The sequence below is a fragment of the Lampris incognitus genome, chromosome 1 (assembly GCF_029633865.1).
Source record: "Lampris incognitus isolate fLamInc1 chromosome 1, fLamInc1.hap2, whole genome shotgun sequence".
NCBI classification, from domain to species: Eukaryota; Metazoa; Chordata; class Actinopteri; order Lampriformes; family Lampridae; genus Lampris; species Lampris incognitus.
The window spans coordinates 47,716,169-47,788,257 of NC_079211.1; positions in this window are offsets into that span (position 1 = coordinate 47,716,169).

The following is a 72,089-nucleotide window of genomic DNA, read 5'->3' on the forward strand; positions in this document are numbered from 1 at the left end:
CTTTTGAGAGACTGATTTTCTTTGGCAAGTTCCCTCATGGACAAGTTATCGGGATAGAGGAGGAATTTTCCTTTCTCATCAGGGAATATCTGCAAGGCTCCAGCAAACTCACTCTCCAGGTTTCGCCTTATGTGCTTCTTGGTTGATTCCTTGACTTGGGCAATGCCTTGGGAGTTCATTGAAGCTACCAGTCTAGAAGAGAGATCAGTCATTGTCATCACTTGAGGATTGCCAAAAAGCTCCATCCTGATGACGAGGAACAGCTCATTGTATGCCTTATTCACAGCATCTTCATACTGGGCTGCAGCATCATCATCTTCATTGCTGGCAACCTCTCCTTTTGAAACCTCTTCTTTGGTGTAAAGTCTATAGCATGACCTGTGGTAGTGCCCTTCAGCTGCTACAAGGTCTCTACTCACAATGGCAAGGATTCTGCTGTCCCTTTTCTTTGTGGCTGCACTCCTGATCTTTGCATCAGCTCGCAGTTCTCGACACTGCACCAGTACTTCTCTCGTATTCTGTCTCTTGGAATATTTGCTGTTTTTCTGACAAAATATGCACTCTGCATCATAAGTCCTAGATGTACTTGGAGCATGTCGAGCTACTCTCTTAGATTGTTTCTCTTCAGCAGAGACACAACTTTTCTTTTCTTTTGCAAGGAGGCCATCAAGAATTTGCTTCATAGTGAAGATACTGCGACACTTTCTGTGGTAGTAGAATGCTGGAATCTGTCCCTCAGGAATGTCTTTTGCCAGTTTCAAAACTGGTGCATGATTTCGTATCTGAGCTGCCCTGAGCAGAGTTCTCCATGAGTCGACACTTTGTAGTGAAACCAGCTTATCTGTATCATCAGAACAGTGGATAATGCACTCCACCCGTGGGCGCTTTGGTATTGGGTAAAAACTTGCTTGTTCACCAGTGGCCATATTCAGTCAGTTTTCACCTGCCACATACAAACAAATACATGTAACTTAGGTGTATGAACACTACTAAAACAAAGTTTACTTTGCTTCACCAGCGTCATATTACCATTATTTATCTTACATAGCCACAAATAGATACATTACCTAGTTGCTATGCAACAGCTGTATTTTGTCCACATGAGGCCGCTAAAATCAACACAAGATGAAAGTTCCTCGTAGCCACTTTAACTAATCATATTAACATATACATTAAAAGAACATGCTAACATTATGGGAAATTAGCTTAAAATCTTCTCCAGAGTGAGACAAGAAGATAGATACCAGTTTCCTCTATATGTGTTTAGTAGAAAGCTATCTGGCTGCACGTTAGCCTAGCTTAGCACAATGAATGGAAGTACACAGTACTGGTTATCCTTGGTTGTTGGCCAACTAAGAACTGTCCCAGAGTTTAAGCTAGGCTAATCAGTACCAGGGGTGTTGAAATGCTATATTTGTAAAAATCTGGGCAAATACACAATCGTGAGAGGCACAGAAACAGGTTTCCTGAAAGAAAAATGAAATAGCTGCTCATTTGGAAAGGTTATCATGTATTATTTTACTTCTGTTAGTGTACCAAATAAAATGGCACCAGTGAAGTTGTGTCACCTTGGGTGATATCGATATCTGGTCTGACCCATGGACTAACTGGCTTTGGTCTAGTTAGTTTCTTAGTAATAATGCCCTTCTAATTTAAGGTTCACAATCACCTCACACAATGAAATAGTATGGGTACATTATACATTTCCTGAATCTTTACAGTCCTGTGAGTATTCCAGTTTTTGTGTTTTGTGTCCCTGATATTCCTAGATTCCACAGGGCTAAAAGAAAGTATATAGTTTAGGCGAACATTGCAGAAAGATGTGTGTTATTGACGGGTTGAAGAGCTCAAGTGACCTCTATATTTGTGAGAAATATCCACAACAGGGCTTGAATGAAAGCTAAGAAGGTCCCCTTTAAAATGATACCAAAGACAATATTATAGAACATTGAAAAATGTCTTGACCATGAGGCTAAACCAGGATATGCACCAGCGTCTAAAATGCAATTTACTTTAGGGGGTGGTTAACTTCATGAGCTGATAACTGTGATACAGCTGCCACTCAGGAATGGTTATCATACCAAAATATCATCTACAGACATGAATCCTTTCAAAAATTATAAGTAAGTTTTGCCACCTTGAGTGTACCGAAATAGGAAATTTTGGGCTCTGGCCCATGGACTATATGTCAGGCTCGGCATAAGGCCAAATAAGTGTATGCTGTTGTTGCATGTGTATACTTATACTGGCCTGCTTTGGCTAACATATGCATTTAAAAACTGATGGATTATGATTGATCTTGGAGAGGAGGCACGGTGGTGCACTGGTTAGTGTGGTCGCCTCAGAGCAAGAAGGTCCTGGGTTTGAGCCCTGGGGTAGTCCAACCTTGGGGGTCGTCCTCTGTGTGGAATTTGCATGATCTCCCCATGTCTGCATGGGTTTCCTCCGGGTGCTCCGGTTTCCTCCCATAGTCCACAGACATGGTGGCCAGGTGAGTTGGCCATACTAAATTGTCCCTAGGTGTGTGTGTGTGTGTGTGTGTGTGTGTGTGTGTGTGTGTGTGTGTGTGTGTGTGTGTGTGTGTGTCGGCCCTGTGATGGCCTGGCGGCCTGTCCAGGTTATCTCCCCGCCTGCCGCCCAGTGACTGCTGGGATAGGCTCCAGCATCCCCCGCAACCCTGAGAGCAGGATAAGAGGTTTGGATAATAGATGGATGGATGATCTTGGACAAGTTAATCCGGACTCACGTTCTCTGTGACCATCTCCACTCAGACTCCTGGTTCTGTTAACGATGGAGGAGAGTCTCCATGGAGCTGCGTGGAGTCGGAGTGCTCCTCATCCTGGAACAGGTCTTCCCAGCTAAAATAATGACCACAGATAGATCCAAATACTTTCCCAACACAAAACAAAGCAGATTTTCTCTTTTTTGTTTCACTTTTCCTCCACCTCTTGAATATGTCTGTAAGCTCAATCAAAAGTTTCAACAAGAATTGGCAAGTGTGTGAGAATGTCCTATCCTACACGGCGTCATGGAGTCGATGTCGACCGATATTGACGTGGCTGCAAATTCACGATGAACTCACCTACAGACAGCACTTTGAGAGCCCGTATTACTGAACGTTAAATATTTAAACAACACAACAGAGATAAAACACTCGTGTTTTTTTTTTATTTATTTCTACTTTTTCCCCTTATCCCACCAGATTCGCCCAATGGCCTATGGCCGGAACTCTTGTCGAATAATTCCCCCGGCTCACGTTTCCACAGGAAGGAGATAGTCGTAACACCAGCTTCCTTCGAACTCACGTCGGCTGCTCTCGCCATTTTACACGCTGAAGCCTCGCATGGATTGCATCACCTTCAGGCCGCGAAGGACACATAGGGAGAATGCTTTCGCTTGCTTGGCTGCAGGCGCCCGGATGGGCCAGAGGGGTCGCTGGAGAACGACGAGTCCCCGAACACTACACCGATCTACACCCACTATCCCTCGTGTAAGGATGACCTAATGAAGGCCTTACCCCGTGGATGCTCTGGCCGTGACCGGTTACGGCGAGCCTGGGATACGAACCTCCAGCCAAACAGTCGCGTCTTAATCGGGCTCCAGAAACAAACAATAAACCAGGCTTCATGGCTTACAATCCAAAGTAAAGGAAAAGAACGAATAACGAACCATAATATTGTGGATATATCCTCAGACACTCGCAAGAAGTCCCTATAAATCCTATCTGGTGATTATCTATTTCCCATCCCCGAAGAGGCCCGGCACTTTAAATTATCTTCAATTGCCCATTAACAAGCAATAAACACATGAGCTACTTATGTTTGCATCTTTTCCCCGCCATGCTGCTTTTCTAAAACCCCTGCCCTGATTGCTTTCCTTAGCAATTTTATTGGTAAACTTCAAAGCATGAATTATGTATGCAAACATTGAAATGGCAATGGATCGTGGTGCCGGAAGCTGATCTTCCCTCACAGGCCAGGTTGTGGACCGGCTGTGGGCACGACTCCGAACAAAGGTTATGTGAAGAAATAAAGGTGGGAAAAATATGACACTTTAGCTAGGTAATGTAGGCTGGGGCAAGTAAACCAGCCCTTAATTACCCAAGACAGCTGTTAGGGTATCTAGCTATCTACTCTGGTCACCCAAGATGGAGAGAACAGGAGTCCTGAAGAGAAAGAAAATGAGGGAAAAATTACACTAGTTATCGATGGGTAAAATACAGAGTAAAGCCAATTAATAATGAACTGTGTTTATATAATAGAGTATGTTTATAATAAAACATCTTCGCGTTGGATCTTTTTGGCCGTGACCAAATTATACCAAGAACACAGTAAATTTAAAGGCTGGTTTGAAACCCGATCTGACCATTCCGACTGGTTTCCAAGTCCGTGAGGAGTCCGCACCCGCCTGCAGAAAATAGGATAGGTCACCATGGACAGTCAGCAGATGATCTCTTGTTGTGTGTGTGTGGGTGTAAAATTTAAATCGCTCATCGCCCAATTGAGCCTTCCAATACGGTTGGAAATGTCACGGTTATGTCAGACATGTTTGACTTCTCTTTCTTTCTTTTTTTGGGGGGGTCAGGAAAGTGGAAAAGTCTGAGTTCGCCGGCTCAGACTTGTGTATGCGCCTCTGTGACTGTTGTCAGAATATGTGTGCTTGCCTATGAACAGGCCCGTCCACAGAAATACAGAAATGGTTGGTCCCCTGAAACGGTCCAGTGAATGGCCCATCCCCAAATCTGCTTCACTCATAACCACACATGCACGTGCTCTCTGTCTCCTACTAAACACATATTACATGTAAACTGAGAGAGACTTACTCAGTAACAGGAGCTATATAAGCATAGGCACACACACACACACACACACACATCATCATCATCATCATCATCATCATCATCAGCTATCACTCGTGGTTGAGCATATCTGTCCTCCTGCAGGGTTCTCAGGTGGGTTGATCCTGGAGCTGCATAATGGGAGGACGCCTGCACGTGACAGCTTTTTACATGGAGTGGCTGATTCACCTGCAGCCACCACATGGTCCCTGGCAGGGGGTGGCCAGAGTCCAATGGCATTGAGAACCAAGGCGATTGGGGACCACCCTCTGTTGCAGCCTTCATCCACCTTCACTGCCGATGTGACCTGGTGACATCTTCCACCAGCTCCACCGTTGAGGTCTTTGTTGGATTGTGCTTTGTCTGGAGCCGCCCCCTTGACCTATCCGCCTTGGGTGACCCTACCAAGAGCCAAGCTCCGGATGGCATAGCTCTTGGGATCATTGGTACAAGCAAGCTTCTCCACCATGGCAAGGTGTCGATCCAGGAGTATGCACAAACACACACACACACTATAAAATAACTATTTGACACACTTGAACACACCCAGGTCAACAAAGATCTGATGCACTTACACCACACATTTCTTAGTAGAAAATGCAATTTCTTACCTTATGGTTTCATCTTTGCCTCTTATACAGCCATCTTCCTTGTCTTACTGGATACAACGTTATATACACCATCAAAGACATGAGTATTAGGGCTAATACTCCTATCTGTGCCTCTGAGCAAAGCAATGGAAAGAGGAACTGGAGTTGGTCCCCGGGAGCTGCAGCTGCCCACTGCTTCCAGTGTGTGTGTTGGGATGAAGCAGAGGATGGATTTCCCAAAGGGGATTAATAAAGTGCATCTATCTATCTATCTATCTATCTAGCTAGCTAGCTATGTATTGTCATATGCATTGTCGTATGTATTTAGGAGGAAGAAGATTATTGCAGGCCTGCAGCGGCCCTGTCTTTAACTGCATTTCATGAACGTCAGGTGGTAAATGTGTGACGCTGAAACTTTTCCCCAGTGGATAAGGACTTGAAACGCCTTCTAGTGTCTTCCTGGCATTTTTAAACAATGAGCATTTAGAAATTGTTCACAAGGACCTGGGCCCATTTTTATCCAACGTTTCAAGCAGGAGTGTTGACCTAAGATAGGTTATGCCTGTTCATATCCTATTCATATACTTTATGAGATAGATTGTGAAATTGGTCATCGATAAGCAGTATTACTCTGAGAGGCTTGCTATACTACCCCGGGGTATGTAAATCAGCATAAAATATGAGAAAGAAAGGGGGGACGTCTGGGTGGGGTGGCGGTCTATTCCGTTGCCTACCAACATGGGGATCGCTGGTACGAATCCCTGTGTTACCTCCGGCTTGGTCATGCATCCTTACAGACACAATTAGCCGTGTCTGCAGGTGGGGAGCCGGATGTGGGTATGTGTCCTGGTCGCTGCACCAGCGCCTGCTCTGGTCGGTCGGGGCACCTGTTCGATTGGGAACTGGGTGGGGGGATAGCGTGATCCTCCCACGCGCTACGCCCCCCTGGTGAAACACCTCACTGTCAGGTGAAAAGAAGCGGCTGGCGACTCCACGTGCATCGGAGGAGGCATGTGGTAGTCTGCAGGCCTCCCCGGATCGGCAGAGGAGGTGGAGCAGCGACCGGGACGGCTCTTTCCATGAATGTTGGTGCATGCAAAACTGAAATCTCCCCCCAGTGTAAAGAACCCCGGTACATGGTTTGGGAATTTGTGGATTAGCTATCATCTTAAATATATCAATGATTAAAAAAAGTATCACATTGTGTAATTCTTCAGGGTTGTAGCCAGTTCCTTATCAACGACGTGTAAAATAATAGTGATGCATTACCCATACCATGAATGTGAACACAAGCATTTGGGCACATTGATAATGCAAAGTTAGTGTGTTTTGAAATCTATAAAATGTAGGCTATGGACTGTAAAGTACTAGCAAATCTACAGAACATAGTACCGTCTGTCTGAGATCACAATGGAGAATGTATTTTGGTACTCAAAAGGCTTTTAATTCATCTATGGGTTAAATTCTCTATTATAGGGTATCGAAACTGTATGTGTCCCTTTGCGCCCAGGACCCATTTTGTGTGTTTTGTCTTCGCGTGAACCCAGATGTGTCTGTCAACTGTTTTGTTACGCTGGAATGTGTGTATTTACACTACCGTTCAAAAGTTTGGGATCACCCAAACAATTTTGTGTTTTCCATGAAAAGTCACACTTATTCACCACCATATGTTGTGAAATGAATAGAAAATAGAGTCATTGTTCGTTCAACAACCCACTCAAACATGTCCCTACCAATATGGAAACCAAACCTACGCCCTTGAAAAGAGGGAAGGGATGATAGGGAGGAGAGGTGGAAACTTAATAGGTGGTGCCTACCTTTCCTCCTGTGGTCTGATATGGGCTGTGATGGAACACACCAAAATAAGGGAAATCACATGAACCAGTGTGCCACAAAAGCACTACAATGATTAATTCATGGGGTTTTCAGTTCAAATGCTGACATGAGTGGTTAAAGTTAAAGTGGGTGGCAGGATTCGTATTTAAGAAAGGCTGTTGCGGTCATGCCGGCCTGGCGGCACAGTGGTTAGCACGGTCGCCTCGCAGCAAGAAGGTCCTGGGTTCGAGCCCCGGGGTAGTCCCACCTAGGGGGTTGTCCCAGGTCGTCTTCTGTGTGGCGTTAGCATGTTAGCATGTTCTCCCCGTGTCTGCGTGGGTTTCCTCCGGGGGCCCCGGTTTCTTCCCACAGTCCAAAGACATGAAGGTCAGGTGAATCGGCCGTACTAAATTATTACGTGGTGTGGTGTGGTGTGGTGTGGTGTGGTGTGGTGTGGTGTGGTGTGGTGTGGTGTGGTGGGGGGCTCTGATGGCCTGGCGGCCTGTCCAGGGTGTCTCCCTGCCTGCCGCCCAGTGACTGCTGGGATAGGCTCCAGCGACCCTGAGCAGGACAAGCGGTTTGGATAATGGATGGATGGATGTTGTGGGTTGAGCAGTTCTACCGTTTATTCAACAGACAATCCGTAGATGCGATGATTTGTTCAGGTACTGCACGTTTTGTGTGGTTGTACGGGAGGAGTGAGTTGCGTAAAACCCCGCTGGCCCTGGCTGACTAGTTGATGTTAATGTGGCTGTTGATACGCATGGCGCTGCAGGCATAAGCCAGAAGAATAAGCCGAAAGCCTGCAAGACAGAGGAGCGGCTTTGTGCTTTCAGAGCTGTCTGCTCTGGGTGGGAAAATGAATAATTCCCTCCCTCAACAACTGCCCCGGCCTCCACACGATGCCCTTTAGCCAGAATCCAGAGAAACCGCTGAGCGGCCAAAAAAAAAAAGCAGCAGCTTGTTAGTCATACTCGACAGTTCCCATGTGTGAATTTGTGTAACTGGATAAATGTAAAGTGGAGGACGGATTGAGAGGGAGCATCTGTGGCCATCGAAATCCTCCCCAAAAGGCAACATGCACTGCAGACCACATCGGACCGGAGGCGAAGATGAACTTCCACTGTCTCCACCTACGCTGGCTCAGAGTTGGCGGGTTCCCCTATTCTTGGAGAACATGATATGCTCATTATATTAGTGTACACCCAGGTGCAACATAGCATTACTTGAATTATACTTTTTAAAGGGTGTACTAAGTACACTTTCATGTTCTTTGTACTTTTTTTGTCGCCTTCAAGTAAACTAAAGTGTACTCAACTGCTCCTCGAGTACAACTTCAATTGTTAGTGACATCTTTTTCGAAGTACACTTTTTTAAAAGTACATTTTAGTACTTTAGATTAAGCACAAAAAGTAAAAGTATACTTGTACTAACTTTAGTATACATGGATTACATTTGTAATACACTAAAGTGTACTACTTTTTGACCTGGGGAACGCTTGCCATTAGACACAAACAAACATACACTACCGTTCAAAAGTTTGGGATCACCCAAAAAATTTCGTGTTTTCCATGAAAAGTCACACTTATTCACCACCATATGTTGTGAAATGAATAGGAAATAGAGTCAAGACATTGACAAGGTTAGAAATAATGATTTGTATTTGAAATAAGATTTTTTTTACGTCAAAAAAAGTACGGTGTGTACTACTCCCTTCAGAGGACAGCACAAACAGGCTCTAACAGGTACTATTTAATGAAGATGCCAGTTGGGGACCTGTGAGGCGTCTGTTTCTCAAACTAGAGACTCTAATGTACTTATCTTCTTGCTCAGTTGTGCAACGCGGCCTCCCACTTCTTTTTCTACTCTGGTTAGAGCCTGTTTGTGCTGTCCTCTGAAGGGAGTAGTACACACCGGTGTAGGAAATCTTCAATTTCTTAGCAATTTCTCGCATGGAATAGCCTTCATTTCTAAGAACAAGAATAGACTGTCGAGTTTCAGATGAAAGTTCTCTTTTTCTGGCCATTTTGAGCGTTTAATTGACCCCACAAATGTGATGCTCCAGAAACTCAATCTGCTCAAAGGAAGGTCAGTTTTGTAGCTTCTGTAACAAGCTAAACTGTTTTCAGATGTGTGAACATGATTGCACAAGGGTTTTCTAATCATCGATTAGCCTTCTGAGCCAATGAGCAAACACATTGTACCATTAGAACACTGGAGTGATAGTTGCTTGAAATGGGCCTCTATACACCTATGTAGATATTGCACCAAAAACCAGACATTTGCAGCTAGAATAGTCATTTACCACATTAGCAATGTATAGAGTTTATTTCTTTAAAGTTAAGACTAGTTTAAAGTTATCTTCATTGAAAAGTACAGTGCTTTTCCTTCAAAAATATGGACATTTCAATGTGATCCCAAACTTTTGAACGGTAGTGTATATATATATATATATATATATATATATATATATATATATATAGATAGATAGATAGATAGATAGATAGATAGATAGATAGATAGATAGATAGATAGATAGATAGATGTACTTAAAAAGAAAGTGCCAGATGGAGCAAAAGAGGTAAATAAATAATAATAGTGTGGAAGAAAGGAAAAAAATAATTAAGTAATAAAGAGTGAGGACATATCGTCTTATGTGTTCCTTTTCAGCCTGTCTTTTGCTCTACAACTAATGTCGAGTTCACAATAAACAAGTGTAGCCCCGATTTTCCACTTCCCTACAGGTTTTGGAGTTTCTGGACGAAAGCCTCAGATCGAGCGCTAAAGACGCGAGCGGAGAGACTGGCAGACGCATCCCAGATATGGCTAGCAGGCTAGCTATATGGACCAGTCAGGGAGTCCAAATCCTGTAGGTAGTGTGTCACGTGTTGTGACTGTCACAACACGTGACACAAACATTTTTTGGACGCTAAACCAGCACGCTTCTGTGATGTACAACACATCTCCATATGCCGCGTCTATGTCCTCCGGAAACGCACAGAATTGACGGTGTTGTAAACATCTAGATCTGATGTAATTAATGCATTTCACCACAACAGTCATAATACTGTCACATCTCAATCATTGGCCTCTAGAGTGCCTGCTGGTGAACGGTGCAGTGCAATGAAACTGTGGGATTTGAATTAACCTGCTCCAGATGTCTGAATCGGTGCTACAAGCCCATTTTTACAAGCTACAAGAGATTTCCATCTCTTGATATTTGAAGGGGGCGGCGCCCCAGCGCCCGAACTAGTAGGTCCATTTCTCTCGGAACTGTCGGTGCTCCTGGTCAACTTTTCTTTTGGCTTTTGAAAGTGACATTTTTACAAAACATGCAAGCAGGGACCACAATTCACATTACCCATCTGCAACTGCCCTCACAGCTAATCATAACTGAGTACTTACAACTAGAAACTTGGAAATGTAAAAAACAAAAAGAAACCAAAATCCTTAAATAGTATGTAAAATGGATACGCGGTCCGGATCTCTTAATAAATCTATAACAACGCGGGCTGCGCAAAATTGGCTACAGGCCGGTAGTTTGAGACCCCTGGTCTAAATCATAGTGAAACCGGTTATTTTCTTGCCCGGTGCGGGATTCGATACGGGGTGTACTGCACCACAAGGCGACATCACTAACCACTCGGCTAAAGGGTCAGAGTCGTTAACTAGCGACTAACGTGTGTTATTAGTAGTTTACAGTCGTCACCCTCCCCGGAAGCGCGCCCTCGCGCTATGTTATTCCCGCGCTCCGAAGAGACTTCCGAAGATCTGCACACTTCCGGATCCCACCGCTGCCACCAATGTAACCGGTTATTTTCTTGCCCGGTGCGGGATTCGATACGAGGTGTACTGCACCACAAGGCGACATCGCTAACTGCTCGGCTAAAGGGTCAGACCCGTTAGCTAGGGACTAACGTGTCTCATTAGTAGTTTACAGTAGTTAGTGTCGAACGAGGCTTCACAGTCACACAATGAAAAATAGTGAGATAAAGTTAAAGACAAAGTAGGTTAGTAAGGTGCAGCAGCTTCCAAGGAGGGTGGCATTGCGGGCATTTCCACTGATAGCACCCAAGACTCACCTCACGCTGAGTCTGTGACCCCGGAGCTTAAGCATAAGCATCCACAAGGCCAGTCGACTCAAGAGTAATAATAATAAACTATATGTAGACAGTAACTTTCAAAACGGTGCTTTGCTATACAAGAAAAAATAATATACACAGTCAAGATTAAAATAAAAAAACATTAAAAATAATGCATTAGACCTGATCTGCTTTACAGAGAACAAGGCAGAACAGTCAGGATAAAAATCACAAGAACACAGAAACATAAAACACTGAACCCTATAAAACAAAGAGTATGATTCAAACAAGTAAAATTAGTAAAACAGATAAACAATTGGTCCACAATAGATTTAGGCTTCCTGTAAAGGTAAGCCTTGAGACATGATTTAAAAGAATCAAGTTTAAAAGTTCGCTAACCTGATTTCCTCAGGTAGGGACCTCCATATGGGACTCTAATGGAAACTGTCACGAGGGAACCGTTAATAAGGCCCAACCTAAGGAGCGCAGGCAGTGGCTAGGCTAATGGGGTGTGATTAAATCTGTGATGTAGGTAAAAGCAAGGCCACGGAGGGCTTTAAAAGCAACTAGTAAAAGTTTAGATTCAATCCTATACCTAACAGGTAGCCAGTTAAGGTGTGACATGGTCTTGTCTCCTACTATTTCTTAACAGTCTGGCTGCTGAGCTTTTGGACAAGCTGGAGGCGGTAAATGCACTTTTTTATATTTTATTTTCAGTTTTTCAGTTTTATATTCAAGACACACGCAAACAACATAAAACATAATGAAACAAAAATTAACAGACAGAAAACAAACCAAACAAAAACAACAACAAAAAGGAAAAGGGGGAAAAAGGGAGGGGGAGAAGCTGGCGGACATATCCTCTTGAGACCCAGCAATTAATTGTTGTATGTGTGTGTGTGTGTGTGTATATATATATATATATATATATATATATATATATATATATATACAATACATGCAGGGGGGGTGTAGGCCATTTCCAATTTGTTAGGATCATTTTTTGGCACCTACCATGCCAAACATCAATGACAATTATTCCTTAGGTGTATAGCTTAAAGCAGTCTCTGAGCATCTAAAGAGTACCAGTTCTGGATCGGGAGGAATGTCCCTTTCATAGACTCCAGAGAACCACTGGAATATTTCACACCAAAATTTGTGTAAATGAGGACAGAGACAGAAAAGATGCGCGAGAGAACCCTCTGCAACTTTGCATCTATCACACAATGGAGAAATGGATGGGTAAATGTTATGTAGTTTGATCTTTGAATAGCGGAGTCTATTGATGACCTTGAATTGGATTAGTTTATATCTGACATTGATCAAGCAAGTTTGGATTCTAGTCAAACCCTCATTCCAAATGTTGTCAGACACTTAAAGACAGCTCAGTGGACCAGGCTTCCTTCAGATGGTTAGTAGATACAGAGGTGATAAACAGACACACATAGTGAGATATCAGATATAGATGGACTTTTGACTGAGCCCTGAATACAGGGATTTACAAAATTAATGCATGGATGACTTTTTCATGGTCGATTTCAGATCTTTTTCTTTTTTTGCGATATTCCCGGTTTGGAAAAGCATGACTGTACTACCTTGGTTATTTGTGTGACAAAACAGAGCTTAACTTACAGACAGAGAGCTTGAAATTGGCGGGCAGGTTCCCAAGATAATTTTTCAGGTTGCTGGTCAGGTTAGGAGGACCGAATAAAATAACCTCAGATTTGGACTCATTGAGCTGGATGAGGTTTTATGATGTCCAGCATTTAATATCGGAGAGACAAGCCATAAGATGGGAAAGTTTGTCAGTGTCACTATCAGCAAGCGGGGCATAAAGTTGGGTGTCATCTGCATAACAGTGAAAATTAATATTATGATTGTGGATGATCTGACCCAATGGAAGCCTGTAAATGGAAAATAACATTGGACCAAGAATTGACCCCTGAGGAACACCCCATTGCAAGGGGGTCTGGGAATAAGTTGAATTTTCCCATTATAACAGAAAAAGATCTCTAAGGTCGGAACTAGGCAAGCACACTGTCCTTAATACCTACATAGTTTTCCAGGCGAGTTTCCAGGCAAGTCTAGCAGCACTAAACTTGAACAAGTGCTAGGGTCATCACGAGCAGTAAGTCATTGGCAACTTTAATAAAAGCTGTTTCTGTGATGTGGTGGGCACGGAATCCTGATTAATATTGCTCAAATGTGCTACAACTATTCATGCATACAATTAGTTGAGAAGCAACACACCTTTCTAAGATTTTAGATTAAAAAGGTAAATTTGAAATTGGTCAAAAATTGCTTAAAATGAGAAGGTTGAGAGGGGGCTTCTTCAGGAGAGGTCAGGCTATTGGATGTTTAAAACTAACTGGGAATAAGCCAGTAGACAGTGAGCAGTTGATAATAGAGATACATACCTCTTTCAGAAAAACCTAGTGGGGACTGTGTCCAAATGACAGGTGGAAGACTTTAAGTGAGAGATTAACCCCTCTAAGTCTAAAGGAGAAATTTGTTTAAAATGAGTCAAACTTGCAGAAGGTTCAGTGTGGATGGGGAGATTTACCGTCACATGTGTGATGTGGAGCCTGATGTCATCTATTTTATTAATGAAGTGGTGGAGGGACTGCTCGCATTTTTCAATGGACGCTGCCGAAGGCTGGATAGGAGGGGGGCTAAGCACTGAATTTATTGCTTGAAAAAAAAACCCTGGAGTTGTGGCAGCTACGAGCAATCAAATTGGAGAAGTATGAATGCTTAGCTTCCTTAACTGCATTCTGATAAGCCAGAATCAAACTTTTTTTCAGAATATCAATAGATATCTTATGTTTATCCTTCTTCCATTTTTTCTCATCATTTATTGCCTCTTTCGGTCCCTTGTGTGGTCATTAAGCCAGGGCGGGCGTTATGTTTGACTCTTTAACTTTGATAGGGGCAATGTCATCAAGGCTCATCTGACGAGTTCTAATAAATTATCCAATAAATAATTTGCAGAGAGATCCTTCTGATTAAGGGTATTATTAGTAGGAGTCGCTATTTTATTTATTTATTTGGTAAAACTACTAGCTGACTTGGAATTAAAAGACCGAGAGTGAATACAGGTAGATGACTTATGAGCAGGAAATGGAAACAAGGTGTGGAACATCATAGCTTTGTGACCAGAGACATTAAAATATAACAATCCAATTTTATGAAGACTTTAAGACCACACAAGATCAAGAGTATGCCCTATTTTGGGTGGAATTTTCACCAGATTGTTCAATATTAAAAGGATTATTTTACTCAAATGTGACTGAGACCTTTATCTACCTAAACTATAAAGGGTAACAGGACTTTTTTCTCTAATTACATCTGTTTCACAAGTGTAATTTATTGTATTTTAATAAGATATATTGCTCCCGTTTGCATTGTTAAAAGTTACTGCATAAAAATTCTGTTGTTACATATATCTGAAAGTTACTGAATACATATTCTGTTTTGTTACATATATCTGAAAGTTACTGCATAATAATTCTGTTTTGTTAACTATATCTAAGTTAAAACTGAAAGCTCTTATTTTTGCCCCAAAGAGTGAATAAATGCTATAATGCAATTTAAAATGCAGTTTCTACTGTTTATATCAAATGTCAACCCCCCTCCACCAAGATCAGGTGGGGGGGTCCTCAGGGTAGATCACAAATACGCAGGGGGTCCAGGACCCCAAAAAGGCTGAGAACCACTGGTGTAGCTGTTAGCTCAGGTTCAAGTCGGACAAATAAGTTTGAAAGTGGGACGGGGTCGTCATCCCCGTCTGCAGAGGACAGAGGAAGATAAATCCTTCTTCCCTTCCTCACGACGGACTTCCTGGGGAGGGGGTGGACAGCAGACTTTGCCAGACTCTGAGAGCTGCGGGGAGCATCCAGCTGCAGCAGATCTATCCAGGAGAGAAGCAAATACTGCCAGTGGCGGGTGTCATCCAGGAGGCTCTCGATGGAGTGGAGTTCAGATCACAGGCTGGATAGCTCAGACTCAATTCAGGTAAAAGTGAAAACCAGGAGATTGGATCGATCCTATGATCAAACCGTTAGCTGGGAACCAGAACTGGAAGTGTAAAAGCTAGTCCAACTGTAATCAATCAATCAATCAATCAATCAATCAATCAATCAATCAATCAATCAAGCTGATTTTTATATAGCGCCTTTCTAGCTGCAACAGCCACTCAAAGCACTTCACATTTCTGGTCAAATCTGAATTTCAGACACCTGTTACAACCCGTTTTCTGTACATTTGCTACCTGTTTCGTATGCGTAAGGCCACCAAAATGTGATTTACAACGATTAATATTCAAACGTGTATTACAAACAGATCTGACATGGGCCGTGTGACACTATTGACATTAAGCACACCAGTGACAGACCTTAGTCGGTATGCAGATAATAGATCGTCGACAGCAGGGGAATGGTCACCAGATACCACAAAGTTATTTTCCTGCACTTAACATTACCAATTCCATTATTACCACAGTAATGAGAATACATGGATTTTTTAAAAATTATTTATTTACTTATTTATTTTAAATGTGATGGCACAGCAGCCGGGGAACGGGAGCAATCCCATATTAAACAGGCCCTGGTTAAGTGTGGTTGTCCTAACTGGGCATTTGTCAAAGACAGGAAGAGGCCCAAATAGTGCACCAGCCCATCGAAGAGAGGAGAAGGACAACAGCTGTCTAAGTGTAAACCAAATTAAGAATCAGAATCATGTTTATTGGCCATTTCACTGGAGTCAAATTCCATGCACATACATGGAATTTGACTCCAGTGAAATAGGGAGGAACGCTGGTTTGAACGGGGAGTCAAAGAGGCAATCTTTGTGAAGAAGGCACAGCCATCCCTGAACCGGAGGGGGGGGGGGGGGGGCTAAGAGTGCATATGTCGCCATCTTATAACACTGTGATTGCAGCTATTCCTCAATACATCGTGAATAGTTCACATGGCCATTGTAACTCTACTTAATTGTTCACAGCATATGCATATCAATCAGTCAACAATCAATCAGATTTTATTTGTATAGCACTTTTCATACAAACAAATGTAACACAAACTGCTTCACACAATAAAACAATGAAATCAATAAAATATCCCCCCCTCACAAAAAATAAATAAATAAAAGAACAGGCAATTTTTTTAAAAGTACAAACAAGTTTAAAACTGAGTTAGTAAAAGAAATAAAAGTGCCATAACACTGATTAATTAAAAGTAACAACAGAGCAGAATATATAAAAATAGCAAAATATATAAAACACACACACACACACTATGCATTTAGCTGTAGGCTGTTTTAAAAAGTAAGGCTTTTAACCTGCTTTTAAATGTGTCCAGTGTGGGGGCCTCTCTCAGGTCCTCAGGCAGGGCGTTCCATCTACTTGGGGTGTAAACAGAAAATGCAGCTTCCCCCGCTTTAGACCTAGCACGAGGGATGGTTACAAGACCACTGCCATTGGATCTGACAGTTCTTGCTGGTTTGTAAGGAATTAACATATATTTTATATAGCGTGGTGCAAGGCCATTTAGCGCTTTGTATACAACTAAAATCATTTTAAAATCAATTATAGTTTTAACGAGGAGCCAATGCCGAGCTCTAAGAACAGGCATAATGTGCTCATGCCTTTTAGTTCTTGTTAGAACACATTTTGTATTAATTGTAGTTTGTGCACAACTGAATTTGAGAGGCCGGTGAATAGTCAGTTGCAGTAGTCTAGTCTACTTGTTATAAATGCATGGATTAATTTCTCACAGCCTGATATTGATAGAGAGCCCCTTAGTTTTGAAATGTTTTTAAGATGGTAGAAGGCTGATCTTGTGAGATGATTGATGTGGCTCTTAAAATTTAGATCGCTGTCTATGATTACACCGAGATTTCTTGCTTCACCTTTGCACTTCAGACACAGAGAGCTGAGATGAGCTGCAATTCTCTGTCTCTGAGTATTTGCACCAAAAATAAGTATCTATGTCTTGTCTTTGTGCAGGTGTAAAACGGTATCTGACATCCATAAAGTAATATTGTCAATACACTGAATTAGGGAACGTATGTGAGCTAAGACATCAGAAGACAGGGATATGTAAATTTGTGGATCCTCTGCATAATTATGGTAATTTGTTTTGTGTTTCTGTGTAACATGTGCAAGTGGGAGCATATAGAGTTTGAATAGTAGTGGTCCAAGAATCGAACCTTGGGGTTCCCCACACATTATACCCACTTTGTCCGAGGAAAACCCTATCCTATTGTATTGTATCATATCATATCATATCATATCATAGCCTACCCTATCCTATTGTATTGTATCTTATATCGTATCATATCATATCCTACCCTATCCTATTGTATTGTATCATATCATACCCTACCCTACCCTATCCTATTGTATCGTATCGTAAACTATCCTATCCTATCCTATCCATAAACACAAATTGTCTCTTACTGAGCCTAGCAAGCCTATGTCTGAGAAAACATACAGTGAAGCCACTTTGTGAGACAAACTTTTTCTGAAGAAAAAATAAAAGATAAAATAAACAGGTTACCAGCCGCAGTCAAATGTTTCAGCACCAAGAACAGCGCACATGCATCGATCGACAAATGGTTTCGCACCACCGTCAATAGACAGCGACAGGCCAGGTACACTCATTACCACGTCTTTCTTAACATAAACATAACTTAAACATAGAATAGACACGGCGGTCTATAACACACCAAGTTTATTCAAACACAAAATAGACACAGTGGTCTACAACACAAGGCCTATTCAAATGCAAAGTTGACAGTGTACAACACCGCAGGCAAGTACTGAGATGTAGTAAACATGGAGTGAAACAACATGACATTCTGAATGATTTCTTCATAACCAAAATTCAAGCAAATAAAGACTGAATGAATGTTTCACTCACCAGCTGTTGTCCCTGCTCAGCCTGCCAACCACTTTGTCTTTCTCAATATTTATGTCCCACTCAACACACAGCAAAGTGTGGCTGAATAGTCTCATCCATGCACAAATTCAAATCTAACTAACTAAGTAAAATGGAAGGAGTCTTCTTCTGCATGTCCTTGGATTTTCTTGACAACCCTTCATCCGGTCGACATCACACTTGGGGAGAGTATTGCTGAAGGAAGACTCAAGGAAGTGCAATGTCAAGGGTGAAGTTGTTTGGATGGGCAGTTGTCGTGAAAATCGAAGGACATAGTACATACATACATACATACATACATACATACATACATACATACATACATACATACATATGTAGAGCCGAAGTAACGGAGAAGACCGTAGGTTCACACTTTAGCCGTGTAGGCAACTTTCTTTAATCCACGGTAAATCAGAGAGACAACAAAACCACAGCTCGACTGAGCGGAGGTGGCAAGAATAACCAGAAAACTGGCTGGACAACCATAACTTAACCCTGCGTTAACCTGCCAGGGCAACCATGACTTAACCCTTAGTTCCTGGGTTGAATTCTGTCCCCAATACGTGTCCACCACACATACATACATACATACATACATACACTACCGTTCAAAAGTTTGGGATCACCCAAACAATTTCGTGTTTTCCATGAAAAGTCACACTTATTCACCACCATATGTTGTGAAATGAATAGAAAATAGAGTCAAGACATTGACAAGGTTAGAAATAATGATTTGTATTTGAAATAAGATTTTTTTACATCAAACTTTGCTTTCGTCAAAGAATCCTCCATTTGCAGCAATTACAGCATTGCAGACCTTTGGCATTCTAGCTGTTAATTTGTTGAGGTAATCTGGAGAAATTGCACCCCACGCTTCCAGAAGCAGCTCCCACAAGTTGGATTGGTTGGATGGGCACTTCTTTGAGCAGATTGAGTTTCTGGAGCATCACATTTGTGGGGTCAATTAAACGCTCAAAATGGCCAGAAAAAGAGAACTTTCATCTGAAACTCGACAGTCTATTCTTGTTCTTAGAAATGAAGGCTATTCCATGCGAGAAATTGCTAAGAAATTGAAGATTTCCTACACCGGTGTGTACTACTCCCTTCAGAGGACAGCACAAACAGGCTCTAACCAGAGTAGAAAAAGAAGTGGGAGGCCGCGTTGCACAACTGAGCAAGAAGATAAGTACATTAGAGTCTCTAGTTTGAGAAACAGACGCCTCACAGGTCCCCAACTGGCATCTTCATTAAATAGTACCTGTTAGAGCCTGTTTGTGCTGTCCTCTGAAGGGAGTAGTACACACCGGTGTAGGAAATCTTCAATTTCTTAGCAATTTCTCGCATGGAATAGCCTTCATTTCTAAGAACAAGAATAGACTGTCGAGTTTCAGATGAAAGTTCTCTTTTTCTGGCCATTTTGAGCGTTTAATTGACCCCACAAATGTGATGCTCCAGAAACTCAATCTGCTCAAAGAAGTGCCCATCCAACCAATCCAACTTGTGGGAGCTGCTTCTGGAAGCGTGGGGTGCAATTTCTCCAGATTACCTCAACAAATTAACAGCTAGAATGCCAAAGGTCTGCAATGCTGTAATTGCTGCAAATGGAGGATTCTTTGACGAAAGCAAAGTTTGATGTAAAAAAAATCTTATTTCAAATACAAATCATTATTTCTAACCTTGTCAATGTCTTGACTCTATTTTCTATTCATTTCACAACATATGGTGGTGAATAAGTGTGACTTTTCATGGAAAACACGAAATTGTTTGGGTGATCCCAAACTTTTGAACGGTAGTGTACATACATACATACATACATACATACATACATACATACATACATACATACATACATACATACATACATACATACATACATACATACATACATACATACATACATACATACATACATATGTAACCCGCACTTTGCGTTCGGCCGTCGTCTCCCTACACGCCCTGGGACTCTGCGTTGTGTTTGTTGTAGTATGATGTTGGCGTGGAAAAGGAAGGAGGCGGAGGCTTGGGATCGTGGCTGAGACCTGGACACTTTATTGGCACTCGCTTACACTTCACCACCATCAATCAGCTGGCCGCTGGCCTCCTCATACTCACAGCTTCCGGCAGACGAAACCAAAAAAACATGTGTTCAACGTAGCCTTTTGCCCGGGACAAAGCTTAGGGGTACGGTGTTGCAAAAGGGACAAACATCGCCATTTGCGGCATTCCCAGGGGAACATACAGCGTAACAGTGCCACCCTGTGGCGGATTTACATTACTACCTTAAATCTACCCCTTCTTTAATTGATGGCGTCCCAGCCATCAGACCAAACAAAACAAAACAAATAAAACTTATGAGCATAAACATTAAAACAGATCACACTGAAAGTGACGTATTAATACCATGAGTTGCATATGAAATATAGATGTGTAAATGCAATCAAAGTAAATAAACCATTAATAAAACTTGTTTGTTTTTTTTGTTTTTTTTCCGTGGATTATACGTGCCTTGCTACTCTCTCTGCTATGGCCCTCTGCCACAATGTCCAGCCCCTCTCTATCTTCTGCTGTTCCTCTTTTGATCTCACCACCTGTGACTCGTAAGACAGTTTCTTTGGGGGACGTCGAGTTCTCTGTGGGTTCCTCCTCAGGCTGGGGCCATCAAGTGCGTTGGTGTCACTGACATTTATGTCCTCTTCCCCCCCTCGACTCACTTTTTCGGCTTCCTCCCCCATTACCTCCATGCCATCCACCTCCCAGTCCCCCATGTCAGACTCAACTCCTGCACTTGTTGCTGCACCAGCCCGCTCCACCGGAAGAAACATACACTGTGTAAGAAGGTTGCGGTGAACCACTCTCTCTTTTTCACCATCCTCTGTTCGGACCACATACACAGGTATACTGGGTTGTTTCTTCACCACAATGTATGGGCGTGACTCCCATCTGTCTCCCAGTTTCTGCCGTCCCTCCACATGACATATTTTGACCAAGACTCTGTCCGCTGGGCTGAAACCTTGACTCTTTGCCTTTTGATCATAGTACCTTTTCTGCTGCTCTTTTGCATGTCGTGAGGCCTGGTTAGCCTGAGTATAAGCTTCCGACAGACAGTCATGCAGGGTCTGGACATATTCACTATACTCACATGGCTCTTTGGTGGTAGAAAGCCCAAAAATCAGGTCGACTGGGAGTCGTGGATGTCTACCAAACATTAGGTAATACGGTGTGTACCGAGTAGAGTCATGTTTGGTGCAGTTATACGCATGTGTCATTGCATCCACATACTCATGCCAGCGGGGTTTCAGGTGAGGCTCTAGTGTCCCCAGCATGTCCATGAGAGTCCGGTTGAAGCTTTCGGTGGTGCCGTTACCCTGGGGGTGATAGGGGGTTGTGTGTGTCTTAGTGACACCAGTACACTTACACAGCTCTTTCACCACAGCACTTTCAAAATTACGCCCCTGGTCTGCATGTAGTTTTGCTGGGAATCCAAACCGACAGAAAAAGTTCTTCCACAGTACCTTTGCCACTGTACAGGCTTTTTGGTCTTTAGTGGGATAGGCCTGGGCGTACCGGGAGAAGTGGTCAGTGACAATAAGCACATTTTCTATGCCTCCCTTTGATTTCTCCAGAGTCAGAAAGTCTACACACACAAGTTCCATAGGAGCGCTGCTGTGAATACTGACCAGGGGAGCCCTGAGGCCTGCAGTTGGAGTCTTTCTGAGGCAGCACCTTTCACACTGCTCACACCAAGCCTTGATTTCCTGGAACATCTTAGGCCAGTAAAATCTCTCCCTTATCATCTGCAGCGTTCTCTCAAACCCTAAATGCCCTGAGTCATCATGAAGTGCAGTCTTGACGGATGTGTGAAATCTCTCTGGCAGTACCAGCTGCTCTACTACTCCCCTTTGACAGTCTTGGACCTGACGATACATTATTCCATCCCTTACTAATAACCTCCGCCACTCTTTTAAGAGAAGGCAAACCTGCCTGCCACCACCAATCCTCTCGCTGCGGCTCGGTTTTTGGTTCACACTTTTAAAGTGCAAAACGGGACCGATTACAGCATCCTCTTTTTGCCCTGCACGAATCTCCTGTTTTGTCAATGCAGGTAGAGAGTCCATCCCCACATCTTGATAGGATTCACCGAGCATGTGTGACAGAGGTTCTTGATGCTCAGGTCCCTCTGATGCGGAGCTTTCCAGTTGTTGGGGAGATTGTTCCTCTACACACCTTTGTACTTTGGCTGATACAAGCTGAGGGCAGGTTTGCAGGACTTGGGTGACCTCCTGGTTAGACAGCCGGGAGAGGGCATCAGCGTTCGCATTATTCTGTCCCCTTCGATACTGCACATCAAAATCAAATGCTGACAGCCGAGACACCCACCGCTGACCTGTAGCATCCAATTTTGCAGACGACATGACATACTTGAGGGGGTTATTGTCTGTCTGGACTGAGAACTTGCGCCCATATAGATGGTCATAGAACTTGTCGGTCACTGCCCATTTCAGAGCGAGGAACTCTAGTTTGTGTGCAGGATACCTCGTCTCTGCTGGGCTCAAGCCTCTGCTGCCATAAGCTATGACTCTCTCGACTCCGTCCTGAACTTGGGCTAATACAGCACCAAGCCCCTCCCCCGAGGCGTCAGTCTGGAGCAGAAAGGGTAGGCTGTAGTCTGGATAGCCTAACACTGGAGCAGTTGTCAATCTTTCTCTCAGTGACTGAAAAGTCTCCTCACACTCATCAGTCCAGACAAAGGGTGGGTCAGGCACTAACCTCTTCTTCCCCCCTCTCCGTTTCTTTCTAGGGTCACCAGCGGTAAGGCGGTACAGGGGCGTGGCTAAGGTGGAGTAACTGCACACAAACCGCCTGTAATATCCGGTGAATCCCAGGAACTGAAGCACCTCTTTACGATTCGTGGGCCTCGCCCAGTCCTTGACTCTGCTGATCTTCTCTGGGTCTGTCCTGATGCCCTCCGCAGACACCAGGTGACCCAAGTAGTGCACCTCCTTTCTCACAAGCTGACATTTGGAAGGCTTCAACTTCAAGCCATGCTCCTTCAGTCGATCGAACACCAGCTGCAGCCTCTCCAGATGCTCATCAAAGGTTTTAGAGAATATGATCAGATCATCAAGGTAGATCAGGAGATGGGTGAAGTTCAGATCGCCAAAGCAGCAGGTCATGAGTCTCTGGAAGGTGGACGGAGCGTTTTGAAGGCCGAAAGGCATTCTGTTGGCTTCAAACAGCCCCATGGGAGTACTGAATGCTGTTTTGTGTTTGTCCTGCTCCGCCACCTCTACCTGCCAGTATCCAGATGTGAGATCAAGTGTTGAGAAATACTTTGCTTGACCCAGAGCCTCCAGGGCCTCCTCTATTCTGGGCAGGGGAAATGCATCTCTTGTGCCGCAGGCGTTAAGCCTTCGGTAATCGATGCATAATCTTAGTGATCCGTCTTTCTTGGTAACAATCACTACTGGCAAAGCATATGGACTCTTACTAGGCCTGATAACCCCTGCTGTTTCCATTTCTGTCAGCAACTTCCTCACATCCTGCCACTGTGAAGGGGGAATCTTGCGGTACGGGAGTCGAAAGGGCTTTGAGTCGACCAGGGGGATTTCGTGCTGCACTGTTTTTGTGTGGCCGTAGTCCATTGAGTGCTGTGAGAACACCCCCATATTCCTCTCCACAAGCTCTTTTAGGAGGGCGCGCTGGTGCTCATTCTCCACTGCTGCTTCACTTATGTCCACCCCACCACTGCTCACAACTTGGTTCAGACACAGGTATGTCTCTTTGTTCTCCTCATTTTGACGACAACCCTGTTCCGTGGCTGAAAAATCCACAACACTGTCCACCAGGAAGGCGCTGGCCAGCTGTGTGTGTGGTTTGATTGTGACAGTTTGTTGGGACAGGTTCATCACTCTGACAGGAGCACAGCCTTTCTTCACATCTGCAAGAACTTTGGCGACCATAAGGTCCTGGGGAAGCCGAATGGAGGCGTGGCCTTCAATTAGCGCTGTGTATGTCTTTCTTTGTGGGCCAGCTTTGATTTTGCACATTAAGTCCATCTCTTTCCCTCCGGGGATGCGTATTTTACGGCCAGTGTACACAGCAGGGCCCACCATGTCGTCTGCTCCTGTATATTCAGTGTCGCCAGTTTCCAGTAAAGCTGTGTACCACTCTGGATGGCTTTCCTTCACCCGCTGAATATATTGCTCCCCATAGGTTGCTTGGAGGTGCCTCCTGGCAGCACGGACGACATTAGTTCCCACAAGCAGTGGGACGGAGGAGCGATACTCGGAGTCAGGGACAACAAAAGCCGGCACACTCTGGAACTCTTTCCCCAGCACTTTCAACTTAATGCGCAGGACACCAGAGTAAGGCACATCCTGACCTGCTGCACCGGCTATGGGTATTTTAGAGGGCCGTAGTTTCTGTCCATGGAGGTCAGGGTGGTTGCACCAGTATCCGTGACTAATACTGGTTACCTGAGAGCCGGAATCGATAAGAGCCCTGCACTTTAATTCATTCACTTCCACCTCACCCTCATTCCTGGGACCCACAACAGGAATGTCCTCTACTCCATCATCAGTATCGCTCACCTGCAGTGGGGGGTCTTGCTGCTTGCCCATGGTTGCCCCAGTTACCACAGGCTCTAGGGCGTTTAAATGCTGCGTTGAGTGGGGCGTGGTGCTCTCCGTGGAGGTCGCAGGCCGGGGTCGGTGAGTCCAGGGCGGACTGGGATCTGGGAGCACCGCTCGACATACTCGGGCTATATGCCCTTGCTTCCCACACCGGTAGCAAACAACACTGGAGCCCTGAGTACCTGTTCTGGGAGATGGTTGGGGCCTTAGTGGGGGTGCAGGGGCTGGTGCAGGGGTAGGTGCAGCAATTCTCAACTCAAGGTGAGCCAACTTGGTCATCTGTTCTTCTTGGCTAAGAGCTAATTTCTTGACCATATCTTTAAGCTCTGTCCACTCTGAAGTGTGTTTTGACCTCTCTGACCTCATATTGGTATCACATTCTGATGTGACCTGCACCTGGGTGAGCACTTTCTTTGTCTTGTGTTGTGACTGGAACTTCTGAGTCTCTTTTGCAAGGTTTCTAAGCTCTGTTTGCAGCTCCCGGAAACTCAAAAGCCTGGGCTTCATTGGTGCGATCCTTGCATACACCATCTCATCCATAAGCCCTCTTAGAAACTGTCAAGTGAGTTTACTATCACGATCAGGAAATTGCCTGCCCCCTCTCTGACTTTCCTCTACCGCTCTCAGTGTTGCCTCCAGAGCAATAGCATAAGAGCAGGCAGACTCTCCGGACCTCTGGCTGCGCTCATAGAAGTCGGCTAGTGGATCAAGTGAGCCTTGTGTGTCGCTGTATTCAGCCCTGAGCTCCTCAAACGCCTTCTCTGGAGTCTGGTCGTGGGGGGGTAGGTTCAGGACTAGCTTCCTGGCCTCACCGCTCAGGTGTCGCACAACAGTCGAAAAGCGGAGGTGTGTGGGGAGCTCGATTGCCTCCAGAAGGTACTGCATATCACGAACCCAGTCTTCTACAAGTATTTTGCTTTCTGGATTGCCAGTGAAGATTTGGACATTTTTTACCTGATGAGTTTGCATGAACCCACCATATGCAGCTGGTGGAAGGGTTGTGTTGGCTGCGGCTCTGACGGCAGCATTCATTGGGGGCTCATACGGACGTGGGTGCATGTGCGGGGTGGTGGATGGGTGTGGTGAAGGGTGTTGTGGGAGTGTGTTGTGGTACATGACAGCTCGAGGGTCTGAGTCAGGGGCTGTGTGGTTAGGGGCTACATGTTGCACTGCTAGTGGGGTGGTCACCTCTTGGGGGTAGAGGGCAGCAGGCTGTGACATATGCACCTGGGGGATTGATCCATGCTGCAAACTTTGAAAGGTCTGGCCAGTAGAAGAGGGGTAGCTCATAATGTTCATCATTGGTGGCATTTGAAAGCTTGGCATGAGGGCCTGGGGCAAAGGGGGATTATATGCAGGACCAGTGTAGACCTGGGGTTTAGGCTCGGCAGCAGGGCTTTGGTAAGGAGGGGTGTCTGGGTGAGTCATGGTAGGCCGCTGTACAGTTTGCATTTCTGTGGAGGTGGGGCACGAGAGGCTGTGAATGGGCAAAGGGTGTGTGTGCTGGTTCACACTGGCTTGGGCCGGGGGATTAGGTTCCACTAATATCTGTACAGCTGGAAGGGATGCACTGGGCAGGCTGTAGTCTGGCCTGCTGTTTCGGTGGATTGGTTTGGCAGCTGGGCTGCTGTCAAAACATAGTGAGGGTGCTTGCATTGGAGCTCTAGAGGCTGGCAAGGTGGGTGCATGAGCTGGAGTGGAGTAGTGAATAGGGTAAGGTGACAGTATTGGGGGTGGTGGAGTGAGTGGTGCACTTAGTCCTGGGTATGGGGGCTGCTGACTGCTGTGGTGGTCTTGAGGGAGGCTCAGCTGTTGGGTGGTGGTGGGGCTAGTGAAGTAGTTGTTAAGCTTTGGCCTCACTGATTGCTGTTGATTTGCAGCACTGGTGGTTGTTACGCCCTTGCTTGAAAGGCGGGGTTTTGTCTGGGCTGGAGAGTCACAGTTGTGGCTGGCTGTGGGCATCGGGGGCAGTTGGGAACCCGGTGTGGCAGCAGAGGCACCTTCTTGCTTTGACTGATAATCTGCATAGTCACTGAACATTTGATTTTTTTTTTCTAAATCACTATGACTGGTGTAACTGTTGGTGTCAAAACAGATGACTATTAATGATTCACTGTGTTCACAGAATAAGTTTAGCTGTGTATGCAAAATCTCCCCTTTTGTTTCTTCTTTTTTTTCCAGTAAATATATCAAAAAACAATAATCACTATCAACTCAAAACTCACATTAAACTTGAGTCAAAATCAGATGGTCAATACACAACCCTTAACCAAAACCAAAAAATTATGAATGATATATATCAGCATAATGTTAAACACAGTGTTCCTATAGCAGGATCTCACATAGCACACTTTTACACAACTCAAATAACAGTTAAGTTTATCGAAATATCATAAAAAGTCCTCAAATGGATATAGCAAGCTTTCAACAGTCTTTAAATGATATTTGAAGAGGTGAGTATCTTGCCAATGCTGCAGCGCCGATGACAGTAGTTCAGTCCACCACACTGTCCAGTCACTGAAGGTCACGCAGTTCAATGCAGCAGCAAAGGCGAGGACGCGAGTCTCTGTATCTCCTTGGATCTCGAAGCACCACGATCCGGGTCACGGCACCATGATGTAACCCGCACTTTGCGTTCGGCCGTCGTCTCCCTACACGCCCTGGGACTCTGCGTTGTGTTTGTTGTAGTATGATGTTGGCGTGGAAAAGGAAGGAGGCGGAGGCTTGGGATCGTGGCTGAGACCTGGACACTTTATTGGCACTCGCTTACACTTCACCACCATCAATCAGCTGGCTGCTGGCCTCCTCATACTCACAGCTTCCGGCAGACGAAACCAAAAAAACATGTGTTCAACGTAGCCTTTTGCCCGGGACAAGATTTAGGGGTACGGTGTTGCAAAAGGGACAAACATCGCCATTTGCGGCATTCCCAGGGGAACATACAGCGTAACAGTGCCACCCTGTGGCGGATTTACATTACTACCTTACACATACATACATACATACATACATACATACATACATACACAGAGACGTTCTTCCCGTGGCGACCGGACGAACAGCGCCACTCTGCCCTTGCAACCACCGTTGTGGTCGGCGGGGGTATTACACCTGAACGGCCACTGCACCAGTAGCTTTTACTGGCTGAAACTTTTTCCGGGAACTGACACTGCTGATAAGAATGGTTTTATAAAAAACAACAATGCCCCTAATGAGCGTGGGCCCTGGGTGGGGCTGCTGCCCCCTCTGCCCCCGCGGTCTCTCCGCTTCTGTTGGGGATACCTGCAGCCAGCTGAGACTGACGAAATCACTTAGATGAGTGATGAAACGTTTCTCCTACTAAACCTTGTGTCCAGATGAACCCATTGAGATTTCTGGGACATGGATTTTTGGCTTAGATTTAAAGGAAACTACAGAGTCAGTCTCTCCGATGTCAGAAAAACTGTTCCATAGAGAAGGGTTACTGCAGGAAAATGTTCCACAAGCTGCTAAGTCTTATCATATTGAGCTGTGCAAAACAAATATGAAACAAAATATTTATGCAATGAATTACTTATTCTTGTTGTATTATTCATGTCAGTGATCATGATTTTCATTTTCATAACATTTAAAAAAAAACAACCTACAGACCAATTGACACATTGGATAGACAAGAGACCACTCTTTCAGAAATATCAATTTAAAAAAAATTGAATTCTTTATAATTTCATCCTGATTGACAATATTAAAAATAACAGTTTCCTAAACATATTTGGAAATAAAAATGAAGGAAACTGTGTGTGTGTGTGTGTGTGTGTGTGTGTGTGTGTGTGTGTGTGTGTGTGTGTGTGTGTGTGTGTGTGTGTGTGTGTGTGTGTGTGTGTGTGTGTGTGTGTGTTATGTGTGTGTGCATGTGTGTTATGTGTGTGTGTGTTGCATTCTTGTCTGAACAGCACATGATGAAATGGACTTCAGAGTGTGATCACCGCAAATTAATTCCGGTGGCAGCATGGAGAGAAGGCCTCGCGGTCTTCTGCAGATCTGCATCGTTGACATCTTATCCTGATTTATGACACAAGCTGCAACCTGCAGAGAGAAATAGTCTCATCCCACTTTCACAGCAGGAAACATGTGACAAATTTCTCTGTCCGCAGTTAAAGAGCTCTGAACACCCTCAAATTTGCAGATGTGGAGACAGACGGACAGACACACACTTACAGTGCATCCGGAAAGTATTCACACCCCTTCACTTTCCCCACATTTTGTTATGTTACAGCCTTATTCCAAGATGGATTAAATTCCTTTTTTTTCCTCATGAATCTACACACAATACCCCATAATGACAAAGTGAAAAAGGTTTAGTAGAAATTTTTGGAAAGTTATTAAAAATAAAAACTGAAATATTGCATGTACATAAGTATTCACACCCTTTACTCTGTACTTGGTTGAGGCACCCTTGGCAGCAATTACAGCCTCAAGTCTTCTTGGGTATGAAGCTACAAGCTTGGCAAACCTATATTTGGGGTATTTCTCCCATTCTTCTCTGCAGATCCTCTCGAACTCTGTAAGGTGAGATGGGGAGTGTCGCTGCACAGCTATTTTCAGGTCTTTCCAGAGATGTTCAATGGGGCTCAAGTCTGGGCTCTGGCTGGGCCACTTAAGGACATTCACAGACTTGTCCCGAAGCCACTCCTTTATTGTCTTTGTTGTGTGCTTAGGGTCGTTGTCGTGTTGAAAGGTAAACCTTCGCCCCAGTCTGAGGTCCTGAGCACTCTGGAGCAGGTTTTCATCAAGGCTCTCTCTGTACTTTGCTCCATTCATCTTTCCCTCGATCCTGACTAGTCTCCCAGTTCCTGCCGCTGCAGAACATCCCCACAGCATGATGCTGCCACCACCATGCTTCACTGTAGGGATGGTATTATTAAGGTGATGAGAGGTGCCTGGTTTCCTCCAGACGTGACGTTTGGCATTCAGGCCAAAGAGTTCAATCTTGGTTTCATCAGACCAGAGAATCCTGTTTTTCATGGTCTGAGAGTCCTTTAGGTGCTTTCTGGCAAACTCCAAGCGGGCTGTCATGTGCCTTTTACTGAGCAGAGGCTTTCGTCTGGCCACTCTACCATAAAGGCCTGATTGGTGGAGTGCTGCAGAGATGGTTGTCCTTCTAGAAGGTTCTCTCATCTCCACAGAGGAACGCTGGAGCTCTGTCAGAGTGACCATCGGGTTCTTGGTCACCTCCCTAACCAAGGCCCTTCTCCCCCGATTGCTCAGTTTGGCTGGGCGGCCAACTCTAGGAAGAGTCCTGGTGGATCCAAACTTCTTCCATTTACGAATGACGGAGACCACTGTGCTCTTCGGGACCTTCAAAGCTGTAGAAAAAAATGTTGTACCCTTCTCCAGATCGATGCCTCAATACCATCCTGTCTCGGAGGTCCACAGACAATTCCTTTGACTTCATGGCTTGGTTTCTGCTCTGACATGCACTGTCAACAGTGGGACCTTATATAGACAGGTGTGTGCCTTTCCAAATCATGTCCAGTCCATTGAATTTACTATGGGTGGACTCCAATCAAGATGTAGAAACATCTCAAGGTTAATCAGTGGAAACAGGATGAACCTGAGCTCAATTTTGAGTGTCATAGCAAAGGGTGTGAATACTTATGTACATGCAATATTTCAGTTTTTTTATTTTTAATAAATTTGCAAAAATTTCTACAAAACCCTTTTCACTTTGTCATTATGGGGTATTGTATGTGGATTGATGAGAAAAAAAAAGGAATTTAATCCATTTTGGAATAAGGCTGTAACATAACAAAATGTGGGGAAAGTGAAAGGGTGTGAATACTTTCTGGATGCACTGTATATACATACACAGATACACACACACACACACACACACACACACACACACACACACACACACACACACACACACACACACACACACACACCTCAGACAATGCTGGCTGAAAGCTCTTCGTATTGTCTCATCAACTCCATAACATTTTATTTTCAATAAGCTAATTCCTCAAACAAAGCTGAAAAACTAATCCGATGAGAACCCTCACTAAAAGCCATATTTACAATGCTAGAGGGGAGCCTTGTTCAAACTCAAAGGTGACTGGGAAAACTATTCAATATTCAAGCAGAAAAATTCCATTTAACTCCATATTATGATATATCAGCAGAGTTAATCATAAACAGATGAACATTTAATGAAACACATTTATAAAATCTTTAGAAAGATATTTTATTTAATAGGATGGAAACCTAGAGTCCATTCATGTCATTGTGTTTTTGGAAGGTTGTCTCGCCAGGCCGTACATGACGCTGGCCGGATGTATGCTTCTGAATCCCCCTGTCTTATTCCAGTGCCACCTTCCATTTGTTAAACCCCCATGGCACAAACACAGCACCCCTCTTGTCAGCAATACGGAATTTCTGACCAGAGAAACTGGAGTGTGTATCCTGCAACACAGAGTACGCCAGCCATGGTCATGAGCGGTACCAGCCAGTATTAAATTACCACCATATGGCACCTAATGCATGCTTTGGCTAGCTTGAAAATATTGGCTGGGGTTGGAATATTGCAGCTCAGGTCACATATCTCACTGCCAGCAACAGCATGAGTTGGGGTTGAGGCCAAGGAAGGGAACTGAATCATGGCAGTGTTTGTACAGGACACAGGAGAAGGAGAAGGGCGAGCTTGGTAGTAGCAGAGCTGGAAGTATTTCCCATATATATTCCACTCTCTCAGCCTCCCTGGCAGTGTTAGGATTCCCATATCCATGGACTTTGAACCTGGAATCCAGTAGCATGGCCAGTGCTGAAGACAACAGATTTAAATGAATTATATTTTGCAGAGAGTAATTGCCGCAGGTATGTACAAGGAGTGTTGCTGATGGGTGGGATGTCTGGGCCGTCGTTTCAGCAACTTTACATTGGCTCATTCAGACCATCGAGATGAGTTTTGACCCTGACACCCTTTGCTCTTAAGATAAGATGTACTTTATTAATCCCTGTGGTCATCCTCTGCATTTCACCGATCCCAACACACACTGCTAGGAGTAGTGGGCAGCCGGGGTACCAACACCAGTTCTTCTTGCCATGCCTCGGTCAGGGGCACAGACAGGAGTACTAACCAGGGCATCTGGAGGAAAGCCACACAGACATGGTAAGGGCATGCAAACTCCACACAGAAAAGACCTGGGACGGCCTGGGGTTGGAACCCAGGACCTTCTTGCTATGACGCAACAGTGCTAACAACTGGGCCGCTGTGCTACCTATGACATTTCTGCTGTGGCATAGCTACTTGAAATGTGCCAGAACCCTAAGGCATTGGTTTATAATATCATAATCTCTCCTGGTCAGGGGGGAAACATTGTTGTTTAGATTGGCCAAGGCAGCTCATGTGACTAGTACACATGGCCATCGAAACTCTAGTTAATGGTCACACCTTTATTTGCATATAAAGCTGGCCACGGGTTTTGGTCGCTGAACATCTGTTCTCATCTTACAAAGCTGCGATTGCAGCATCCCCTAATCATCTGTGAATAGTGCACATGGCCTTTTAAACTCTAGTTAACGGTCAAACACATATTTGCATAAGAAACTGGTCGTTGGTTTCGGTCGTTAGGCGCTGTATATAAGGGTGGGGAAACCTGCAGTCAGTTTAGACTCATGACGTCGCTTAGCTGAGTGATGAAACGTATCTGTCAATAAATGTTGTATCCAGCGCCTCAACCGACCACAAGAGGCGCTATTGCAATGACCAGGACACATACCCGCATCCGGCTTCCCACCTGCAGACACGACCAATTGTGTCTGTAGGGACGCCCGACCAAGCCGGATGTAGTAACACAGGGATTTGAACCGTCAATCCTGGGCAAAATCCTGGGCCGAATTTGATTTTGTTGTGTGTTTTAGTCCTTTCTGATGCTGCAGTAACTTGATGGAAAAGCTAACCTGTTCAGTTTTTGTTTTTATAATATTTGACATGTTGACAAGCTAGCTAGATGACCCTTCACCTAAACCGCCCAGCCTCCACTTACACTCCTCACACTTCTTCGCTGCTACAGAGAGTGGAGTAAAAGTTCACGGGGCAACACCAATTGAGACCGTGGTACCAGTCTGAGAGATCTCATCCCTCTCCTTCAACCACTTCTCCTTGTGCAAAGGAGCAGATCAACTTACCTTTCCTAGCGTTTGCAATTCATCCGAGGATTTACTTAAAAGACGGGAAGAAGAGCAGGGGATGTGCCGACATGAAACTAAATTTGGTCATTATAGCCCTTCTTTACTTATGTATGTGTGGTGATATCCTTCTCTCAATAGGGTACAGATTTTACCCCTGATGGGATGGCTGCAGAAAAGAATGATTTTACTAGCCGTGCCAGTCGATGACCTTGACCTTGTATTTTTATTTTTTTTATTTTGGTTGCAAAGAGCACTGGTCTGACTGAATGGCTTGGCATCAACGATATTCTTCAGAAATATTAAAACTGACAGGCAAAAATCTATGGTTGCTCTCAGCATACATCTATCAATGTCTCTCTTTTTTTAATGCATGGTCTTTTAGACATTACGTGGAGGAACATTTATGTAGGTGGTCCGGGCATCAATACTTGACTGCATAAGCACAAACCTTTAGAAGCACTCGGTTTGATCCAAATCATGCTCCCTCACTTCAGAGCTGCATCCGTCAATAGTCCTCTTCGGTACACATCATGTCTCTTTCAACTTCCCCTGAGTGTTGGCTCATTTCGGCCAGGCTGCACTCCACCCAGCTAAACTGTGTGAAGTGGATTTATTTCAAAGCTGTGTGCCTGGATGAATGAGACGGGTGGCACAGGCTGAGAGTCACACAAGCAGCTTAGGGTGCAAGCATGACAACCAGGCACCTGCGACAGGGTCCCAGCTACAGTGATGCACAAGTACTATTGTAACACCGTCATATAACTGTCTCAGTCACGTTACATATCTGTTTAGTTAATTCATGATCTGCATTCACCTCGGCTTGTTATGCGGAATGTGAGATATAAACCCCCCCCCCAGTTGTATCCGTCCAATTACCCCACTCTTCCGAGCCATCCCGGTCGCTGCTCCACCCCCTCTGCAGCTCCTACCTCATGCCCCCTCTGTTACATGTGGAGTCGCCAGCCGCTTCTCTTCACCTGACAGTGAGGAGTTTCACCAGGGGGGCATAGCGCGTGAGAGGATCCCGCTATCCCCCCCCCCCCCCTGAATGGGCGCCCTGACCGACCAGAGGAGGCGCTAGTGCAGCGACCAGGACACATATCCACATCCGGCTTCCCACCCGCAGACACGGCCAGTTGTGTCTGTAGGGGCGCTTGACCAAGCCGTAGGTAACACGGGGATTCGAACCGGCGATCCCCGTGCTGGTGGGCAACGGAATAGACCGCCACGCCAGCCGGACGCCTCTAACTAAAGGTAAACTGTTAAAGAGCAATACTGAACAAGCAAAATGTCCTCTGTGCATAATGAGAAAGTAAGATAATTAAAAGAGATGAGGTATAAAGGCCGTTTGACTGTGTTGCCTTGTTGACAGCATCCTGTGGGAGGCAACTGGTGCTAGTTTCGTTATATATCCCAGTTTTTTTTCCCCTTCTCAGCCGTTTCCCTCACCTATATAATGTGCAACGAACCGGTTTCCCTAAAAAAAAGTTTCCACCCAGTGTATGGAACCAAAACTATCACTCTATGTTTGATTGATGGCGTTTCAAGGCCTCTCTCCTCCGAGTGCTCTCAACTCGAGCATAAAACGCCGGCTGAACCGTTATATTCCTCAATGGGGCTACAGCTGCATGCAAAAACGTTCAACACATACACATATCCCAGAATTACTATGTTCAAGGAGCCTCACGGAGTAGGGTTGCCGGCGTCGCTATGCTGGAAGAAAACATGGTTTTGATTTAATACGGCAAGCCTGGGGGTCCAGTTCATGTCCAGTTCCGTCAAACATTGATTCTTCTGAAAATCTAGCGTAGAGTTTAGTCACGTCACATCACACCGCTGTGGCTGAAAGGTCATGAGGTGGACATATCCACAGTGTGCTGTATTATTAATTTGGACACAAGGTAGGAAGGAGTAGTACTTATTTGACGTGAGTATCATGGTGATTTTGGCAGAGGATCAATAGCTGTCTGAAAGTTGAGGCCCCAGAAGGAAAACAGCCACTAAAAGGTGACGGCGATGATCCCAGAAAGGCACTCTCTCCTTTGATGGCCGGTCGAATTCAATGTTCTTCATCCTTCAGCTTGTTCCCTGTTTTTCAGGGGTCGCCACAGTTGATTGTACAGTTTCCATCGGTACCCTGTGAGGGCACTGCACCAATAGCAACCGTTGTTCACCCGGGCTTCAGCCAATCCCGTATGGAGCCTCGACTGATCCGGTATGGTCTTGTCAATCCGCATAATGACTTGGCCAAATGTGCCAGATGCGCTTCCTGGCACAACCCCAAACCCTATGGACACAGGTAAAGTGACATATTCAAATACCAGTGTTGTAGTACGCGAGTCCAGGACTCGGACTCGAGTCCGATTCGAGTCCTGATTGTCAGGACTCGTGACTCGACTTGGACTTGAGCACTGATGACTCGGATTTGGACTTGGACTCGAGCATTGACTGCAATCGGACTCGGAAGTTGGAGATGAGGACTCGGACTTGTTAATTGATAAAGACTGTTTTTTTTTGTTTTTGTTAGTTTTTTTTGTAATAGGCCCTGATAATTTGGCATAAGATATCGACAGCTATATTAATACCATAACACTATTCAATGTCGTGCAAGGGCAGGCACGTGTGTTCCACCTACATGCGGATTCACGTGCATACCCTCATGGTGGAGAGCATGAGCCCATCTTCTTCGACTCAGACTCAACCTTGATGACTCGGACTCGGAGTCAGGTAATAGGGACTTCACTCGGACTCAACCCGTACTCTTCTTTGGGGACTCGAGACTCAACTCTGACTCGAGGTTTAGTGACTCGACTACAACAATGACATATACAAGGTCACCTTGTATATGTCATGTATATGAGTCCCCGGTGTTCGAGTCCGAGTCCCCAAAGAAGAGTACGGGGTCAAGGTCATCAACAAAGAATTCAACATGCTGTAACGTTAAACCCGTTAATGGCTTTGACGCCAGTGATAGGCCATACAATGTGTTTGTAGTGGCGAGGTATACTCCTGGAAAATCCAAACCATTCCGCAGATAAAAATTATTTGAAAATTAATTTCTAGACCAGGATTCACAATACATGACACGCAACATGTCGGTAGTAGCATGGTGAAGTGAATGGGGCCATGAGGTACGCCATGAGACAGGCCAGGAAGGGGTTTTGGGAGAACTTGTTTGCTTACGTCATGGTGTGCAGTGTAAAAGTTTCTGCAATGTTTCATGAGGAGATTTTGTGGCAACAGATTTTTAATGATTGTGCTTGCGTGCCAATTTTGACACAACCCATATTTCACAGTTAAGAAATGATTCAATTCATTGGTTTTTATTCAGGCACACGATCAATTAAAATGAGTAGATCAACAGTTATGTTGTGTGAGCTTATTTAGTTTTTCATTGACCTCATATATCGAGTTATTGATACAGAACTGTATTTTTTTTAACATATTTCAAGGCTGGTTATAATCGTTGTTAGTAAATAAGGCAGAAAGATGCCTTCTCATGACCACTCGCTCCCAGTCTTGTAAGTTCTTTCTACCCATAATTCATCTGCAGTCCAAACATGCTGCAGGTCCTTCAAGTGATACATCAGTGCATCAACATGGAAGTCCAGTGGAATTAAATGGGCAGCACTGTCAGCAGCACTATCCAGTTTTATTACGGCTCCCTGGTTTGAGCTTGAAGTTTCCCCACAAAATATTCACATTTCTTGGTATTTTACTCACCACAGATTTTAAAGGCAAAATAGCAAAGAACTCAATGCTCAAAAAAAAAAAAACAGCATCGTTGTTGTTGGCACTGATGGTCGAGATTCTCATGTAAATGAGACTTTTCAGTTCAAACTGCTCCTCACGTCTCAGATGTTGGTTCTGACATATAAAGAGAGGGCGAGAGAGGGGGGGTTGTGTGGCATGCTTTGAATCATAGTTGAATCGTTATTATGCAGTAGGTATATACCAACATCGCAGCAATGAACTTTTGTGTTTACATGTGTAAAGAGAAAAAATAAAATTTCTGCAGTTTCCTGCATGATAGAGCTACCTTACTCTCCTTCTTTCCAATAGGCTCCTTCGTCATCAAGTGTATAAAACAGAGCAATGCCCCAGCTGCAGCATGTGTCCATATCTTGGTTTCAGCCCACTATTTAAACCCATTTGAGTTGTTTGTCCATTTATGACCCCTGCTTAGCGCCAAAACTGCCTACAATGGACACAAGTGGAGGCTGGAGCAGTGGAAGAAGGTGGCCTGGTCTGATTAATCACTTTTCCTTTTACATCATGTGGACGGCTGGGTGTGTGTGTGTCATTTACCTAGAGAAGAGATGGCACCGGGATGCACTATGGGAAGAAGGCAAGCTGGCGGAGGCAGTGTGATGCTATGTTCTGCTGGGAAACCCCGGGTCCTGGCATTCATGTGGATTTAACTTTGACGCATGCCATCTACCTAAACATTTTTGCATACCAGGTGCAGCTCTACATGGCAACGGTGTTCCCTGATGGCAGTGGCCTCTTTCAGCAGGATAACGCAGCATGCCACACTGCAAAAAGGACTTCAAGGTGTTGCCTTGGCTTCCACATTCCCCAGATCTCAATCTGATCAAGCATCCGTAAAAACAAGTCCGATCCATGGAGGCCTCACCTCACAACTTACAGGACTTAAAGGATCTGCTGCTAATGTCTTAGTACCAGATACCAGAGGACACTTTCAAGGCACTTGTGGAGTTTGCAACTCTGTTTTGGTGGCATGAGGGGCACTTACTCAATATTATTAGGCAGGTGGTTTTAATGTTTTGGCTGATATATTTATATATACTTAGCACAAAAAGTAAGGAAATGTGTGTTTGGTAGATTATTTCTTTGTTGTAACAATGCTTCTTGGCAATAAATCTTATACCGTTGGAAAGCCTGTTTATTTCCCTTTTAAATGGGGCCACATTTGTAAGGAACATGCATTTGTGGGATGAGCAGCAGAGCTGAGTATGTGGGTTGCGTCCATGAAAAATGTGCCAAATCTTCTCTGCCAATGCCAAACATCTTATTTCCCTGCTGCTATTGACTCTTGTTTTGAGCTTCTGGTACCCCAGGTGCTGACAATCAGCTGCCTGATATAAGATTTATTGCCAAGAAACATTGTTACAACAAAGAAATAATCTACCAAACACGCATTTCCTTACTTTTTGTGCTAACTTTATATCTATATATCTATATATCTATATATAGATAGATAGATAGATAGATAGATAGATAGATAGATAGATAGATAGATAGATAGATAGATAGAAAGATAATATATATATATATATATATATATATATATATATATATATATGTATATAAACACACACACACGTAAACGCACACCCACACACACACACAGTGGCCTCATGAGAATTGTAAAACTAATTTATGTTTGAGTGCTGCATACACGAGTCTGAAGATCAAATAAAACAAGATATTCTAAGTCTGAGCGCAGATGGCTCTTTTTTTCTAGGTACAGCATTTTCATGCAACCATAATGAATCTCTCTTTTAAACAAAGATCACTTCCTCCAGGTTTTGGTGACGAGAAGTACAGGGACAATTTGCTAAAAGTAAATAAAAGCAGTTAAAACTCAGTATTTAGCTGCTCATAATGATAAGTGCCCTCAGTGTAAGTGGCCTTATCCGTGTTTCTTACATTTTGAAATTTTGCCAGATGTTGACTACAACCTACTTAAGTTGATTTATTATTATTATTTCTTTAATTTCACTGATTCCAAACAAATACAAATATCATAAAAATATTGCAATGTTATGGCATTCAGATCTAGTGATTGGCTTGATCTGTTTAAATGTTAAGTCAAGTTAATTTTATTTATGTAGCCAAATATCACAAATTAAAAATTTGCCTCAGTGGGCTTTACAGCAACACAACATCCTGTCCTTAGACCCTCGCATCGGATAGGGAACAACTCCCTAAGGAAAAAAAAAAACTTATAACAGGGAGAAAAAAATAGGAAGGAACATCAGGGAGAGCACCAGAGGAGGGATCTCTCTCCCAAGATGGACAACGTGCAATGGATGTTGTGTTTACACAATTTACACAATACAACATTGAAAGAGGATAACACAATTATAATGGAATTATAAGATATATGAAGAATATGATGAGGATGCCAAGCAGTGTCCAGACGCCACGGGAACAGCCCAGGACTCGAGCCACGTGACCACCATCACCATTAAAAAAATAAATAAATAGTCCCACATCAGAGTGACAGAAGGATATAAGATTGAAACAGGATAACAAAACTATATGGATTTATAATATATATAAAAAGAAAATGTGATGAGGGGGATGCCAAGCACCATCCAGGTGGTGTTCACAGTCACCATGGAGACCTGGGAGGAGGACAGACTGCACATGCACACAAGGGAGACTCACATGACACCGTTCAAACAGAAGAAGAGAAAGGCGAAGACATAATTTAGAGAGAGAGAAAATACATGTGAGTGAACAGTTTGCAATAGTTAATAATCCATATGCTATAATCTGGTTGGCAGAACAGTGGTTGGTAATTTAATTGAGACAGAAACCGGCCCGCCATGAAGTACAGGTTGTGAAGCGCTCAGCTTAAAGGCAACTAATTGTAGGTTGAGGCAAAAAGATGAGTTTTAAGTTTGGATTTAAAGGACTCAACAGACTCTGATTGTCTGATGGCAGCAGGCAGGTTATTGCACAAGAACGGGGCCCGGTGGGAAAAGGCCCTGCCACCAGCTGAGTTATTTTTAACTTTGGGTACACACAGGAGCCCCGTATTTTGAGAGCGAAGAGCTCGAGGTGGACTGTACGGTTTAAGGAGATCAGACAGGTAAGATGGGGCCAGCCCATTTAGGATTTTAGAAGTCAGCAGAAGCACCTTGAGGTCTGATCTAACATGGATAGGAAGAAAATGAATGGAGGCAAGAATGAATGTAATATGGTCAGATTTTCTGGTTTTAGTTAGGATTCCAGCTGCAGCATTCTGAACCATCTGAAGACTTTTAGTACTGTTTTAGTGCAGTGTTATGCACACCATTTTTCACCCATTGCCTAATAAACCTAATTTAGATCCCCTGTCTTTAAGTAACTCCAATCCAAATGGTCTTTTCTACCTAAGGTTCTGGAGAGAGTAATTTCTTCTCAACTGATTTATTTTATGAACACTGATAGTGTTTTTAATAGTTTACATAGTCCCCAGTCTGGTTTTAGAGCACTTCATAGTACCGAGACAGCTCTGGTTCAGGTCACTAATGAACTACTGCTGACTGCTGACAGAGGCGACCGCTCGATTTTAGTCATGGCTCAACTATAAGGATTCCCCGGGGCAAGTAAAATGCCATGACGGGCAAGTAAACCTCGCAACTCACTTGCCCGATCGATCAGGCAACGAGGCTGCTTTGACTGCAAGCGCAATAGAGCTAACTGCTAAGCTAGGCCAAGCTCGAAGCTAGTATCAAAGTAGGAACGAGAAGATGACTACTAAACACGAGAGTCGTGTAAGAAAGAAAACTAGGGAATCTAGTGATAAATGAACTAAGCACAGAAAATAGCTAAATCAGAACAAAGGAAGAGGTTAGACCAGAATATAAGAAGAGATAGTGAGAGAATTAATTGAAGGCGGAAACCGGAAACAGCCGGCAGTGACGTCGATCACCCGCCACCAGGATCAGCAGCCTTATCCATATGTTAACATGTCTTTCTGTTTACTAACTTGAGATGGGGAACTGTCTACCTGCATAGCGAAGTGGGATAAGTTCCTCACAGTAAATGTGTTTACATTTTTTACATTTGCAGACAAGATGTATTTACTTCTCTCTGACTTTATTCTATGGGTGGCAAATAAAAGAAAATCATCAGTAAAGTGATTTGACCGTGCTTTACTAGTAGTGGCACTTAAGGAAATTGGCTGTCCCAGTTTGTCTCCACAATTTTAACTTTTCCATCACTTTAGTGGACACTCTGATGTCATCTGGTCATCAAACTTTTTGCTAACCCCTGTAGCTTGTCCTTGCATAAAAAAAAAAATCCAGTTTGGTCAGTCTGTTCCTGCATCTGATTAATGGCTTATACCTTTACTTTAAAGCTTGTGGTGGGTTTTTTTTTCTAGGTTGAGTTCTTAGAAAATTCAATATTTCCTCATGTCTACACTTCACTCTGGAAGTCATCCTCCGCTTCACACATAGCACATTAGTAAGATTATGTTGAACTTGATGGGACCTTCCAAGTCAGCTGTCTCTGCTGGAGCTGCAGTGTGTGTGTATGTGTGTGTGTGTGTGTGTTGTTGTTGTTGTTGGTGTTGGTGGTGGTGTTGGTGTTGTTTTAACTCTGGTTTCATGAGCTTTGAAAATCATTGCCATTGTAGTAGCATCACACAATACATAAAGTATCATATAATACCCTCATTTCTGTGACACGGGGTTTATTCCTGGGTATCCTATGGAACATGTTTGCCTACGAAGCGTGTCCATGCTCTTCAAAACACCTTGCCAAAAACAACCGTCCTGAAGCTTGGACTGCATATCGATGGTGTGACCTCGCATGCCATGAAGACCCTCCAGAGACGGGCTCTTTTCCATCTCAAATCCCAGGTGAGATCACATTAAGACCAACCACTCTTTACATGCTTTACATGTCAGGAGAAGTCAGGCATTGATGATACTGACTTTAGAAGTCCTACTGTCACGTAGGAATCAGTGACAGCCATATTCTCTAACTTTGCTCACTCTTCTGACAAGAGCAAGGCAATGATTCACTATTATCATTTATCATCTTTCAGGCGGTAATGATTCGAGATAAAATTCAGGTGTCCCCAAGATTTTTTTTATACCCCAGTTTTATATTTTGTCACGATGCTGTCACGGGAAGTGCAGGAACCAGATCCAAATGCAGACAGCGGAGACAAGATGGGATAACGCAAGGGTTTAATGAAACAGAGGTACTTACTGAACTGAATGACAGGTACAAAAACACAGGGGAGGCATGAAGCACCAGGCCAATGTGAACTAACAAGAGTAAAATGTCACTTATAACCCGGCAATGAGTCGGGGCAACCGGGGGGAATACTATATATGTGGTGAGAGAATCAGGTAAATGAGGAATAGGCGAGCAAGGCAGGGCAGGGACAGAAATGGCGAGCTAAATAAGGGAATGGGGAACAAGAGAGCCAAGCAGCGGCAGGAGCAGACTTGGCAAGCCAATCAGGTAATGGGGTGAGCAAAGCAGGGGCAGGAGCAGAAAAAACACAACCATGATATATTTGGAATATTTTTACTACCCAGCTCGCCTGCCATGGTGTCATGACAGAAACACTGATTGACACTAAAATTGCCCATATCATTCACTCAGAATGAAAAGACTTAGATGCTAAGGAAACGCAGAGCAGTTTATCCTGTTAGCATAGCCAAGGCTGCCTACAGGATCTCTTCCCAAGTTACAAAAAAAAAAAGAAAAGAAAAAAAAAATATAAGGACCATGTTTGACACTTAAATAGGCTATAATACAACAATCACCTGTTAAGTATTTCAAGTTCAATTCAAGTTAGCTTGCACAGCAGGACAGGTGCAAGAATAGCTCTTTCTAGCGAAAGCCATTTTCAGACACGGTGAAGTGTGGCTGCAGTCATCTTGGAGAAAGAAGCTGAGCCTGAGCCCCTGACATATGATGTTTCATTGTTGTAATGGAGGAGTTGGATGCGCCTCCCCAAAAAAAACCCTAACTGTGGTGCTAACGTTTCGGCCTCGGCCTGTAGCAGTAGGCCGAAACGTTAGCATGTTTTGCCAGCCAAAACACATTGGTGAAAATGAAGCACTGCCCCTGTCCTTTTTTAAATTGGTGAGTCCTACCCTACATCATTGGATGTGGTTTTTGAAGTATTTGATGTTTCATGTTTGGGTGGAAAAGGTAGCCGCTATACATTGACACTATCGATGTGCTCAGTGAAATCTCTGCATGAAACAGGGATGTCCAGGCATGTCACTAAAAACCAAACAACTATGCATGGATAGTCTGGTGCAAAGTGCAGCTGGGTAGCTCAGTATGTATAAGAAGTGTAGAGTGATCTGTTTTTTTTTGATAATAAAAACAATTGAAAAAAGTAAAAAAGGACCTGGCATATTGTAAGGCTTGTTTAGATCTTGCGGCCTACTTCACGGTGATGGTAAGGTTCTGTATATAAGTCATGTTTAGATTCAACAGGGTGGACAGTAATCAAGCCTGGGTGTGTCTGCTCTAACTGAATCCAAATTTGGTTAACTGACTGACTGAGTAACTAAGGGGGGCAAATACTTTTTCACATAGGGTCAGTTGGTGTTGGGCAACTGGTTTCCTTAAACAAATAAAATCTGAATTTTGTGTTTACTCTGCTTCTCTTCGTCTTTGTCTGAAAATCTGAAACAATTAATTGTGACAAATGTGCAAAAATAGGGGAAAATAGGGAATTTTCAATGTTATCTCTCTCTCTATACGGTGCAGGGATAACCCTCCATTTGCAGTCATGATACTGAGCAGCGCTGGGTGTATCATGGAAATATTGCCAAAATTAGGCGGGAAAGAGTTTTCCACCGGTGGACAAGTCGTGTATGGAAATAAAGTAAACCTCTCCAGGTTTGAACGCAACACCTGGGCTGGCTGCATGCTTCTGTCCTCACGCTTCAGTGTTTGGCTTGCAGACGTGAACCCTGACGGCTCTGCAGTGATTGGGGCAAACAACGAGGCTGTTCAAAACTGGCAAACGTGGAGCTGCACTTGCCTCGCTATTGCCCTGTGATGGTCTGGCGGCCTGTCCATGGGTGTCGCCCCGCCTGGCGTCCAGTCTCTGCTGGGATAGGCTCCAGCATCCCCACGACCCTGAGACCAGGTGTTCTCATGAAACGGTTCGTGTGAAGTTATGCACAATTTTTCGTGGATAATCCCACGAAGGTCCCACGACACGGGCGATTCAGAGCACCTGCGCAATCCTCTGCAGTGCCGAACAGCTTCCCGCCACTACAGGCAAGGCTACGTGTTGAAATTGTGAATTCAAATAGCTAGTTTGCCATGAAACCTGTCGATTTTGTCAACAACAAAAACGGTGTTTGACATTTTTGACTGATCGACGTTTTGCAGAGCAGCTTGTTGCCAACGTCACTTGCTAAGATTGTGTAAGATTTGATGATGCGTAACGTAGCTAGGATAGCTAGGCTAATGTTGATGCTTTTCTGTTTTGCAGATACTGTTAACCAGTTTTTGGGTTAGCCTTAGGTCACGTGATCACAGCCTGGCCCTCGGTTACGTGGGTTTCATGCAAATTTTAGTGCATTGCTTTTCGTACGTGTTACTGCGACCGGGGGGAGGAGAACAGCCTGGAGCAGCATAAGCGGCTTGGATAGTGGCCGGATGCAACATCAGCTCTATTGACAGTAAACCATTTGACATATCCGTGAGAAGGACACTTGTTATGTTTTCTTTCTTGATGGTAATGCAAGTAAACAGACTGCCTTAACGGAAGTGAAGCTCCAGTCAGAGAAAGGGTACCGCAGGAGACGGGTGAACCCTGGAGTATCCTGCAGACCCTACAAGTTCCACAAGTTACAATGTCACATCTACAGCGGAGACAGCGTGCTGTCGACCTACACATTTTCAAGGCCTGACCTTGTCAAATCCTATCACTTGGCCTTGCCGCGGGGGGAGAGAGACTATCGACACTTAAAATGCTGCCAAATACGTGCAGGCCGGCAGACGATTAGGCGGAGACGGGGTCGCTGGCGAGCAGGGAGGGAGGCGGGGGCGAGGAGTGCGCGATGGCTCTGCATCTGGACGCCGCTCCTCAGCAAAGGTCAGAGTGCGATTCACAAACACCTCGGGGTTTTTTTTACAAAACCGTGTCTGCCTTTGTTGGTTCCACTCTGATGTTGGACATGTGACAACATATTAGCATCAGGATCTGTGCCTCTCGTCTTGGTTTCTGTCTCACTTTGGCACACTATTGTTTTTTTTTTTTTTTGTCTTTTGTCTTGGATAAGTGTGCATCTATCTTTCATATATATATATGTGTGTGTGTGTGTGTGTGTGTGTGTGTGTGTTTTCAAGATTCAAGGTGTATTGTTCAAACGTTTGTGTTGATCAATGTTTGCTGTACAGCATGTTTTTGTTTTTGCTTTTAATGTTTAAACACTGATTTTGTTGGAAGTACCAATGAATATATGTTTAATTTTTATTGACAATTAACATTTTTATTCCTGTGAGTGGTTGTGCAGGTAGGGGCCCTAGCGCACTGCTTTGCTCGGAGGCAATTAATGCTGTTAAGACGGCCCTGTTCCTGTGCTTAAAACGTTCCACGGGTAATCAGGGCTTCACCTTACACAGTCAAAAGGTCAGTTAATTTAAACATGTCATGCCAATTTTACAGCTAATGTAATGAAGGTTTGCTCTAGATATAGCGCCAAGTAGGTTCAATACAATATCTCATCTCATATCAGCTCATCATCAGCCGTTTCTGCGGGGTCGGGTCGAGGTGGCAGCAAGCTACGTAAATAGGGCAATCGAGACGTCCTTCTCCCCAGCAACGCCCTCCAGCTCCTTCTGGGGGATCCCAAGTCGTTCCCAGGCCACATTGGACATGTAGTCCCTCCAGTGAGTACTGGATCTACCTCCAGGTCTCCCCCCAGTTGGCCGTGCCCAGAAAACCTCCAAAGGAAGGTGTCCAGGAGGCATCCTAATCAGATTCCTGAACCATCTCAACTGGCTCCTTTCGACGCAAAGGAGCAGTGGCTCTACCTCAAGCTCCCTCCGGATATCCGAGCTCCTCACCCTACCTCTAAGGCTGAGCCCAGACACCCTACGGAGGAAACTCATTTCATCCACGATCTCACCCAAAGCTCATTGACTGGTAAATCGAGAGCTTTGCCTTCTGGCTTAGCTCCCTCTGCACCACCATGGTCCGGTACTGCTGACGTTGTACTGGACCATTGTGGTGAAGAGGAAGCTTCAATACAATATATACTGTAAAAAGTATTGTAGCAAATAGTTGGGGCTGAATTCACTCCAAGACATGGAAAACAAGATTATAAACCAGGCTACTACTCATTATAAAGCTTTTATGAGTGCAACAGTCTGTCTATCCTACACAAACACGCATTGCCATTACGGGTAAATATTTCTGATAATTTAAGCTAATTGCTGACATCTGTTGAGCATGTCTGTAGGAAAGGAGGCAGGCAGACATTTCCAGCAATTATCTCATCACACCACCCCTTCATCCTAACTTCCATTAGGTTAAATACTGACCTAACCCTGGCTTGACACACCTACAGATAAGTTGACCATAATTATAACTGAAACAATTCAAATGTATTAAACCTGAAAAGTGTAACATTTAATGTTGACAAGCAAATTCAGAATCCACATTTATGGGAGGGCAGGGGGTAAATAAAGTCAACAGCATTATGATCTCAAGATCTAGCTGCAGACACTAGCCTCGGTTTTGCGTTTTCTAGTACGTCTTCGGTTCTTGTTTATTTGTTTAGTTTCCAGCTCTCACTCTCTGATCACATTCAGCAGGAAAAACTTTTAAACCTCTGGCTATCCATCCACCCATCCATCCATACATCCATTATCCGAACCGCTTATCCTGCTCCCAGGGTTGCAGAGAGGCTGGAGCCTATCCCAACAGTCATTGGGCGGCAGGCGGGGAGACACCCTGGACATGCCGCCAGGCCATCACAGGGCCGACAGACACACACAGACACACACATTCACACCGAGGGACAATTTAGTATGGCCTATTCACCTGACCTACATGTCTTTGGACTGTGGGAGGAAGCCGGGGCACCCGGAGGAAACCCACGCAGACACGGGGAGAACATGCAGACTCCACACAGAGGACGACCTGGGACGACCCCAAAGGTTGGAATATCCCGGGGCTCAAACCCAGGACCTCCTTGCTGTAAGGCGACCATGCCAACAACTGTGCCACCCGACCTCCGACTATCCATTGGTCAACCTTTTTTACTGGTTTTCATGGAACCGGAAAATTTTACCGAGCTCTTAGTCGGAGGAGCAGCAGCTCTATATGAGCTTAGCCGGAGCCGACGACAGGGGGAGCAAGCCGGAGTGCTCGTTAAAGTGCAACAGCGGGGATTTCAAACTTAACTCCCGTCAGCCCATCTGGCAAATGTCCACTCTCTGGCCAACAAGATGGATGACTGCTGCTGCTCAACAGAACAAACACAGACTTTTCCAGATCTGCCGCCCTATGCCTCACTGAAACCTGTATAGAGCTCCTCCTGTACTCCTATACATCTCTTCACTGAAACCTGGCTTGGTGAGCATATCCTGGACAGCTCACTCCATCTGCCGCACTTCAAACTCCTCCACGTGGACCATGAAATGGAGCTAACGAAGAGAAAACAGGGAGACGGAATCTGCTTTTATATAAATGAAGGTTGGTGTACAGATGTCACAGTGTTGAAGAAATCGTGCAGCCTTTACTTAGAGACCGTTTTCATTGGCTGTAAACCATTTTATTCAACGTGGGAGGTTTCATCATTTGAGTGGCTGGTGTCTATATATCCCGCACCAGGCCTGTGATAGTGAGACGTTACAACACCTGGCTGACCAGATAATACACATAGAGCACAAACATTCGGACTCCTTTCTCATTATCCTTGGGGATTTTAACAGAGCAAACCTCAGCCACGAACTGCCAAAATGCAGACAGCATGTTAAATGTCCCACTGGGGAACAAAAGCGCTCTGGATCATTGCTACACAATATCAAAGGACGCCTATCACTCTGTCCCACATGCAGCCTTGGGACTCCGACCACTGTCTGATTCATCTTATCCCAACCTACAGGCAGAAACTAAAATCTCCAAAGCCCCTGGTTAAAACTGTAAGCAGATGGACCAACAAGTCTAAACTGGAGCTCCAGGCCTGCTTTGACTGCACTGATTGGAGTGGTTTGAGGCTGCATCTACAGACCTGGATGAACCTCCTGACACTGTGACATCTTAAATCAGCTTTTGTGAGGACATGTGTGGCCCACCAAAACCTTTCGCACATTCACTAACAATAAGTCCTGGTTCAAAACAAAACTTGGGCAGTTTAGTCAGGCCAAGGAAGAGGCCTACAGGAGCGGAGATAAGATCCTGTACAATCAAGCCAGAAACACACCGACAAAAAAATATTAGAATAGCCAAAACGGCTACACTGAAAAGCAGGTTTTCACCTAATGATCCTGCGTCTGTGTGGAGAAGCCTGCCAGACAGCACCAACTATAGGAGACCATCCCCCCGCACTGCAGAGAACCATCAACTGGCTGATGACCTGAACGTGTTTTGCTGTGGGTTTGATGAGCCCTCTCTCACACCCCTCACCCTCTCCGGCCACATCACACAACCAACTGCACCCACCTCTCACCCCTTCCCACTGACTCCCCACCTGCACTCAGGATCTATGAAGAGGATGTGTGTCAGCTCTTCCAGAGACAGAAGATCGGGAATGCACCAGGCCTGGATGGCATATCTCCTTCCTGCCTGAATGTCCCATTCCTCACACTGACTTTCAACATGTCACTCGAACTGTGTGAAGTCTCCTCCTGCTTCAAAGGCTCTACAATCATCCTGGCTCCCAAGAAGCTATATATGTCATGATTAAATGACTACAGACCGGTCGCCCTGATGTCTGTGGTCACGCTATCCTTTGACAGACTGGTGTTGGCCCATCTGAAGGACATCACAGGCCCCCTACTGGACCTCCTGCAGTGTGCCTATTGGACAAACAGGTCAGTGGATGAGTCATCATGGGACCGCACTACGTCTTGCAACACCTCAACTCCCCACGGACATACGCAAGGGTCCTGTTTGTGGACTTTAGCTCAGTATTCAGCACCATCACCCCAAACATCCTCCACTCCAAACTCAACCAGCTCTCTGTACAAGCCCCAAACTGTCAGTGGATCAAAAACTTCCTGACAGACAGGAGACCAAAGGTGAGACAGAGGAAAATCACATCCAGCACTTGGACAATCAGCACTGGTGCCCCCCAGGGATGTATACTCTCCCCTCTGCTCTTCTCCCGCTACATTAATGATTGCATCTCAGGGGACCTGTCTGAAGTTTGCGGACAACCCAATGATCAACGGCCTCATCTGGGACAGTGACGAGTCTGCATACAGATGGGAGGTTGAACAGCAGGCCCTCTAGTGTGGTCATAAAAACCTGGGGTGGAACATGCTCAAAACTGTGGAGATTCTTCAGGGGGAGCCCCCCCACCCAACACTGTCCCCCTAGCCCTACTCAACAGCACGGTGTCTGCTGTGGAAACCTTCAGGTTTCTGGAGATCCACAATCTCCCAGCACCTAAGGTGGATGTCCAACACTGACACGATTATCAAAAAGGCCTAGCAAAGATGTAATTTCTCCTTCAGTTCAGGAGTTCAACCTACCTCAGGAACTGCTGACTCAGTTCTGCTCTGCAGTAATCCAGCCTGTCCTCTTCAGATTCATCACTGTGTGGTTTGGTTCAGCCACCAAACAGGACCGGATAGACTACAACGGAGAGTCAAGACTGCAGAGGAGATCATTGGTGCCAAGCAGTCAGGAATCAGGCAGGCAACATCCCTGCAGACCCATCACACCCGGGTCACAACCTGTCCCAACTCCTCCCCTCTGGTAGGCACTACAGAGCACTGTACCCCCTGAAACAACCAGATATAAAAACGTTTCTGTCCACAGGCTGTCACACATTCACACTTTCAGGGTCAAAAAAAGTGTCCTTTCACCACTATGTACTTTTTATAGCTTATCAAACTGTGCAACATTTGATAAAAACTTCACAAAAATCAAAGGCCGATGAAGTTATTGATTCTGGATACAGAACATAAGAAGAATGTTAAGTTGCATGTCTCCTTTTCTGTCTCACAATTATATTCATTACATTTCAGTTCATTTTACTTTAATTCATTGTAGTGGGCTGTTAATTACCGTGATGGGGGGGTGGCATGCATATATCACCACAGCAACAAGTGAAAAAAATTGAATTACTTATTTGTCCTCGCTATCACACTCTTATTTTTATCTCGTTCCTTGTATCACTTTGCCTCTCCTCTTCTAACCCCCGACGTGTCTCCTCTCTCTTTGAATATGATCAAATATATGTGAAAAAAATAATAGGATGAAAGCTGAGCTCAAGATCGACTGCTCTTATATCAGCTCTTTGTATTTAGTTTCAGTCTTTTTAATGCCTGGCAAAGGTCTAATATAAATAAATGAGCACTTGATACTTGGTGTTTGTGTTTTGGGAAGATGATCTATCTGTATTCTGACCCCATTATGTCCTGCAGAAAACCTCATTACCGTTTTTTTTTCCTCTTCAAAACAAAGAAAATAGCTGAAAATATCTAAGCGTTAATCTATCGAATCGAGCTAAAGCTTGACGAATATAAAAGAGCCCTTACCAAGAAGAGATGAGATGAACTTTATTAACGCCCGTGGGGAAATTCACCCTCTGATTTTAATCCATCCCAGCACACACACACCGTGAGGCAAATTTGTAATTTGTGGTATTGGGCTATACAAATAGAATTGACTTGACTCAACTTGACACTGGAAGCAGTGGGCAGCCATCATGCAGCACCCGGGGACCAACTCCAGTTCTCCTTGCCATGCCTCCTCGGTCTGAGGCACAGACATGAGTATTAACCTATAACATTAACCTAACGTGCATCCACTTCATGCATTCAAGGGTACTGATGTCAAAGTGTTGTAAAACTTCAATTTAGGAAACTTGTTGGTTTGAAAAAAATATCAAATCAGTATGTGTGTGTGTGTGTGTGTTTCATTCAAAATTATATGTCTGTTTAAACAAATGAAGCCCATTCATTTTGCATATTGTGTATCAAATATACATTGTCAATAGGCAAGTGTGCTTGAAATATAAAAGAAGAAACATTAAATGCAATGATAAAGTTACAAAATGTGACATTAAAACCATGACTCCAATAGTTACATTGTGTAAGCCAAAGTGCATGTTTGTGTGTATTTATGAGTGTTTTTGCGTGAATAAATCATCTATTTATCATGCTTATACTGTATCTATACTTACGCTGTATCTACAGTCCCCCCCCACATACACACACACACACACACACACACACACTTTTTTCTGCCCAATTGTATCCGGCCAATTACCCCACTCTTCCGAGCCATCCTGGTCACTGCTCCACCCCCTCTGCCGATCCCGGGAGGGCTGCAGACTACCACATGCCTCCTCCGATACAGGTGGAGTCGCCAGCCGCTTCTTTTCACCTGACAGTGAGGAGTTTCCCCAGGTGGACATAGCACGTGGGAGGATCACGCTACCCCCTCCCCCCTGCAGCGACCAGGACACATACCCACATCTGTTGTCTACCGTGTTGGTAGATAGAATAGACCGCTATGCTAACCGGACATCCCTGTATCTAGATGTTGTCCTCCCTGCTAGCTACCCGGACGTCCCTGTATCTAGAGTTTGCCCTCCCTGCTAGCTACCCGGACGTCCCTGTACCTAGATGCTGTCCTCCCTGCTAGCTACCCGGATGTCCCTGTATCAAGTTGTTGTCCTCCCTGCTAGCTACCCGGACGTCCCTGTATCTAGAGTTTGTCCTCCCTGCTAGCTACTCTCCAGTATGTTTAGATTGTCCCTATGTGTGCATTATTTTGTGTTGTTTTATGTTTGCAAGCTATAGTAGTCCTGTCAGTCAGGGACTACTGCATTAGTCAAAAGGAAAGGACATAAAGAAAACTATGTGCATATAGCACCGACACACTTGCAGTACTGTGCATAAGCACAGCCACATGTGTGCAAGTGGTCAGTGCTGACATAGACCAGCAATGACAATGGCCGTCAGCAACACAGGGATAAACATGACACCTAAGGACATCTATACACACATACTCACACTCACATACACACACACACAGGCATGCACATGCGCACACAAACCTAGATAGAGAGTGGAAAGAGAATGAACACATCCTAGAGTGCATGAAACTACACCATAAACTCTCTTGTCTGTTTGGTCTCCCGCCTTTGCCTCATTACAAAAAAGGGTATTGTGATAATGAAAATTCAGTATCACAATAAAACACACTTATCATACGTTTCATGTGTGTCTATTTGTGTGTGCATGAGCAAGAGACTGAATGAAAGAGAAGTGGCTCATTATTGAAAAATAAATAATTGGAGCAGGGAGTGTGGGAGTTGGAGCCGCATTTCCAACTTCAATTCCCCGGACTCGGTGCTGCGAAGCGTCTCTGGTAAGCCGGTGTTCCCCCTATAAAAGGAAAGAAAAGCCAGCATAAAGATGTAAATAGCGCGTTTTAACAAACAAACAATTCGGCAATGAAACGTGCAAGAAAAAGGGGAGTGAACCGCCTAACCGTCCCGTTCTGTGCTGGAGATGATGAAACTGCAATGCAAGAAGAAGAAGAAAAAACAAAAGCAAAAAAAAAATAGTCCCTTCACTACTTTAACCTCTTTAAAGCTCTTTAAAGTGAAAAGATACTTTGAAAGCAGGGGTTACAGAGACAGCAGGAAAGCGTTTATCTTCAGCCGGGTGACAGATGCCTTTAATGCTAGTAGGCGGTGCTGCTGGGGTGTAGGAAGGTGGCAGGGGGACGGAGCTGATGGAAACCTCCTGACGTGGGTTCGAGGACCTCTCGGCCTCCCTCCCTCAGCCGTAACCTTCCTCTGTGCACTGAGGCAGGTGCTGCAGAAAAAGAAAAATCAGAGATCGAGGGCCTCATTCATCAATCGTCCCTACGTACAAATTTGTTCTTGCACACCCATGGAAGTTTCAGCCCCAAGCTTTGTCTCGGAGACCAGTGCAGGACCTGGTTTACCCCTGAATTTAGACACCGGTTGGCTACCGCCGACGTCTTTGAAAGTCTGGGTGATGGCTCCTTGCAAGAGGTAGACAATAGCTGTTAGGGGGATGCCATTACAAATGAACTGTCAGGCTTTGCTGCTGCGGCCTGTCGGATAAACTCGAGAGCTAAAACATTCCCTGGGTGTGTAAGAACAAATTCATACCTACGAACGACTGATGGACGAGAGAAGTTTACGCTGACCTGTTCGGAAACGGGGGGGGGGGGGACTTCAGTCAAAACAGAAGAACATGTCCTTGTTAAAACTGCTTAAGAACACAATGGAGGCAGTTCTGGATTTAAGAAGGCACTTGTCCATACTGACTTTGTCACTTCTTCTTGTCAGTTCAGAACTGTGCATGGCGGCAGCGATCACAATATAGGACATGTCCACCATGCGCCAGGAAACGTCCTCACATTACCGCATGGTGTTTAATATCAGGAGTGAGACCTTTTTATTTATTTATTTATTTATTTTGGCGGGGGGGGGGTGTTTCCCTCCTTTTTCTCCCCAGTTGTACCTGGTCAGTTACCCCACTCTTCCGGGTCATCCCCGTCGTTGCTCCAACCCCTCTGCCAGTCTGGGGAGGGCTGCAGACTACCACGTCTCCTCCGATACATGTGGAGTCGCCAGCCGCTTCTTTTCACCTGACAGTGAAGAGTTTCACCCTCCCCCTGAACAGGCGCCCTGACCGACCAGAGGAGGCGCTAGTGCGGCGACCAGGACACATATCCACTTATGGTTTCCCACCATCAGACACGGCCTATCGTGTCTGTAGGGGTGCCCGACCAAGCCGGAGTCAACACGGGGATTCGAACCGCCGATCCCCGTGTTGGTAGGCAACGGAATAGACCGCCACGCCCCCGGCAGTGAGATGTTGTACCCTCCTAATCATCCAGCCCTCTGATAGAAACCCTGAGTGATGTAAGAGAAGTATTTTGAGATGCTGCGGTGGGTCCAAACCCCCTGGCAGAGCAAGCACATCATGTCAGCGCGAGATATGGTGTCTCTCTTTGCCGAGCAGAAAACAGTTTGATGATCGCAGATGATGAAACCCTCGTGTAAGTGGAAAGCAATCCCTTCCCTCTCGCAGACAAAGCGGAATGCTCAAACCAAGGTGACAGTGAGAGATGTGAGCTTCGGTGAGGCCTCGGCAGGCTTTCATCTTAATTATCGCCGCTTGCGTGGTGACAAAGGCCTCAATGTATTTCCCTTCCCTTCCCTCCTCCTCTTTCTACTGTCCCACACCACCCCTCTCTCTCTCTCATCCAGGTGAAGCCCGAGTTATGTTCTGCACATTACGAGTGTGTAAGATGTGTGGACACAGACAGCCATATGAGTGTTTGCCTAAATAATTTCACTTGCGTGAGCCTCAGAGAGAGAGAGAGTTAGAATTTAAAATTTAAAAGTTAAAAAAAATATATATGCAAGAAAAAGGACAATATCAAGACCAGTGTGAAGAAATCCAGCATCACATCGAGCAGCTGGGAGCACGTTGCACCGGGTAGGTAGGTGCTCCCGGAAGAACGCCGTGCTGGAAGGAGCTGCATGTCACGAAATCCAACTCCACTGTGCCGCAGAGAAAAAGTGACGGCACCACAACAGGAGAGAGAGAAAAGGCTCAACCACCACCACCAACCACCATCATGTTCCCCTGCCCACACTGCACCTGAGTAGGTGGAGTGGATAACGGATCGGCCTCTACAGCCATCTGAAGACCCATAAGTAGACAACCCAACAGAGAGGACAGTCATATTCACCTAGAGTGACCGCCGATGCTGATGATGATGCTGATGATGATGATGATGATGATGATGATAGTGGTGGTTGTGGCATGTGTGTGTGTGTGTATATGTGTGTGTGTGTGTGTTCATGTATTGTTGAGATTTTAGAGTTGTGCAAGTCTACATCTTACCTGCACTAGCGCCTCCTCTGGTTGGTCGGTGCATCTGCTCAGGGGGGAGGAGGAACGAGGGGGAATAGCGTGATTCCCCCACGCACTACATCACCCTGGTGAAACTCCTCACTGTCAGGTGAGAAGAAGCGGCTGGGGACTCCACATGTATGGGAGGAGGCATGTGGTAGCCTGCAGCCCTCCCCAGATTGGCAGAGGGTGTGGAGCAGAGACCGGGACAGTTAGGAAGAGTGGGGTAATTGGCCAGATACAATTGAGAAGAAAAAGGGGGAGGGAAAAAAAAAAGAAAAAACCCTGACCCCCCCCCCCCCCCCCCATTCAGTGTGTCCTGGCTACAGGGCTGGGCGTACACACACACAAGTATACACATTCCAGTGTCAAGATGTGTTTTTGTGTGTTTGGCATCCATACTGTATGTGTATGAATGCACTTGCTTTTGAGTGTGTGACAGCCTCCCAGTTGCACACAGTGTGCGTAAGTTAGTGTAGCTGTTAGAGCTGGTTAATATACCATTATGTGCATATCTCTATATAAGACTAAAGTTTATATCATGTATGATTTTGGTTATTGTAATATGATGTGACTTAAATATTGTCATTCGCTGGTCTTACAGGCTGCATTACAGTAATGCGATACTATTTCTGAACTTGTTCGACTGTTTTAGCCAAGTGAAATCAACTATTAATGTCTACCTGCTTGATTGTCATATCCACATTATTAATAAACATAATTTCTCAAATTACACTTGTGTAAATATCTTGTGAAAGCACCAACAGCCATCCCAAAATATTGTCTTAATTATCGATACGGAGGCATCCAGTCAAAAATATTGTGACATTTGACTTTCTCAATAACATCCAAGCCCAAGTAGCAGCAGTGTATCAATATGCATGTGTTTATGCATATAAACAGATCTGTGTCGGTCAGTGGGACACTTCCGCCATTTGCACAAAGGTCAAAAGACAAGTACTTTTCCCCCTAGACAACAGAAGAAGACGAGGAAGCGTGTGTGGGAAGAGGGAGAGAAGGAGGATGATGGAGGGAGGGACAGACAGAAATACAGAGAAATTGGGTGAAAGGGAATGACGGTAACAGAAAACCTGAAAGTGGGGGGGGGGAGAGAAAGAGAGGGACAGCGTGACTAAGAGGGGCCCAGAGCAGCAAACATCCAATTAATCCTCTGCTGGTGGCGGAGGGAAGCAGCCCACCATCGGGTAAGTGTGCGTACGTGCACTTGTGCCATGCACAATGGAACAGACAGGCCAATTAAGCTGTAGAGAGCCGCACAGTGACAAGAGACACCATGTCTAATTAAAAGCCGGTGATGGAGACTTTGTGTTAACTTAGTCACGAAAGTAGGAAAACCATGGGGAGGATAACTTACTCTGCAGAAATAACTGCATATCACGTTCTCTGAAAGTGAGATCAATGACATGCAAGTTTTCTTTTTATTTAAAATCACTTGGATTAGAGTCATTTCAACTTTTCCTTAGCGTTTGCAACTCGAATAATGTGCGTCGATCTCTTCATGGAAGGTGGAATAGCTGTTGAATTTGTTTAAAATAACTTTGTACAAGTGTATCACATAGGTTAGGGTTAGTGTTAGAAATAGGAACATGAGTCTCTGATTACCCAGTATAGTGTTAATCATAAAATAAATACACCAATCAGGCAAAACATTAAAACCACCTGCCTAATATTGTGCAGGTCCCCCTCATACCGCTAAAACAGTTCTGACCTGTCAAGGCACGGCCTCCACAAGATCTCTGAAGTTGTCTTCTGGCATCTGGCACCAAAATATTAGCAGCACATCCTTTAAGTCCTGTAAATTGGCATTACGGTGGCCCAGTGGTTAGTGCTGTCACCTCACAGCAAGAAGGTCCTGGGTTTGAATCCCAGGGTTGTCCAACCTTGGGGGTCATCCCCAGATCATCCTCTGTGTGGAGTTTGCATGTTCTCCCCATGTCTGTGTCCGGGTGCTCCGGTTTCCCCCACCATCAAAAAGACATGCATGTTAGGGTTAATACTCCTGTCTGGGCCCCTGACCGAGGCGATGGCAAGGAGAACTGGAGGTGGTCCCCGGGCACTGCACAGCAGCTGCTCACTCCTCCTAGCTACACAGCTAGGATGGGTTAAATGCAGAGCCTAATTTCCCCATGGGATCAATAAAGTGCATCAAAATAAAAAAAAGAAAAGTTGCAAAGTTGCAAGGTGCACCCTCCATGGATCCGACTTGTTTTTGCAGCACATCCCACAGATGCTCCATCATGTTGAGATCTGGGGAATTTGGAGGCCAAGGCAGCACCTTTAACTCTTGGTCATGTTCCTCAAACCATTCCTGAACATTTTTTGCAGTGCGGCGGGGAGCATTATCCTGCTGAAAGAGGCCACTGCAATTAGGGAATACCATTACCATGAAGGGGTGTAGCTGCTCTGTAGTAATGTTTAGGAAGGTGGTACATGTCAAAGTAACATCCATGTGAATGTCAGGACCCTGTGTTTCCCGGCAGAACATTGCCCAGAGTATCACACCGCCTCTGCTGGCTTGCCCTCATCCCACCCTCTGCATCCTGCTGCAATCTCTTCCCCAGGTAAATGACACACATGCACCCAGCTAGCTGTCCACATGATGCTAATTCCTTAGCATCATGTGGACATCATGTGATTCATTAGCTCAGGCCACCTTCTCCCGTTGCTCCATGGTACAGGTCTGACGCTCAAGTGCCCATTGTAGACACTTTTGGTGCCTTTTCAGCTTGAGGGCTGCATATTAACAACTTTATTTCCCCCATATTTCCCGTTTAATTGACTTGGGCACCATGCAAATATCTAATAATGGCAAGGAAATCTCGTTTTTTTTGTTTTTGATTTTTTTTCTGTCCACGTGTGCGTGCGTCTTTCCGCTGCTAATCTCGCATCAGCCTAATAATTATTACGACTGTATGACCAAGGGCCTGTCCTGGTTTTGGTGATTCGAAACCTTTGAAAAACCTGTTTTATACCGCAATTGAGTGCTAACTCCTCAGCTGTCTTTTTTGTCAAGTCCAAGCACCAGAGAAGGGATGATGCACCTGGGGGGCTCTGCTCTCTGCTGGGTGCACTTCTCTAGTTTTTAAAGGAGTTGCAGTCATAGCCTGTAGGGGGTTTATGATGTTTATTTCATGGAAAAATAAAATGATTTTGCCTTCCAAACATGTTGTGTTGACTTTTGATTTGTGCTTTAATGGATATGCTCATGATGGATGCACACATGCGAGGTTTTCGCCAACCTTGTGCTCAACCACTGTGTGCAGTTTAATTTAATGTGTTCTCGTTTCTCTGAAATGACGGTGGATATCCATGAACTCCTCACTTGACTCGGTGTCACAGAAAAGACTTGACTCGCTCCTGAAAGGAGGACGGATGACTCCGAGCCTCCCCACCCAACATGCAAACACTGCCACGGGGAATTTAAATGAGAGAGCAATAATCAAGATGATGCTAATTTGACATTTTAACAAGCTCTTTCGGTCTAGGCCACAGCTAACATCTCTGCCTGGTTATCCCACAGTAGTCTAGTGGCGCACAGCCTCCCCTCTCCACTTAGAGCCATTTCTCCACCACCGGACACCGGTAATACTTCAGCGCAGCCTACATGTACAACCTGCTCTTCATAAATTCTTTAGAGACATTTGAAACATCCATCCATCCATCCATTATCTTAACCGCTTGTCCTGCTGTCAGGGTCGCGGGGATGCTGGAGCCTATCCCAGCAGTCATTGGGCGGCAGGCGGGGAGACACCCTGGACAGGCCGCCAGGCCATCACAGGGTCCACACACACACACCCATTCATTCCTAGGGACAATTTAGTACGGCCAATTCACCTTACCTACATGTCTTTGGAGGAAACCGGAGCCCCCGGAGGAAACCCAGGCAAGCACAGGGGGAACATTCAAACTCCACACAGAGGACGACCCGGCATGACCCACCAAGGTTGGATTACCCCAGGGTTCAAACCCAGGACCTTCTTGGTGTGAGGCGACCGCGCTAACCACTGCGCCACCGTGCCCGACCACATTTGAAACTGTGCTTGTCAATGCTTTTTCAAAGTCAGAATAAACATCACCGACTCACCATCAGTTTGTCATACAGTATGAGTTTCTCAGATAACAGCAGTGATTCTGGCATCAAGGACTTACGATGTCTCCTCGCCTTGGAAGTGGAGATGCACTTCCACTTTCACGTCGGATCATTTCTTTGACGGCGCGGGGCTCGAAGCTGGCTGTACTTACTGCTTTTGTGACATGTTGCTACTCCACACATTCCCTTTCTGCTGAATATCTAAACTGAAAAACAACCAAATAACATATATTTGTCTAGCCTCTGCACCATCAGCTCGCGCCACCACTTCACAGCTCATGAAACTGTTTTGTAGGCCTCCGTTCAGGCGTTGAGGTTGAGTTTACTGAGAAACGTGGGCTATTAATCTCTATTTAAATATTAATAAAGGGTGTTTCAACATCTGTTTGTGGCTGTTTTGGGGGAGGTAATGGGGTGGGACAAAAGGCTCATGCACATGGTTTCAATTCGGTTTGGGATTTATAAAGTGAAAGGTTTGTTGTACACAAGGTTTTATGAATCCTATTATGTTGGGTCCTATACAGTTTTGCACATACACACCCATGCTAGACATACTATCTATCATGGATGTGTTATGCGTACACAAGTTTTTCGTGTCGATCATATGCAAAGTTTTATATTTGAGGCCACTGGTCCTTTGAGCAGAGTCACAGAAGTTGGACTGGAGCTACATCTCTGCCTGAGATAGTCGCAAGTGAAGTCAATTCATTTTTTTTAGCCTTGTATGTTTGCACAGGTTGGGAATTTTGCCAGGACACCGGGGAACCCCCTACTCTTTGTGATAAGTGCCATGGGATCTTTAATGACCACAGTGAGTCATGACCTTGACTTAACGTCTCATCCGAAGGACGGCCTCCCCCACAGCACAGTGTCCCCCTTACTGCACTGAGGTATTGGGATTTATTTATTTATTTATTTATTTATTTTTTAGGACCAGAGGGAAGACTGCTCCCTACTGGCCCACCAACACCACTTCCAGCAACAACTCGGTTTTCCCAGAAGGTCTCCCATCCCAGTGAGTACTAGCCAAGCCCACACCTGCTTAGCTTCTGTCATTCGGCAGAGCCCAGTGGCGTGGCCACGGGGGGTATGTGCCCTCCCACTTTTGCCAAAAGATGGTCCTCGAGAATCCTTCAAAACCGAGGAGAAAATGCCTGTGCCTGGGCATAGGTTCATTAGGATAAGATTTTTTTCGGAGAAATGCTGGAAGAAGATTACTTAAGTGAATTATGTGGTGGCCATTTATAGCGAAAGTGCTCCTTTTATTCGAGGTCATTGTAATCGTGATGTGATGTGATGTGATGTGATGTAATGTGGTGAGGTCATACATGAGTATTGGGTTGCTTTCATGACACAGACATTGGAAGCAATGGAAGGTATTCAAATGTTAATCCTCAAAATTAGGTTATCCAATCCAAATAATGAGGTTGTTTATTGATCTAAACTATGACAAATTGACCTCTTTTTGTGTGTCGGTAGAAACTGCAATATCTTAATATAGTCTTCCCCGTTCAATTTACGCAGTACTATGTGACACATTTGTTGTGTTCTATGCATACGCCAGTAGGTGGCACCAATCATATGAATGCCCTGTTGCGTGTAACGTAAGAGAAGAGAAGAAGACAATAAGCAGCGCTTGGTCAGTACTATTGTGCTCCGTGGTTGACTTACTTACACTTACTTACTTATACATACATCGCTTACACAACACACATCTAAACATAACAATGTAACCGGTTATGTGTTTGCCCGGTGCGGGATTCGATACGAGGTGTACTGCACCACAAGGCGACATCGCTAAACGCTCGGCTAAAGGGTCAGATCCGTTAGCTAGGGGCTAACGTGTGTTATTAGTAGTTTACCGTCGTCACCCTCCCCGGAAGCGCGCCCTCGCGCTTTGTTATTCCCGCGCTCCGAAGAGACTTCTGCGGATCTGCACACTTCCGGATCCCACCGCTGCCACCAATGTGACCGGTTATTTTCTTGCCCGGTGCGGGATTCGACACGAGGTGTACTGCACCACAAGGCGACATCACTAACCGAGGAACGAGGGAACGGTTGTTCAAACTTTTCGCTGTACTGGAAGCCACGGAAAATGTAAATATCGACCATGTACTCGCGCTTCGACCCCTAAACCTGTGGTCGATTTCCCTGCTAAGAAGTATCATAGCGAATTCGGGGGGCAACCACAGGAACTGCCGCGGCCGGGACGGGAACCCGTATCGCCCGCACAGCAAGAGACATCACTGACCGCTCGACTAATGAGTCAGACAAATCAACCAGTGCCCGACGTGTGTACTTATCCATGCACGGTACAGTACAGAATATAGGTTTCAGAAAAAGTGGTACAGTACATATGACTGGTTGGAGTATTCTGAGAGACGCCATTTACTGCTTCTTACTGCAGGGTTTCGGGACTCTTGGTAAGTGACAGTTTTTTACTTTGTTTACCATCTCCTCTTTCTTCAAACTTATGTTAATCTTTGCGTGCAAAATCAGATACGTTCACTTTTTTCCTTTTTTATAAGAAACGCCAGTACTCGGATTTTGAAATGTAAGAAACAATATTTAAACTACTAATAAGACACGTTAGTCGCTGGCTAACGGGTCTGACTCTTTAGCCGAGCGGTTAGTGATTTCGCCTTGTGGCGCAGTACATCTCGTATCAAATCCCACACCGGGCAAGAAAAAAAACCGGTTACGTTGGTGGCTCCGGTGGGATCCGGAAGTGTGCAGATCCTCCCTAACTAGCGGATCTGACCCTTTAGCCGAGCGGTTAGTGACGTCGCCTTGTGGCGCAGTACAGCCGTATCGAATCCCGCACCGGGCAAAAAAATAACCGGTTACAGATATTTTAAGTTTAAAGTTCAAAACACCGCGTAGAGTTCTCTGATTTGGAGGAGGGGGGGAGTCTAAAATATTGATTTATCACTGAAAATCTCCTTGAAGTCAAAAGAAAAACCGATTATTTATCGACAGAAGACACTGCGAGTTGGTTCTTAACATGATTTTGTGCGTATAGATAAATGTTCATAATTTGATGCTGAACAGGTTTCCTTGAATTTAAGAAACCCTTAAGAAACATCACTGGAAATGTCTGGTTTGTTAAGAGAGGCTTGCGTGAGTGTACTTACGAGGTTTTTGCGGATTTTGACTTACGAAATAGACTTGGAGAACGTCTACAATGGATTACAATAGTCTGTTTAGTATATGTAAGCCAAAGTAAAGGGTGTGTCCCCAAAAAGGGCGTGTCCCCAAAAAGGGCGTGTCCCCTGACCACCTCATTTTTATACCCCCCCTAACTTCATTTACATGTTGGAATCATCCATCAATTTGATGAACAAGTTGTAGCAACATTGTGTTTTTATAATGTTTGTCTCTTGTGTGTGTTGTTTGTAAAATGTGTGTCAAGTTGGACACCTTGTCTTCCTGCAAACCAAATCTACCTACAGGTACAAATAAAATGACCTGAACCTGAACCAGCTGTTAGCAGCTGCTGTTGTTAGAATGGGAGCTGATCCCTCGTCCTAATATGCCTTTAATTATTTCTTTCCTATCATGGACAAGGTTTGCAAGTAGTAGCCTAAAAGCTGCTCTTGCGTCCAATTTGGCATGGCAATATGCCCAACTTGTTCCTGTCAGTCATGGTCATTCTGTACTATTAATGAAAAGTCTGCATTTTAAAGCCCACATAGGCTATCTGATTATTTTAGGAGGCGCCAGACGTGTAAGAAGTTGCATTAATTACTGGAAAACAAAGCCTACTTGATCAAGTCAGTATTGTATTTTTGGTTTCATTTATGGGTAACACTTTAGTATGGGGAACATAAAAAAACTTAATTACTAGTGAATTAGTAATGATCAAGATGTCACTTTAGTATGGGGAACATATTCTAAGTAACAAAAACTTAATTTACAGTAATTTAACACTATGAACACTTGTAGTTTTGTGTTTTGTTATGTAAGAACAGACCATATTCATTAAGTGTTGGTAAGGGAGAATAACTCTTCTTGTGGTACTACCACCTTATGAAGTCCATACTAAGCAAAGCATATTGAGATGGTACTACTAATAAGCAATACTTCTGAGGTTATAGAGGGAAAACTCATAGTTAATGGCTTACTGGTTGTATAATAAGGCCATGCAGAATAAGGCATTAATGAGTACATAATAATGACCAATAAACAGCCAATATGTTGCTAATTTGCATGCTAATAAGCACCTAATTAATGGTGACTACATTCCCCATACTAAAGTGTTACCCATTTATGTCATCATATTATAAACAAATTTACATTTTTTAATTTGACTATGGCAATATGATTTGTACCTTCCACCATTGTGCTGTTCAACTATTTTATGGGGCCATAGTGGAATCCATAGTGGAATCTGTATATGTATGTGTTCCCTATGTATTAAACAAGACCTTCAACTTAAAAAGTATTTGCCTGTACTTGGTCATTGAAATGACTATACATTTTATTTATTGACATATATGTATGTATGTATGTAGGGCGGCATAGTAAGGCACTGGTTCGCGGGTTGCCTCACAGCAAGACGGTCCTGGGTTCGAGCCTGGGGGTAGTCGAACCTTGGGGGTCGTCCTGGGTCATCCTCTATGTGGAGTTTGCATTTTCTCCCCGTGTCTGTGTGGGTTTCCTCCGGGTGTTCCGGTTTCCTCTCACTGTCCACAGAGATGTAGGTCAGGTCAATCGGTCGTACTAAATTGTCCCTAGGTGTGTGTGTGTGTGTTGGCCTTGTGATGGACTGGTAACCTGTCCATGGTGTCTCCCCACCTGCCACCCATTGCCTGCTGGGATAGGCTCCAGCATCCCCGCGACCCTAAGCAGGCAGGATAAGCGGTTTGGATAATGGATGGCTGGATAGTGGAATCCCTTCCAAAGTGTTTTGGAAATCCAAACTTGGGAGAGTTGATGAAGAATTAAAAGACACAGACCGGTCTTCTGTCAGACAATCACTGAGTGTGCTCATGAAGTCTCTACCATGTAGATGCAGGTGTGGCAATATTGTCCTCTATTCAAATTCAGCTCATGAACCTTCTCGCTCTCTCTTCATCTTGCACTTCTTCTATATTTCTACTTTCCTGTCAAGAAAATTAAGAAGAAAAAAAAAAGCTGATATGCGTTTGCTGAATCAGCAGTGGGTCATTCATTAGCCACAGAATATTTCATCATTCCAGATACATTATTTACAATGGGAGATTCCGACTGTTCACTTGCACAGTCAGCTCAATTAAATTTGAATTAAACTTGTGCATTGACTTGCCACAATCATCAGAATCAGCATAGAGGTACTTTAGTATGTGCTATGATAAAAAATACACTTTTCTGATAAGTTTCTCCATGTTCTTCTTGCATATAGGGCGGTGATGTCAGTAGGATGAGCTCCCTCCTCAATTGTTAATCAGGGGACGACACGTTTACGATCAGCATTACCACAATGGCGTCCCAGTAATGTGTCTAAACACAAGGCCCCTGAATTGTCTCAAACCAGTTTAGCTTCCACAGGAGCACAACCAACAATTGCATACCCGCCTCCCTGTTGTGTGAGTGCAAAACACGCACAGAAAGAACACATATTCCCTTCAGATGAGCAGGTTATTAAAAGGTTTATGCCGCAAAATGGGATGACAATTGGACCTTCTGTTCTGATTTAAATAGTGGCGAGGAGCGTTTTTGTTGTGGTTGGGCTGTTTATTGCAGTTTGTCGTGGAACAGTTTGCTCCACTTTGATGCAGCTGATCATTGCTCAATTCGTCAGCTCTATTGTTGGTCATAATGAACAAGACGTTTTCTATCTGTAGCAGGTTTGACTCCATTCATTTGGCTCAATTACTCCGGTGGTAAAGGCCGCATGGTAATTGAGCTAAATGAAAGGGAGCCCTTGGGAGAGCATCTTTATGCAGCACAAGCTGCGGTGTGCATCAACAACCAACAGGTAGCAAATGCGAGCAGTCCCAGTATCTCTCTCTCTCTCTCTCTCTCTCTCTCTCTCTCTCTCTCCCTCTCTCTCTCTTTCAATTAACTTCAATGTAAACTCACCCGCAGCAATATTTGATACTCAGAGCAACTGCTCCGGCCATCCATTTTACCCATTATTAAAGTGAAAGTAGGCAACTTTTCAACTCCCTCATGTGCAACATGTAATCGGTACTATTGTTCATGTCCTATTGTTTATCAATCGCAGGCTATCAACGAGAATATGCTACTACTACTACTTTCAACTGCTGCCATTAGAGGTTACCACAGCGGATCATCCATTTCCATCTCTTCCTGCCCTCTGCATCTTCCTCCGTCACACCAGCCACCTGCATGTCCTCCCTCACCACGTCCATAAACCTCCTCTTTGGCCTTCCTCTTCTCCTCTTTCCTGGGAGCTCCATATTCAGCATCCTTCTCCCAGTATACCCAGCTTCTCTCCTCCACACATGTCCAAGCCATCTCGATCTTGCCTCTCTGGCTTTGTCTCCAAACCGTCCAACCTGAGCGGTCCCTCTCATATAATCGTTCCTAATCCTGTCCTTCTTCGTCACTCCCAGTGAAAATCTTAGCATCGTCAACACTTCCAGCTCCAGCTCCGCCTCCTGTCTGGTACCTGTTTCTCCCTCTGAAAGTATGGAGAACGCATGCATCTGTGTAAAAGCTTAGGTTGGGGTTTACTAGCTGTCCGGCTTCTCTCGTAGCCCTCTCATTTACGAGCACATGATGAACTAATTAGGGTGGCACAGATTTCATCTGAGATTACGTGTCTTCGTTGTTGTCATCCTCTTCCTCATCATCTTTCTCTTCCACTCTGTTGTCCTGCAACTTCGGCACTGTTTGGATCCATTGTTCCAAAGCACATGGACATGCCTCTGGGCCCCCTTTATTGACCCTGCAAGTGTGACTGGTGTGTTAACAAGTTTGAGACTTGGTGTTTGCACCCGGAGAAAGGTGAGCTCTTTGAGTTTTGGTTGTGATGGCTTGAGTTAATTATATTGCAATGAACAGTTTATTTAGCCACTTTTGTGTAAGGTTTTGCAGAAAGAATTTAGAGTATTGAAAGGCGAAAAGTGTTTATGGTTTTGGGAAATGTGTGTGTGTGTGTGTGTTTTGGGAGGGTATGAGTTTTTGTGCAACAGGAACCATTTTTGTGTTTGAGCAATCGAGAAAACGCAAGAAAACATGGGCCGAAGAAGGGATACGAGAAGACTGGCGGCAATGAAGAAAAATGGAGAGGAAGAAAATGGAAAAAGAGGGGGAGGGGAGGAGAGTGAGCAGGACGAGACGGAGAAAAACAAATGGTACAGCGGTCGGGGAAGATGGAAAGTAAATGACAGAGGCTAGAGAGAGGTAGGGGGAGAGAATTTGATGGAGAGACACAGAGAGGGAGGAAACTGAAATATTGAGATGAGAGAGATCAGAGAGAAATGCAGACAGGAGACCTAAAGATAGTCGCGTCAACAGCGCGTGAGAGCGAGAGAGGAATGAGACGGAGATTAAGACTAGGTGACTCTATACAATACACATCATTGTCTGCTCTCAGCCCCCTCAGGTGAATCATATGCAGGCCTTCTGTATTTAAAAAAAAAACTGATTGCCTGTGTCTAATCCGCCATCTAAACATGCCAGTCAGGCTTTAGTCTTTCATATTGCATGTGTGTGTGTGTTTCTGTGTGTGTGTGTGTGTGGGGGGGGGGGGGCAGGTTAATATGTAAGACAGGGTTTGTGTACATTGCCGTGTGTGTGTGTGTGTGTGTGTGTGTGTGTGTGTGTGTGTGTGTGTGTGTGCGTGCGTGTGGTGCACAACCGTGCTGAAGCGACCAAGCCAATGTTACAAAGAAAAATGAGATGAAAGCAGAAAAAAAGTGTGATGACTGTTTTTCCACATGAGGAAGACACGTGTATTTGAAGAATTAGAAAAGCATCATGATCAAAATCATAATTACAAGTTACACCGTTGTTGTTAAGCACAGCAAAAGGCAAAATGCCTATTTTAACACTTCAGTTTTTGCCTGTTGAACTCTCTCTCTTCTTTTCTTCTCAAACTAGCTTGTCCAGTTCACTGTTCTCATACCACCATTACACAACCATTGCAGGGGCCGAATAGGGGATAGACTACCACATGCATCCAGGTGTGGTCACCTACCAGCCTTTTCCCCAGCAGAGGTATCTGGTGGGGGCAACATAACATGTGTGAAGGCTCACACTATTTTCCCCCCAGATCCACCTTTAGCTGTATTGTCACCCCACCACCTGCTGGAATACAATAAGTAATTGTAATGGTGGCATACATAACCCCTACCGCATCCCCCCAGCACTCCTTATGATGCCGCAGCCGAGCCAGAGGCGACTGGGTTTTTAATTGTGAACTTTATTGTTAGGAAGCTGGCATATTACTTCACTGTCTCACCCAAGCATTTTTCTTTCATGCCAGATTGGTCCGTGGTGTTTTTGTGTGCACAAGCTCGGAAAAGGAAGGCATTTACACTGCACCATTAACCAATTATGTTCTTTTCAGTTTCTGCTCTTTAGCCTGCGGTTAAAGGCACAGAGCATTTTGAAGCATGACATTGCCTGCTTAACGAATATTATCCAGTTGAACCCACTTTACTTTCTTCATCTGTTTGTTATTATTACTACTTTATTTTATTATAATTTTGATTATATTATTATTACTTTATCTGTTAGTCTTAGGATTTTTTTCTCATTCTGAAATTCATTCTCTGATCTTTTATAAGGGTCAGAACAGTTAAGTGACTGGTCCTGTAACAGTCACTTAGCTGTTCTGAACCATGGGGTCTGGCAGTGGGCCTCCAACAGTGCAATAATGTTGTAATCAGCCAAGTTTTGGGGGTATTTTTTAATATGTGAACAGCTCCAACACGCAGCTCTAACACACACACACACACACACACACACACACACACACACACACACACACACACACACACACACACCGCCAGTAACTCAGTGCCTCAAGATCCACCATAATCAAATCCACTGGATATCAAATGGCCTTTGTCTCTCTCCATACTTGGAAAACAATGAAAATGCACATGACATGGCCTCCGCTTCTGGACTACAACATCACCATGGACAGCACTAGCATGCAGCATCATAAAACCTCTTCTTTACAAACTGACCAGACCAAGGCAAAGCAATTCATGAGCAAAGAATAGAAATAATGATAAAATCAACCTTCACATGCAGAATATTCCATGAGCAAAGTCGCAATACAATCATATGCAAAATATGCCAAACCTCATGCCATAATATTGAGTATAACAGGCCTAACATTACATGAGTAAAGTGTGGTGTTAACAAGCTATGAAGTGCTATCCCAATATGTAAAATTAATATGCCAGCTTTGTTTTGGAGTAAAATAAAATTAGGCAGCTTACCTTGGTAGGCTACTTGAATATAAAGTCCATCCATCTGTCCTTCTTTGTGAAGTGGACAATGGCAGCATCATGCAGTTTGTCCTTGGTTTTAAGCTCCATCAGAAGGCCTTTTTCTATGGACATCAGTGCCAAAGCTCCCAGTTGATCCTGTCCCATTGTGTTTCTGGTGTGCATCTTGATGCGCTTCAGGGCTGAGAAAGAACGCTCAACTGAAGAGGTGGATACGGGGATAGTCAACACCAGACAGCTGAGGTGATGAAGCATAGGTGAGACAAGAGCATGGAGTTGGCCTTCCATTTCCAATCACTTGTTGCATTTCCCCAAAAGCAAGTCTTGAGAAGGGTAGCGCTAACAAGCTAGCTACAACGTCGCTCTCGTCTCCTCCTGTAGCCATGCCTGATCTTTAACTTCTTTCTCTAACTATACTAAACGTCATCGCACTCATCTGATACACAGACTAATGTTAGTGATGTGTGGTTCGACTGGTTTAAGTGAACCAGTAGATTTAGAATGCCAATGTGAAAGAGTCAGTCAATCACAAGCAATGACTCCTCAGCAACCGCACACCATTATTTTATATGAGTGAGCCCTCATCTGGATAGGTCTGGACTTCTAGAAGTCCTAAGGTGTTATTTTTTTGTTCCACCCACTACAACAGCAAAATATGATTGGCTGATTCACCTGTCACTTTCTAAATAAACACAAGCACAAGGACTTCTAGCAGTCCTAACCAATGAGGGAGCAAGCCAGCTAACCCTTTCTCTGCCAAGAGACAACAGCAAAATCTGATTGGATAACTCGATTTTCAAGGTTTCAGGACAGTAACCCTTTCATTACAGACGCAAACTTGATAGAAACTAGGACTAAAATTAGAATTAGAAGAGAGAATTATTATTAAATGAAAGATTTTAAATATAGCATTTAAAATGCTGACATGCAGGGCCTTCTGTGAAGTCCTAGAAGTCCCTAAGGGTTCCCCTCTGCTGTTACATGTTTATTTTTGAGGTGTGTTAGTTGTTTTCGTCACACTGGGAAAAAAAAAAAGAAATTACTGTATTTTGAACTGTGTAAAACTTTGGTATCCAGCAAAGATGTTGTTTTTTTTTATCTCCATCAACAATTTAGAATCTCACATATATCTCTCAACATTCAGAAGGCCAAATTAATTTTATATCTTTGTGTCAAAAGGCTCATCATCATTAATGTTTTGGTTCCAACTTCAATATATGAGGTTTCTCTTACTGAATTTTACATTACCACAGCCCTTTTTTGGTCAAGTAGCAGAGTAAGCGAGTGCAAGAAAAGACTAAAGGAGAGCTTTCATGAAAGGAGCTATAATATGTTATTCCTCTATGATATTACATATAGTGCAGCCCTCTGAATTTGCATAAACATTTCATTAGAAGCAGAAAAAGTATGCTTGTGATCAAAATCAATATAGTTCTCTCTGTGTGTGTGTGTGTGTGTGTGTGTGTGTGTGTGTGTGTGTGTGTGTGTGTGTGTGTGCATGAACCAGAGTATTATCAATTAATGTCTGACTGCTTATAAAGAATTATTCAGATCACATCCTACAAAAACACATCAGACTTTCCTTATGACACACACACACACACACACACACACACACACACACACACACACACACACACACACACACACACACACACACACACACACACACACACACACACACAGATGTAGCTTCACACCAGAAAGGCTGTACAGTTGAAATTGGTCAAACAGCTAAAAAGTGATTTTCAGCTGATGCATTCAACCCTGAACAATTTCTACTGAAAATTTAGATTTCAATTATTCATGTTTAAAAGGACAATTTTTTTTTAAACCTTGACCTTGTTTAAATGTTGTCGGGCACCATTTAGTATCATACAGAAAAAGGAAAAAAACATTCACATTCCACTTCAGTATTAAGAAACTGTCCACTATGCTGAGTCTTCTTGCTAGGCTACAACACAGTCCAATTGGGCAATCGTTTAAGCCCTCATAAACAATGATACATCTCCTTTTCAAAGGAACAGAAGCTCAATTAGGTGTGCGTGATGCAGACTTAAAGGTCAACAAAACAGCCCAGTATAGATAGACCGTGGCCCGATCTGAGATCTAAAAAATGCCAGAATCTGGGGAAAATGTTGGGTATCAAACCACAGCCTACAGTGTGTTTATATATATATATATATATATATATATATACCTTTAGGAAATGCTCAATATACTTTGGGCAATGCTACAGTCAATGGCAACCATGGAGCGAAGTGAGAGTGCTAAATCTATAAACAAACTATAAAACTATATGTAACTATATAGAAAAGTATAGAAAATCAAACAAAAGCTATGTAAAAAAAACGATCAAATTAGAACTGAAAAATACAGAAATATGTAACTTTGGTCTGATGCTCTTGATAACTGTATCAACTCTCTCTCTCTCTCTCTCTCTCTCTCTCTCTCTCTCTCTCTCTCTCTCTCTCTCTCTCTCTCTCTCTCTCTCTCTCTCTTACAATATAATAACAATACTAGTAGTAGTAGTAATAATAACAATAGTAATAACTCTCTGTATCGCACTTTCCTAAAACAATGCTACAAAGTGCTGTACAAAGAAATAAAATAAAACCAGACAAGACAAAGTAAGAGCAAGACCAAATAAGTAAGAGTAAAAATAAAAACAGTATAAATGAATAAAAACAAATATCAAACATTTGTAAAAAACTTTCGGTAACACTTTCGTATGGGGAACATAAAAAAACTTAATTACTAGTTAATTACTAATGATCAAGATGTCACTTTAGTATGGGGAACATAATCTAAGTAACAAAAACTTAATTTACAGTAATGTAACACTATGAGCACTTGTAGTTTTGTGTTTTGTTATGTAAGAACAGACCATATTCATTAAGTGTTAGTAAGGGAGAATAACTCTTCTTGTGGTACTACCACCTTATAAAGTCCATACTAAGCAAAGCATATTGAGATGGTACTACTAATAAGCAATAGTTCTGAGGTTATAGAGGGAAAACTCATAGTTAATGGCTTACTGGTTGTATAATAAGGCCATGCAGATTAAGGCATTAATGAGTACGTAATAATGACCAATTAAGAGCCAATATGTTGCTAATTTGCATGCTAATAAGCACCTAATTAATGGTGCCTACGTTCCCTATACTAAAGTGTTACCAAACTTTCTTAAAAAGAAAAGTTTTAAGATGATATTTAAAAGAAGTTGGTTTGTCTTTGTTCAACAGGAGGAGAGTTCCACAGTGTGGGGGCTCTAACAGCAAAAGCCCGATCACCCTTTGTAACAAACCGGGACCTGGGAATAACCAGTAGGGCTCCACCTGTGGATCTTAATGGTTGAGAGGGCATAGACCAGGTCAATAAATCACAAACGTATGTAGGAGTAAGACCATTTAAAGCCTTAAAAGTAAGCAATACAATTTTAAAATCAATTTGAAATATAACAGGGAGACAGTATAGGGAGGCAACCACAGGAGTGATATGGTCATGCCTCTTTGTCCCAGCAATGAGTCAAGCAGTGACGTTTTGTACCAACTGCAAACAGTGGAGGGAGTCTTTGCTGATGCCAGAATTAAGTGCATTATAATAGTCAAGCCAATAATTGATAAAAGCATGTACAACTTTTTGCAGATCGGCAATTGATAAAAATGACCTAATTT